Source organism: Argiope bruennichi, chromosome 3 (assembly GCF_947563725.1).
Source record: "Argiope bruennichi chromosome 3, qqArgBrue1.1, whole genome shotgun sequence".
Lineage (NCBI taxonomy): Eukaryota > Metazoa > Arthropoda > Arachnida > Araneae > Araneidae > Argiope > Argiope bruennichi.
The window spans coordinates 126,916,292-126,972,699 of NC_079153.1; the positions used below are offsets into that span (position 1 = coordinate 126,916,292).

The 56,408-nt window shown below is 30.3% G+C and overlaps 2 protein-coding genes across 2 annotated transcripts; both read right to left on the reverse strand.

Moving 5' to 3' along the window:
- Positions 1–9,184: 9,184 nt before the first annotated feature.
- LOC129963568 (venom protease-like) lies at positions 9,185–23,792 on the reverse strand. The gene is made up of 7 exons (XM_056078029.1): positions 23,595–23,792; positions 17,353–17,631; positions 14,356–14,432; positions 13,181–13,290; positions 11,855–12,102; positions 11,233–11,408; positions 9,185–9,474 (listed from the first exon to the last, which is right to left on the reverse strand). The coding sequence occupies exons 1-7, from the start codon at positions 23,671–23,673 to the stop codon at positions 9,316–9,318; spliced, it is 1,128 nt and encodes a 375-aa protein (XP_055934004.1). The 5' UTR covers positions 23,674–23,792; the 3' UTR covers positions 9,185–9,315.
- Positions 23,793–32,386: 8,594 nt separating this feature from the next.
- On the reverse strand, positions 32,387–54,714 carry LOC129962962 (trichohyalin-like). Its single transcript, XM_056076965.1, has 6 exons — positions 54,582–54,714; positions 42,533–42,603; positions 40,191–40,309; positions 37,859–37,982; positions 35,427–35,549; positions 32,387–34,030 (listed from the first exon to the last, which is right to left on the reverse strand). The coding sequence occupies exons 1-6, from the start codon at positions 54,712–54,714 to the stop codon at positions 32,387–32,389; spliced, it is 2,214 nt and encodes a 737-aa protein (XP_055932940.1).
- Between the last annotated feature and the right edge of the window lie 1,694 nt (positions 54,715–56,408).

Here is a 56,408-nt window from a genome sequence, read left to right on the forward strand (position 1 = left end):
GAGTTACTATGAATCATTCCAAATCATATATATCAAAACAACATTATAAATTTAAAATAATTCTATATTTTATCGGAATTTTAAGAGCCAAGTTCGCGCACATGCGCAGAAACTATTAATATTCTTAGCCTTGTGCTTTTAAAACCAGATTTACACAATACTTAAAACTTATTGCCGAGTCGTAATGAGAGTCTTTGACCATTCAGAAGATCTCGAGGTACGAGTCTTGGTGGCTAGATCGGCACGGTGTGTCATTGTATTTTGCTGGACTTCTGTTCGAATCTCGTGATCGACAAATAATTTATAATTTTTCTTTTTTTTTAAATAAATTTTATCTATATTTCTAAATTAATCATAGAGTTACTATGAATCATTCCAAATCATATATATCAAAACAACATTATAAATTTAAAATAATTCTATGTTTTATCGGAATTTTAAGAGTCAAGTTCGTGCACATGCGCAGAAACTATTAATATTCTTAGCATTGTGCTTTTAAAACTAGATTTACACAGTACATAAAACTTATTGCCGAGTCGTAATGAGAGTTTTTGACCATTCAGAAGCTCACAAGGTATGAGTCTTGGTGGCTAGGTCGGCAGGGTGTGTCATTGTATTTTGCTGGTCTTCTGTTCGAGGCTCGAGATCGACAAATAATTTTATAATTTTTATTTTTTTTAAATAAATTTTATCTACATTTCTCCATTATTTATAGAGTTAATATGAATCATTCCAAATCATATATATCAAAACAACATTATAAATTTAAAATATTTCTATATTTTATCGGAATTTTAAGAGTGAATTTCGCGCATATGCGCAGAAACTATTAAAATTCTTAGCATTGTGCTTTTAAAACTAGATTTACACAGTACATAAAACTTATTGCCGAGTCGTAATGAGAGTTTTTGACCATTCAGAAGCTCACAAGGTATGAGTCTTGGTGGCTAGGTCGGCAGGGTGTGTCATTGTATTTTGCTGGTCTTCTGTTCGAATCTCGAGATAGACAAATAATTTATAATTTTTCTTTTTTTTAAACAAATTTTATCTATATTTCTAAATTATTCATAGAGTTACTATGAATCATTCCAAATCATATATATCAAAACAACATTATAAATTTAAAATAATTCTATATTTTATCGGAATTTTAAGAGCCAAGTTCGCGCACATGCGCAGAAACTATTAATATTCTTAGCATTGTGCTTTTAAAACCAGATTTACACAATACTTAAAACTTATTGCCGAGTCGTAATGAGAGTCTTTGACCATTCAGAAGATCTCGAGGTACGAGTCTTGGTGGCTAGATCGGCACGGTGTGTCATTGTATTTTGCTGGTCTTCTGTTCGAATCTCGAGATCGACAAATAATTTATAATTTTTCTTTTTTTTAAAATACATTTTATCTATATTTCTAAATTAATCATAGAGTTACTATGAATCATTCCAAATCATATATTTCAAAACAACATTATAAATTTAAAATATTTTAATATTTTATCGGAATTTTAAGAGTCAAGTTCGCGCACATGCGCAGAATCTATTAATACTCTTAACATTGTGCTTTTAAAACAAGATTTACACAATACTTAAAACTTATTGCCGAGTCCTAATGAAAATCTTCGACCCTTCAGAAGCTCTCGAGGTACGAATCTTGGTGGCTAGATCGGCACGGTGTGTCATTGTATTTTGCTGGACTTCTGTTCGAATCTCGAGATCGACAAATAATTTATAATTTTTCTTTTTTTTTAAATAAATTTTATCTATATTTCTAAATTAATCATAGAGTTACTATGAATCATTCCAAATCATATATATCAAAACAACATTATAAATTTAAAATAATTCTATGTTTTATCGGAATTTTAAGAGTCAAGTTCGCGCACATGCGCAGAATCTATTAATATTCTTAGCATTGTGCTTTTAAAACCATATTTACACAATACTTAAAACTTATTGCCTAGTCGTAATGAGAGTCTTTGACCATTCAGAAGCTCTCGAGATACGAGTCTTGGTGGCTAGGTCGGCAGGGTGTGTCATTGTATTTTGCTGGACTTCTGTTCGAATCTCGAGATCGACAAATAATTTATAATTTTTCTTTTTTTTTAAATAAATTTTATCTATATTTCTAAATTAATCATAGAGTTACTATGAATCATTCCAAATCATATATATCAAAACAACATTATAAATTTAAAATAATTCTATGTTTTATCGGAATTTTAAGAGTCAAGTTCGCGCACATGCGCAGAATCTATTAATATTCTTAGCATTGTGCTTTTAAAACCAGATTTACACAATACTTAAAACTTATTGCCGAGTCGTAATGAGAGTCTTTCACCCTTCAGAAGATCTCGATGCAAGAGTCTTGGTGGCTAGATCGGCACGGTGTGTCGTTGTATTTTGCTGGTCTTCTGTTCGAATCTCGAGATCGACAAATAATTTTATAATTTTTATTTTTTTTAAATAAATTTTATCTACATTTCTCCATTATTTATAGAGTTAATATGAATCATTCCAAATCATATATATCAAAACAACATTATAAATTTAAAATATTTCTATATTTTATCGGAATTTTAAGAGTGAATTTCGCGCATATGCGCAGAAACTATTAAAATTCTTAGCATTGTGCTTTTAAAACCAGATTTACACAACACTTAAAACTTATTGCCGAGTCGTAATAAGAATCTTTGACCCTTCAGAAGATCTCGAGGTACGATTCTTGGTGGCTAGATAGGCACGGTGTGTCATTGTATTTTGCTGGACTTCTGTTCGAATCTCGAGATCGACAAATAATTTATAATTTTTCTTTTTTTTTAAATAAATTTTATCTACATTTCTCCATTATTTATAGAGTTAATATGAATCATTCCAAATCATATATATCAAAACAACATTATAAATTTAAAATATTTCTATATTTTATCGGAATTTTAAGAGTGAATTTCGCGCATATGCGCAGAAACTATTAAAATTCTTAGCATTGTGCTTTTAAAACCAGATTTACACAACACTTAAAACTTATTGCCGAGTCGTAATAAGAATCTTTGACCCTTCAGAAGATCTCGAGGTACGAGTCTTGGTGGCTAGATCGGCACGGTGTGTCATTGTATTTTGCTGGACTTCTGTTCGAATCTCGAGATCGACAAATAATTTATAATTTTTCTTTTTTTTTAAATAAATTTTATCTATATTTCTAAATTAATCATAGAGTTACTATGAATCATTCCAAATCATATATTTCAAAACAATATTATAAATTCAAAATATTTCTATATTTTATCGGAATTTTAAGAGTCAAGTTCGCGCACATGCGCAGAATCTATTAATATTCTTAGCATTGTGCTTTTAAAACCAGATTTACACAATACTTAAAACTTATTGCCGAGTCGTAATGAGAGTCTTTGACCATTCAGAAGCTCTCGAGTTACGAGTCTTGGTGGCTAGGTCGGCATTGTGTGTCATTTTATTTTGCTGGACTTCTGTTCGAATCTCGAGATCGACAAATAATTTATAATTTTTCTTTTTTTTAAATAAATTTTATCTATATTTCTAAATTATTCATAGAGTTACTATGAATCATTCCAAATCATATATTTCAAAACAATATTATAAATTCAAAATATTTCTATATTTTATCGGAATTTTAAGAGTCAAGTTCGCGCACATGCGCAGAATCTATTAATATTCTTAACATTGTGCTTTTAAAACAAGATTTACACAATACTTAAAACTTATTGCCGAGTCCTAATGAAAATCTTCGACCCTTCAGAAGCTCTCGAGGTACGAGTCTTGGTGGCTAGATCGGCACGGTTTGCCATTGTATTTTGCTGGTCTTCTGTTCGAATCTCGAGATCGACAAATAATTTTATAATTTTCTTTTTTTAAAATAAATTTTATCTATATTTCTCCATTATTCATAGAGTTGCTATGAATCATTCCAAATCATATATTTCAAAACAACATTATAAATTTAATATAATTCTATATTTTATCGGAATTTTAAGAGTCATGTTCGCGCACATGCGCAGAAATTATTAATATTCTTAGCATTGTGCTTTTAAAACCAGATTTACACAATACTTAAAACTTATTGCCGAGTCGTAATAAGAATCTTTGACCCTTCAGAAGCTCTCAAGGTACGAGTCTTCGTGGCTAGATCGGCAGGGTGTGTCATTGTATTTTGCTGGTCTTCTGTTCGAATCTCGAGATCGATATATAATTTATAATTTTTCTTTTTTTTTCAATAAATTTTATCTATATTTCTCCATTATTTATAGAGTTAATATGAATCATTCCAAATCATATATTTCAAAACAACATTATAAATTTAAAATATTTCTATATTTTATCGGAATTTTAAGAGTCATTTCGCGCACATGCGCAGAATCTATTAATATTCTTAGCATTGTGCTTTTCAAACCATATTTACACAATACTTAAAACTTATTGCCGAGTCGTAATTAGAATCTTTGACCCTTCAGAAGCTCTCGATGTACGTGTCTTGGTGGCTAGATCGGCAGGGTGTGTCATTGTATTTTGCTGGTCTTCTGTTCGAATCTCGAGATCGACAAATAATTTCATAATTTTTCTTGTTTGTAAAATAAATGTTATCTATATTTCTCCATTATTCATAGAGTTTCTATGAATTATTCCGAATCATATATTTTATAAATATATTTTAATTTCAAAATATTTCTATATTTAACGATGCTTTATCTTCAATACTTTTAAGGGATTATCCCAATTTTAGCATTTGTCGCTATTTTTTGTATATATTATAGTGAAAGCACTGTATTAAACAGAATAAATAAAAGTAGAAAGTATGTAAAAGAGAATGTAATAAAGTATTCAGATCTGATATAATCTCAGAATTGAATTTGTCAACTGAGTGTTTTATTCTGAATAAAAAATAATAGCCCAAGAAACTTTGAAGATACACTTACTATTAAGCCATATATCTATTTGAATCTCAGTATTCTAATATACATAATAGAATCGGATGAAATGGAGCTCGACATGCATATTCTGTATCCTATAGAAAGATTAACTACTCTGTTAAAAATCTTCTATGACTCTCTAAAGTGGATATAATATTTTAACTTTTTCATTGTAACTTCTCAGCACTTCACTGCACAAATATAAGTTTTTACCTCCATAAAACTCAAGAAAGGCTTTTCAATGACAATAATTACATTTTCAGATAATTTTCCTCTAACTTTTGTTAAGTTTCCTAAGTGAATTTTAACAGAACATGCATTACTTTTTTTTTATCAAATTAAAGAACCTATCTCACTATTTCATTACATCCATAATTGATGATCTGGTGTTAATGTTAAGGTTAAGCTACCATCTTCTGACGTTGTGTTCCTATCAATTAGTAAATTTTTCACTTTTGCTTTTATTACTTAATAAAAACCTCTTGTAACATGAGAACACGTGAAAAATCCTGAATTAAAACATCAATTATTAGCCAATTTTTTAATTTTAGTATGAGGACATGTTGAATTTTTTGTGATTCCGCTCTTTTAATTCTTATAGTGATATGTGTATTAATCCAGTAAACTACAAAGAAAAGCCAGTCACCAGTCATAGGTATGAAATAGTAATCTAAGTCAATAAATTTGACTTTTTAATTTCTTTGCAAATTTCCTAGATAGAAGTACGAAGCTTTGTCTGTAATTGAAAGTATGCGTCTAGGTTCCATATTACAGAAAATTTATATTATGTTGGACATCATGTATATATAATTGAATAACTGTTTGTTGTTTTAATTTTATACAATTCTACTCAATACTACAATACGGATTCAAACGGAATTATGAGCACATGGTAAGCACCCAGAAGGATTAATTGCACATTTAAAAGAATTATTTACACCATCTTAAAATTCAAACACTATATTTTCAATGATACCAATTATTTTTTTCTATTAATTTCTCAGTCGGACTTTGTGAAGAAAATTAGATATATTATATTTAACTGTATTTGAATACAAACAGTATTACTGGCAGCTGATCGGCGTAGGAGGTTAGTATATATGCTTTCCATTATATTTTATATATTTTCATTACAAGGTTTTAAGTAAAATTGGTATTTCCTTTTTTTCTCGGCACCCGAGTTTACTTGATTTTCAGATTATACAAACAAAGCCAAAATAATGGATTTACTTGGCGTTTTATAGATTGTGCCAAGATTGACAAGCTACATTATTCATAAGATATCAAGATGGTTGTATTCCAAGATTTATCTGGCGATTTTTGAGTGATTACACCGGGATAATGCGTTTATTTGGCGATTTTCAGATTACGCCAAAATCGCTAACACCGACTTGCCATTCGCTAATCACTAACTTGGCGACGGGTTACACTTTTTTCTGGCAATTTTTCTCAGCGGGCCACAAAAATAAACAAATGCCATTAAGTTCATGATAAAAACTTATTTAATGTAGAGAAATTTCCAAATTCTGTTATGTTTAAATGATTAAGATTTTCAAATTCGCATTTCTTTTAAATTGAAAATTAGGAATGATTTGCTAAATATGACGAAAATTCAGCATGTTATCTTCCTCATTGCTAATTAACTTTATCTGTTATGTTAAGATCTGTAAAGAAGAAACAATATTAGATGACTTCAAAGAATCTTTACCTATACTGCAAGTGGTTTACTTCAGTACTTGAAAATCAATTAGGGTGACTACACCATTTTCAATTAAGGGCCGCGGTGGCCTGGTGGTGAGGTCTCGGCTTCGGAACCGGAGGGTTTCAGATTCGAGACCCGATTCCACCGAAGAACCGTCGTGTAAGGGGGTCTGTTGCACGTTAAATCTGTCCTGACCAAACGTCCTCCCGCTGGTGTGGTGTGGCGTGGAGAGGGGGGTGCCAGCTCAGGTGTCGTCCTCGTCATCTGACCGTGGTTCAAAATTACGAGGTCCGTCCCAAAATAGCCCTAGTGTTGCTTCAAAACGGGACGTTAATATAACCAAAACCATTTTCAGTTAACATCTAGTCAAAAATATATTGTTGTTTCTAAATTGTAAAAACCAAAATTAATATTATTTTTTTTTACTGTCTCGCATGCATTTAGGATTTTTTGCTTAAGAAAAAGAATTGAATTTTCATACTGAACTTCTCTTCGTTATACGATTCAATTCAAAATTTAATGCATATCTGCAATTTTGATATAGAGACCGCATGCCAAATTCAGTTCATTCTTTTTTGTTGCCAAAAAGAAGCTTTTTTGAAGATAGGCAGTACTTCTCATGTAGTTTTGATGGACAGATAATTATCATTTCACTTGAACTGTCTTGATCTTATCTTCTTTAAACATCTCAATTTCTGAATCGATTCCCGCGACAACAAATTACATCTTGAAAGACACAAACAAATTGAAACTTGTTTTCCTGAGATATTTTTTTCCAATTTACCGACTGTTTGTGAACTATTAATTCCGTATTTCCAGTGAATCATAATGTAAATACTATTCCGAAAAATCTAATTTTCTAACTAAAATAGCATGATCTGTTTTTACTGGCGTTTTCATTGGATTTTGAAAATTATGTATTCTAAAGTTTTTGATGCTATTAAAAAAATTCTTTTTCGAATGTTTTTGAGAAATAGCATGTGTGGTCATTTTTCTTTAATTACTTTTTGGACGTTTAATGAAAAAACTAGATGATCTCCTTTAATTCTTAGCAATGCAAATTGTTTGATGGCTAAAAATTTAGAAAACAGAAGATTCTTGATTTTTTTTATCACTTCTCGGCTATCACACTTATGTAATTATCCAGAATAATTTTAATCGTTGTTCAAAAAAAAAATCTACAATCACAAGATTGCAGAAAATCCAGAACCCAGAATATGGAAAACTTGAAACTGAATACAAGCAAATATTAGAAATGTACATCATCAAAAATATATTTGTTTGAAGCTGAATTCAATTTAATTTAGAAAATCATGGTGGCAAAATACTGAGAAAAGAATTTAATGATAAATATATAAAGTGTAGTGTATTTAATTTAAATTGTCACTGATTATGCTTTAAAATGGATTTGGATATACTACTAGATATATTAAATGTTAGATTTTAAGTATCATGATTAATCAGATAAGGGAATAAATTTCCACTGAGTTCTCAATGTCATTCTCAAAAGTTTGTTCAAAATATATTGTAAGATAGCCCATATTTCAATGCCGAGTGTTTACATTTTTTTCAAAAATCTTGCACACTATTATCTTTCTTGCTTAATAAGACACTTCATGTCCAATTCTTTGTATTTTTAAAGTCCATAAAGTTCTATCCAATTATTTAAATCTTGATTCATTCATTATCTGTTTGAAACTACTTTAAAATGATATAACTTTACCTATTGTTTAGCGCAGCATGGTCAACATCATGGCTCTTGCACCAGAAAACCCCAAACTAAACTAACAAACAAAGGAAACAAATTCAGTAAGACAGCATTTGGAAAAATGTAATATTCAAATTTTTTTCAACTAGATGTAAAAATCATCATGATTTTTGATTCCTTTGTTGTATGATAACTTATTCAGATTTGTATCAGGCGATAAACCAGAAAAAAATGTTCCAGTTTGTGTGGATTGACACAGATCCTGTATTATTTAATAATTAAAATTTTCTTCCTTTACATAAACTTATCTGCATTTTTTTTTTATCACTCCGTGGATAATTTTTTTTTTCGTACTTTATTCTATCGTTTTATTTTTGAATGGCTGCTATTATTCCTTACAAAGGAATGTTAAAAATAGATAAAACCGCGTTTTGTTGAAAAGAATAATAAATCTTACTATAATAAGCACTAAAATGAAAATTATAGATTCTCCTAATGATTTAGAATGGATGGAGAATCTATTGTATTTCTATGGCGAAAATAAATTTTTACAATAATATTTTGATATTTAAAGCATCTTTCACATAAAAATTCAGATATAAATTAAAACGACTCAATAAAAAATGTAGTTATAATTTTAATATAGCCTTTTTTGTGAAATCAACAAATTCTTATTTCTAAAGACTTGAACGAAGAGGGAAAAAATTATTTATAATTTCTTTGATAGAAACACAGTTTCACAATGAAATTTCATCCATTTTTAGTTTAAAAAAAATGAAATTCCAATTTAAACATTGAAAGGGGACAATGAAATAATGCATATATAATTTTATTCTGCAAATATATCTATACAAATGATGATAAAATGGTTTTTCTTTCTCAATAAATAGATGGATCATAAATAAATTTTGAAATAAAATCCAGTGATTCTGAAAGCAACGTATCCTAAAAATTCTTGAGCAATCATGATCTAATGATTTGGTGAATCCATTTCAGATATTTGGACACTCTTGTGTAACCTCCCGGAAAACCTGGTTTGGCGCAATCCACTCCAAATGAAACCACTCCAACGACATACCAATGATCACCTTGAAGATCCATCAGAGGTCCCCCGGAATCACCCTGCAAGATGAATAAAAGAAAATATTAAATTCTTGTCAAAGAAAAAATCGAATTAAATATACCGAGCCCTTTTCTATTTTACTAAAGTCTCTTAAGGTGGAATGCAAACAATACCCCTACCCAGACAGAGGCCATGCGTGAAACTTGATGGAGTCGCCGAAGAGCAACCCCACCTAATGCTAAGGAATAAACGATCCTTCATGATATTTGACACTTACAAGCAACAAAGGATCCCCTAGTGAGAACGCATATTGGATAATAAACTCTTGAGAAGGAATACAGAACTGACTTTTCTTTGATTATTTCCCTTCCAATTACTTTCCTAGAGCTGATTTATGTTGCAAGCATCCAAAACAAATTTTCTCAATTTTTGAGTTATTGTTCTGAAACTTATGAATATTTTATGATATTAGTCTTAAGCTGTAAAAAATTGCAGCAGCATTCATTAGTAACTTTTTCAAATTTAAATAAGAAATTAAGGAACTGTAAAAAATATACTTTTAAAAAAGGTTAGAAATATTCATTCTGTATTAAAATCTAATGTGAAACTATTCTTCCATATATTTGAAACAAATATATTGATTTTGTAATATTTTGCAGGTTTAAAATTACCCAAATTGAAATTTTTGCTTTTGATACAGAATTACTTACTATGACTGTGAATTAATTTTGAAGGAATTTTTTGCAAATTAAATACTTACTTGTCAAAAATTGTTTATGTTATTATTTTTCAAAGTATTGTTTATCGCTAACTATTCTTTTATCTTTCTGATGTTATATGGATACCATATCGAAAACAGTATTCCCCAATAGATCCATTTTTCTTATATCATTCGGAAGTTTGGAAGTATTACTTCACAGGGGTATGTTTTATGGATAGAAAAAAGTAGTTATCCGATAAAGCAATATCTGGTGCATTGGCGGGTGTGATAAATTTTCTTATTTCAGAGTTTCTATTTTTTTAACTAGCGGATCAATATGTGATCGAGCGATGTCCCGTTCAAAAATTTCACCACGTGTTTGCTCGAAATGTGATCCTTCAATGCATGGTTCAAATGCATCAGTTGGTTTAGTTTTTGGTTGGTTTTAATAGTTGGTTTTAAATAGCCTTCTTCATTCAATTGAAGCAGATTTTATACTATAACACTAAGTTGATCGCACCAAATACAAAGCATGGCTTTCGAACCATGAATATTCGATCTTGTCATTGCATAAACAAGCAAGCATTCTAATTGTCCCAAAAAGAAACACATTAGTTAGTTCGGGTCTGATATATTGCATGCAAAGGCAATGCAACAAATGATTTGTATGCAAGCTGGATCTTTAAATACACCTACATGTTTAAAAAAGCTTGTTTTGTTTCTTTATTTCTTGTTATTCGTCATGAGTCACTTGTTTGCGTATTACACATTTTTTGGCGCGTTTCTGATAAGAAATTTGATAAAGCTTTTGAGCACATATTGCAGTTTTGCAAATTGTGAAAAGATATAAATATTCCATTTCTTGTCGTGATCCTACCAAAATTTGACGCAGATTGAAAATCCAGTTTGGAAATTCCGAATAAGGTCATTTAACTGAAGAGACGGTTTTTCCCCAAAATGAAAATCATTCCTTCACTAGACTCAGAGCCTTTTTTTAATCCTTCTGATTGGTTAAAACCAAATGTTTCGTTCTTATGCATTTCTTTGATTAATAATTTATGCTAATGTTTATTAATAAGAAAAAATAATGTTAATGAAAAAATAATGTAATAATTACCCCACAAGTGTCTCTACCACCTTCCAAAAATCCTGCGCATACAAATCCATCTGTAATTCCTCTTGGGAACTGTTGTCGAAAGTCTAGCACTTTTTCAGTCAATATAGCGTTACATTTCCGGTTAGATATAACAGGAATGGCAGGGAGCTCCATTAACAAACGACTTGCAGGACCGTCTATATAAAGTAATAAAAAAAATAATTTTAACGTTATCTACATATAAAAAACAGTTATTACACATTGACCTTCTTTTTCTGAATATAACTCTGACTTTAACATATTATATAACTTCGACATGTAGCAATAATTTCTTTTTGTCTGTCCAAGTTTTATTTCTTCTTCACATATGAACAGAGTGAAGTAAGGTGATTATTTTATCAATAGTATATTCTTAAAAAATTTTAAGACGAGGAAAAATCTGCAAAGTGTGTTTCTCCTTCGTGCATTATTGCAGCTTTATACTGTCTTATATCATCTTATATCAGCAAGCATTAAACATTTCCGGTTTGAAATCTCACACACAATCAAAATTCCACAGGGCAGGTTTTCTGTCAAATAGCTGAATTTTAATAAAGGTACTGAATACTTTTTTTTAATTTACTGACAAATAAAAGATACTTACCTGGTTTTGTCGATCCCCAACCAGCAGCTGTGGTACCAGTTCCCTCCAAATTTACGAATTCAGAACTCAAAGGCAAGCAGATAGGACTGACATTCTCGGAATTTACCTCTCTCGACAAAGTCAGGACAGCTATATCGTCATAATATTGGTTACGGCTGTAAGTATTAGGAACATGTATCTGACTGATACCGTACTCATAAGCTAGATTCTGATCAACGTGTCCTATCCTTGCTACATATAGAGACGGACTAAAAAAGAAAAAAACTCATGTCAGTTTTAAAGGTATTTGGTTTTGTTTATATTTTCTTTTCTGGTAAATTTTATTTTTAAAGGACATTTTAAAATAATTTAAATTATTATAAATAATTAATATTGTTAATTTTTTTTTCATTTGTTTGTTTTAAATATGCATCTTATAATTCCTAGTGTTATTCTTCCAATTACTGATCATTTTGGATTTTAACTCATCGTAAAACCGATAGACGACACATTTTGGTAATTTTATTTCAACAAAAGGGTATCAATATATATATAGTCGTCCAACATCGTCTGTAACCCCGATCAGTGTTAAAAATATTTTTTCTCCGTCTTGGTCTGCACCACTACTGGAAGCGAAATCCCAATTTTATTTTGTCATCTAGCAATGGAGACAGGGCTTTTTTTTTAAAGTTAACTGATTTATCATTGTTCAAATAAACCTAAACATGAATAAATTTTTAATGGTTAGCAAAGGTTAATGATATAAATTTAATGGGTGAAGCTGAATTTCATAGAAAAATACTATTGAATGTCATTCTTATTTAATTGCCTACAAATGTACAACCATAAGAAAAATAATGCCTCCTGAAATAGGAAATAAGAAGATATTTGCTGTAAATTATCTGTTAAAGTCATAACAGCTATTGGAGGTAGTAATAATGAATACAAAGATAGATATTTTGAATGAAATTTATTTGAGTATCCTCAATTTTTCGAAAGTTAGCTTACTATTATACTTAGAGAAAAGTTTTAATATTCTGGCATTTTTTTAAATTCGTGACTTCTATAGACAATTTTAATAATTTGACATTCAAAAAAATTATTTATTTTGATGATGATTTAAGTTTTGTTACAAAGCAGATTTTATGAGACAGCAAGGTGTAGTCATTTTAATAGCTTTTAGCGTTTTCTTTGAAGCGATAATTCGTCTTAAATAAAACCATGGAGTTTGAGTTTGCTTTATTTTAATTACAATTTCCAATTTTCTTTAGGCACATTTGGTGAGCAGTTGAGATAGTAATATGAATTTTATGATATTCTATACATTTGATTATATTTGAAACATACTCTTTTCTTTTGAAGCAGTGAGCAGCGGATAGCACATGTCTTCTAGTGATCATGGCACCTGTACATTTATGAGTAAATATTCCATATCGGTCTCGCATAAAAATTGCCACCTGCAAAAAAAATAGAGACATTGAAGAATTTTCGGAATCCAAAATTAAGAAAAACAGAAAGTATGGAATAAATGCAACTAGACGGCGGGAAATATGCCTGGTTTGAGAAACGCTTAACATATTAAAGGTTTTCAAGAAAATAAAATCAAATTTATCAGAAGGTGAAAAAATGCTTACATGCAAATATCAAATCAGAAAATGATTTGAAATTATGAAGTGATTCGTCAATTGCATTCAAATTTCCCGTAACAAGATGAATTCATAATTTAAAGCAATGAAATCAATTCTAAAATGGAATCTCTTAAGGTTTTCGGGTTGGGAAATCTGTCGAAAAACATTTTTACAGATAGTTTTTAAGTTAACGAACGGAATCCCAAATTTAAAAAAAACTGAAAGTATAGAATAAATTCAACTAGATTGAGAGAAATATGCTTGTTTTGAAGAACACTTAACATATTAAATATTTTCAAGAAAATAAAATCAAATTTATCAGAAGGAGAAAAAATGCTCACATGCAAAAATGAAGAATTTTTGAAATTATGAAGTGATTCACCAATTACATTAACATTTAAAATAATAAGATAAATTCATAATTTAAAGAAACTAAAATCCATTCTGAAATGGAACTCTTAAATTTTACGGTCAAAAAACCTGTCTAAAAACATTTTTTTTTTTTTTTTAGTTTTAACAGCCAGTTTTTAAGTTAATAAAAATATCTTGACTTAGACCATTGTTCCAATGTCTAAGTGAAAAATTGTTCCAATGTTCTACACACATTTGAAAGTTGAGTAAAAATGATGAAAAATTAGAATAAACGATGCAGCAGCAACACAGGCGGGAACTGTAGTTGAGTCCTAAGTGCCATCCCCGGCCACGGTACAATCCTTTCATAAGGAAGTACGTCCCGTCATCGATGGGAGGAGCCAGACCTCCACATTTTCGTGTAACCACAAGGACGGCTAGAACCAATCCTCATGCTGGAAGTTTCTCATCCTCAATGACGAGGTGCTTCCTATGGACAAGAAATACTTAAACAAAATATATTTTTTAATTAGAGGGACTTACCATCCAAGGCCAGGCTCCTTGTTTCGCCTCCTTTCCTCCTATCACGAACCCCTGCAATCCATTGACTTTACCACATTCTGTAAGAAAGAGGTGCGTTTTCTTTGAATTCTTAACGAATTCGTGGCAGGTATCTCAATTACCTTTACAAAGCACAAATGAAGTGTCATTAAATGTTAATAATAATTGAAAATGAAATGAAATAATTGAATTTAAACAAAATGAACTTGTTATTTTCTGAGTAGTCACCTGTTTAATGTTAATAATGCTGTTCGTTTTATTATTAGGATATTTCATTTTTTTATTGAAAGCTTCAGATTTGCGGTTAATAAATATAGATGAAAATTTTTCATGAAATATCTATTGTTTAACTTGTTCTCTAACACATAAAAAAATATGTCTAGTTGTTAATAATCGTACATGATATTAACATTCAAATTGGTGCTAAAAAATATATTTAAAAAAGGCAATTTATTTCAAACAAAAGAAATTGTAAAATTTTTTAGCCTTTTCGCCTTTAAGAAGAAAAAAATGGTTCGAACATTCTTTTATAAAAATCCTCTTTATAAAAAAACTTTTGTTCTAATAGGCGTTCTGCTCAGTAACGAGTATGGTGAACCTCCAAATCTACTTAGAATTATTCTTTTAATAAAATTAAATTTTACAAATTTATACTAAGAATTTAATTTGATTTCAAAGGGAAAGGAATTTCCTTTCATGATTAAGATTTGCTATTAAAATAAATCGAAAGAATTTCTACTCAGCACTAATTGCTTTTAAAAACATAAGGTAAGTAATTATAAGGAAAGTAATTATTTTTTCAAACTCATTTACTGATTTTTTTTGGTCTGATTTATTAACTCCAAAATTCAGCGGCATTGAATAGTGAAACAGAGTTCTCGGTGAAAGAAGTCTTTCGTCGTAACTCCAAACAGTTTGTCCAAACTGAATAATTTCAGAAATTGAGGCTACACAATCATATCCACTTTGCTAATATCACGGAATATCTTTATATCATTGGAAAATTCTCAACGATTCAACTCAACATAGCCCTGGGCCTATTCTTGGGGGTTGCTGAATTTGAACTGTTGTGTTGTAGGGTGGCATTTATTATTATATTTAAGGTGTACGTACACAGTAGAAGATTATTTTTTAATTTTAACTTTAAAAATCCAGTTTTTTCACAGTAGATCATTAATATATGTTTAAACTCATTTCGGTGAGAAAAACCCATACTACACTAATTATGAATTAATTAAATAATATTTAATGAGCTAATTAGCCTATTTTTTGAAACATGATATCTTAAATTCTAATCTGTACAGACACACAATTCTAATTGGAAGTTATGCCTAATATTAGTCTTCATGTTGTCTCTCTCAATCAAGTTATAATAATATATAGTTTTTTTTAACAATTTTTTTATCCACGATAAATAGAAAAAGCGAGATTTTTTCTGTCATTTTAACATTTAAATAGCTATTAAAAATTTATTTATATATACATATCTTTGATTGAGGCACAAAACATCCGCTATTTCATTCGGATTATTTTGATATATAAATACTTGTATTTGGTTCATTTCTTGTTGAGTTATGATTGTTTGAATGAAGCAACATAGTGGAAAAATATTATTCTTCATAAAATGAGTTTAAAAAAAACCGTAACAAGAGTTTTTAATGAAAGCACCTCAAAAAAAAATTATAACTCGAGAAATATTTCGAATATTGACAATATCTTGGTATAGTTTGAAAGTTAAAGGATCAGAGAATATTATTAAGCAATAAAAAATATTCGATATTTTGAACGATTTTCGAAGTTTCAAGTGTGTACATACACCTTAAGCAAAACTAGGGAATTTTTCGGAACAAGATAATCGATACTGTTCCTGTATATTCAGCGGCAGTATTAGTTTTGTGTTTCAATTTCGTTGCACGTATCAAAAACTTTTAACCATTACTTTAGAGTATACCTACAAGACTTCCGTCGTTCAGGTTAGTTCCGGATATTGTGCGCTTCTCCAAGCTATTCTATTTTGTTATCTAACCTCCCGCATTTCGCAAGACAATTTCCGTCATTTAGGATCTGATTAGAGACGAAATTTATGCTCAGAATTTCTTTCATGAATAAATTATTCCTTCCAAAATTTTTTCAAATTAAAAATAAAAAGAATAAAAAATATTAGAATCCCCTCCTCAAGCACTCAAATTCATTTAAATATTTTTGATATTTTAGCATTTTAAGTAGCATTTTAAGTATTTTAGCATTTTAAGTATTTAGCATTTTAGCATTTTAAGTATTTAAGTATTTTAGCATTTTAACTAGCATTTTAAGTATTTAAGTATTTTAGCATTTTAACTAGCATTTTAAGTATTTTAGCATTTTAAGTCCATTCTTCAGTAACTAATACTGAGTGAAATTAAATTTGCCTTATTTTAGGCCGTTTTAATGATTGTTATGAAGAAGATTTGCCAAGCAATGAGCGGTGCATGCTCAGGATTCCAAATGATTGGCTTTAAATAATGAAATTCGAAATTGTATAACTCAGTCAGATATAGAAGAATGGAACTTTTTTTATCTAAAATATAAAAATTTCAGTGATAAGAATTTTTAAATCGTTAAAGGGTACAGAACCTGAAGCTTCTTAAAAATTTAGACCTAATTAATTTTTTTCTAATTTTACATAAAATTTTTATATAATGGAAAGAAAGATATACGCATCAATTTAAGCGATAGATATATGTCTTTTGGAGCGAAGCGAATGAACGTTATCTTATAACTTATCCTTGCCCGCAGAAGTTATTGGATCCTTTTTTAAATATATAAAAAAATGCACGTATCGTACAAAAATATAAAAACAAAAAGAATATATTTTTGTCCTATAAGCAACTCTCAAGTATCAAAAACTTACATTTTACATAGAAATTGGATGATTACATTGTACATATTCTTTTACTAAATCAAGCGATTTTCATAAAGGAGCAAGTTATTTCTTTTTACCTTGCTGTCCATTCGGTGGCCTGTAAGTTGCAACTGGTGTCTCTTGAGTAACTGGTTTAGGTGGCGTAGGCCTCGCTGTCACTCTCGGTGTACGCGGAGAAAAGAATGGTCTCTCAGGACAGCATATTCTTTGCTTCCCATGGTATGTGAGACCACAATTTTGGGGTGGATGTCCCAAATATCTCAGAAGGCTGGGACGGCATCTGCTGTACTCCACGCATTTGGTGTTTTCTGGGCACTTTCGATCATTATGACTTTGTCTCGCATTACGATTTCGTCCTAAAGTTGAAAATTGAATTTTCAATATAAATACGTATTTGCTAATCTAATTACAATGATATGTATGCGAGAGTTAATAAATACGCACGAAATATTTGAACTTTCCATTTAACACTTTCCCTTCTTTTTTAAAAAAAATCATTTTTGTTGGGAGGTTTTTCGTAGCAAATTACATAAATAAAATTTCGAAATAAGAAAGTCTCTATATCTTTTGTATACAATATTTAGGACCAAAATTCTGCAGCTTATTCATTTGGCGTCCCCCTGCAAATAGAAAAGTAATGTTTATGTTATTTTCCCAGATACTTTCCTATGCTGTGCATATGCAAAGGTGGACAATAGCGATAAAGATTAGATGCGGTGAGTGGCGCAGAAGATGCATGTAAGAGAATTATGAGATTCTTTCATATTTTTCGAAAACTATTTGATTTCACTTTGAATTCCTCATATAGATTCTTGGAGAAAGTCTTAACAAATTTACGCCAAATAAGCGCTCTTTCAGAGGTAAAATATTTTGTTCCTAATCCCTTAATGTTATTAACCGCACAGGGGATATGTTACTAACATGTTATATATTGCGTACATAAATATTTATTCTGTATTATTGATTTGAGCATTTTCAACATTTTGCGCGCTAATCTGTATATGATACAATGCAATCATTCTAAAAATTTGTTTTTCTTTTTCGGTTATTAATTTGAATAACTAATGCGATTTAGAGTACAATTCGGTTTTAATGGCACAAAAAAAATCGCCAAGAAAAAATTTCGCCAAATTTTAAAAATATACTCAAGTACATAAAATTCATAGTACGCTGAAATATCAAATCATATACTTGCTATATAGTTTAAAGATAGAAAATGTTAAATTGACGAAATTTTTTCTTGGCGCTTTTTTGTCGCCATTAAAATCGACAAGTACCAGATTTAGCGACACATAAAAGGGTAAGGTAAATCTGTCTGTGAGTAAATATTGTATGCATTTTCTTGTAACTCGGTTTAAGTATCAGTATTTCTGTCAGTTTCTCACGCACCTCAGTATGTTTTTTATGGTTGGCCACATGACCATTAGCTCACAATCAGTAAGAATAGCAACTAAAATAATCCAGAAATAACTTCAATTATCTCGAGTTCATAAGAAAATACATCTCATAGAAATTCTTTAAAAATTATAGTTATTCATAGCTGCTATTCCTATTTGACGAAAGTAAAAAAAATCTAATTCTGTTTTTGCATGCTCAACTCATTTCTTTAATAAAAGATTTTTAATAAAATGTTTTTTAACTTAACCACTTAACTGTTTTATTTTCTTTGCTATCTTATAAGATGACTCCTTCTATTTTGGAAATATTTTATTTTGATTCAAATGGAAGTCCATTGAATACTTAACGTATTCATGTACACTCCGACGTCCTGGCATAGGGGTAGCTCGTCTTCCCCGTGACCTGGGCGTCCGACGTTCGAGTCCCGATTCTGGCATGGTTGTTCTTCTTCTGTGTTCTATCTGTGAGTTGTATGAATGTGCCCCCCCTGTAAAAAGGGGTTGTGCAAGCGAACATGGCGCATGAAGTAGCTAAATCGTACTCTTGGCCCTAGTTGATGCTATTGAAAAAATAAGAAACCTCACTCGGCTTAAATTGCTGCTAGGGGGCTTGTAAAGTGCCATAAGTCACAACCCAACAACATTTATGTATACGAAGTAATTTTAATATTGAATTATAATCGTTATGAATGATTTATTTTTTGCTTACAACTATCAAAATTCGATAAATCGATGCACGTATGGCACTCGGGCAAAACAGTTAAGCGGTTTAATTGCATTAACTGAACAATTTATATTGAAGGAAAAAAAACAAATAAAAGTTTCCCTTCATACTAAAAATCCCACTTTCAAAGAAAAAAAAACAAATTAAATATGATTTAATATTAATAAATATTAAAAAATATTAAATTATATATATATATATATATATATATATATATACATATATATATATATATATATATATATATATATATATATATATATATATATATATATATATATATATATATATATATATATATATATATATATATATATATATATATATATATATATATATATATATATAAATTTTTGGAATTTATTGATATTTTGGATAGATAGATCAACAAGCCATAGAAAAATAAAATAAATAAATAAATAATTCTTTTTGAAATGGAATAAAAATTAGCTTTCACAGACAGGAAAAAGTGCCATATTGCAAATTAGAGAAGTTGCTTTATATTTCCCAAAAAAAAAAATGAATCATATAAATTAAAATTCTTCAAAACTTCACTTACAAATCATATGATCAGCAAAAGATTTCTTATTTAACGATTCTTTTCTTCATAAACTTATGAAGGACTGAATAAGAAGAGGAAAGGTAATTTTTTCCTTAATCGTGGACTTTTAATGTCACTGAGTAAGATGTATCTGATGTCAACAGTGGCATATATAAATGTTGAAAGGTGTGTTGATATCCTTGAAGCAATTCTCAAGAACCAAGTTCTGCTTCAAGGCAAAATATTACCGAGTTTAAAGAGATAGACATGAAGAATATAAGGAAGAATTAAAAATAGATAAAAATTATAGTGTGTTCTAATATTTTTAAAGGTTATGGTAAAAAAAGTGTCAAAATTTCGTTTAATCAAGTTAATTAAATTCGTAAAAAATAGCTTCTAGGTACAAATTTCTACACCCCAAGGTATATATGTGTCATATTTGGTAGCTTTAGGTCAGTCTGGTCAGATTTGTAGATAGTCAACAAACACTCAAAAACACGCATGTATTCATCTTTAATGTTAGTAAATTTCATTCATGATTTCCAATTCATTTTAATTTTAGTAATTTTGCTTCGAATACTTCTTCGATTTTATTTTTTAAACTTCATTAGTACTAGAGGGCTCGCTAGTGTTCACTAATCCCCAAGGACACTGTTTTTCAACCTTTTCAGGTTTGTGATTCCTTCCTATTCGCTTCATCCATTACTTTACACACTGTAACACATTTATTAAAAAAGAAACTAAAGATGAGCTTAACTGATTTATTTTCCGAATTTAAATCAGTGCAGATTAAAATGTGTTGGCTTTGTAAAAAGATCTTTTATTTATTTGTAAGCATTTAGAAGGTAAATCCAACATCGAAATAAAATCAATGGGAAAAAGGACAAATAAGGTTATTTAAGATATATAAATATAAAAAGAGTCCTGAAGACAAATGATTCAGTATAATTGCAAATAATTTGTGGTTTGACATCATGTCATAGTTATCGTAAAACAGAATATTTTAAGAAGCTGTAAAAACTGTAAATCTAAATACTTCCCTTGCCTTCTTTCACCTCAGTCAACACAGATGAAAATGTGTGGCTATCGAAAAAAACTTTCTTATACTAATAATTATGGGGACGAATTGAACAAAAAATACGAAATTTTGAAAATGAAGACCAAAAAAAATTGCATTAATTCGGCAAAGATTGATAATGTTGCCATTTTGGCAACACATCAGATGTTTATTGGAAATATTTTATGCTTCCAAAAATGGTCGAGGCAAAGTTTGAAAATTTTCACCATTGATCAAAGATAGTTTATTTTCAACAGCAAAACTCTAATGTTTCATATAAATCTATTTGATCATCTTAAAAAAAATCAAATGTATTCTTCAATTGATTCATTTTCAAGTTGAAATCATTTTCTTTCATTGTTTCATTTGAATTTAACAGCACGTAGGTGTCTTATATTATTACATTGAAAGAACAAAAGAGCTGAAACAACCAGAATATATTTGAAACTTTGTTTATTTGTCTAAGAAAATGAATTCCTGTAGAAAAAAATAGTAAGCGTTTTAGGTATTTTACAACCCTAAGCAATGCTCATTACGAACTTATAACTTGTAATATTTTAATAGCTTGCGAATTTAGCCATTTCGACAAATTTCGACAATAAATGTGTTAGTGAAATATTTTGGTTTAATTTATCATTTTAGAAGTTTTGTAAAAATATGTATGTTTTTATTTCTTTGCTCGTAATAATCATAAAAGATGACTAAGAAATTAGAATGATTAGCAATAATTATTAATAAATTATAATTATGTTAGCATAAATTATTACATCTTAAATAATTACTAATTAAAGATTAAGGTGATAAAAGAATTTAAATAATATGACCAGATAAGAAAATAACATTAAATTATAATATTCATTTGCACTCGAACGTAGAAGAGAAACAGGCAGATTTGCCGTGAAAAATTTGATAGAGCTATAAAGTGCAAAGTTAGTGCAAAGGAGCTATAAAGTTTAGTGCAAAGGCATATACAAAATTTTATCTAACTTAAATCAATTTTGTTTTATTGTGATCAAAGACAAACGAGCAGACTTTAGCCCAAAATCGTGTTTTTTAAACTCGAAGAGATCTGGCAAAATGATCCGGCAAAATTTCTATTTCGAATTGTTCGATGATCACAAGGCTTTGTACGCTAATTACATTAATTAATAGGTATTATAAAACTTACGTTAATTAAATAATTTATTAGATTGATTATTTATTACATATTTAATTAAAAAAGTATTCTAAAAAGGATAATATTTCATAAGTGTTAATCATATAATCTGTTCGAATTGGAAAGATTTGTAATAGAAAAACTGATTAATATTTTAAAAGAATTTTTTTTTAAAAAATCAAATAATGGAGCAAAATTACAATTATCTTTTTTTTCTGCTAAATTCTGCTTCTGCTTCTAAAATGGATCAAAATTAAATTTCTCACAAAAAGTCATTTTTACCAATTTTCTGAAAAAAACTTAAGCTGCATGAAGATAAATAGACATATACCATATAAGTAAACGCTTGAAACAGTTTTCAGTGATATTGGAGAAGAACAGTTTTGAGACAATCCGTGTTGCAGTATTCATTAAAATCCCAAAATTTAATGATTTTTTAAAAACTTATGTTTAATTCGAATAAGGAACTCACAAAAACCATTTTATTTTTTGATATATTTCGACGATCATTTTAGTTTATGACTATAATGCCTTTTCAGTCATTTTTCCCAAATCGTTTTAGAATAAGGTATAAACAAATAATATTTGGTATGATGTAAACAGTCGTTTAAAGGCTATTAATTAATCAAATTGAATTAGGCTCAAGAAAGTATTTTTAAACTGCATCCATTGAAATTTTAAACAATTAGTTTAAATAAGGAATTTCGCATATATTTTCCTATTTCGCATATTACATTAAGGCAACTGACACTAATCGGTTAAAAAAGTTGTAATACGAAGTTTAATAGATCAATTATGATTTACCATTGTATTTCTAAAGAATATTTACAGCGATTTCAGGTTTAAATCCCTGGAAACAAAAACAGCAAAGTCATTTTTGTTTTTGTAAAAACAAAACACAACTTTCTTTTTTTGTAAAAACACAATCCAGATTTCATTTCCTTCAGTGCGGAAAATGAATGGAAAGCAAATCAATTCAAACGGTTTAAAACTTTAAAGGGCCATTTTTTTCTAGTCATATTATGTTAAAATATTTTTAGGCTTGAAATTAGAATAAGAAAAGGGATTCATTTAGCTTATTAAATAAATTTAATTTGATTAATTAATTAATTTGGTTCATTAATAATTAAGTAACAAATCAAGACACACCATTTCATGTGAGATAAAGAACTGAAGCATCTAAGTTTCTGTCTTTCTACAAAAATTTGTCAGAACTTATGCCAACCTACATCATTTCATACACAGATTGATAAATTTGGTGGGAAGCATACTTCTCACGGCCTAGAAAGGGTTAAAATAGTAAATGGGAGAGGAAATAATTCCTTTAATATAATTTTGCACATCAGGAGAAAATCACTGGCACGAATTGAATAAAAAAATTTGCATAATAAGCATATTAAAACAACATTGGCTAATAATAACAATTCATTTGAACAATACTTACTCTGAGCGAAACCTTCATCCACTAAACATAAACACAACAGTAAAACCAAACTCCTTCCTAAGGACGAAACGCGTTTCATTTTCGTACATTAAAACAGGAACAGACCATTAAATGACTGCAAGTCAATTCAGTCGGTTTAAAGTATCAAAGTGAAGAGGAAACCAACCACATTTACGATATGAGATCACCGTCGGAGGATTTCCTACGATTTCGGAAATACGCCCATTTGCGCATGGGTCATCCTTTTTCCTCCTAGCGAACAAGTTGTCAATTACCTGCAATATCCCGAATGAAATCCTTTTTTTTTTTTTTTCGTTATTTTCATTCATACGTAAATGAAAGGTTGTTTTCGCACGCATTTATATTTGATTATTTCGATCACATTTCAAAAATGGATTGTCTCTTAACACACACACACACATTGCTCAATTATTTCTTTACACAGAGGGAAAGTATTTTAATAGACAAAAATTTCACCTCAAAATGTTGATCAATCTTCTTGTTTTAGATCTCTATAAGTCCTAAAAACACATTTTTAGAACCATGTCTATCTATCTTTCTGTTATTCAGTGAACATGCTAATCCAAAATCACCCTGAGCTACAGTCAGAATTTGATGCATGGCTTTTACACCATATTTGCAGATTTTTTATCATATTTTGGATGAAATTCATCTTCAAAATTTTGTGTATATTCCTTCTTATCCATGGGAATATGCTAACTGAAATGATAACACGATAGATTCAAATTGTTATATAGATGTAATTTAGCATACAGTTATATCACAAGAATTGTATAGCTGCGTCGTAAGAATTTCGACCAAACATACGAAAGTTTTTGTTATCTACATTATTACATTACAAATTTATCGTATACATTTTGTGGAATTTTCGTATGTTCAGATTTTACTCAAGGTTAAATTAGAAAATAATGATATGTATTTAATTATTGTGCAAGATAACTTTCTTGATCTTAAATTATTTTTTTATGCATTCGCTTCGAACTCTCATTTCGTATGCGTGTAATACCGTTTCTAAAATATTTCGGCTGGTAAATATGTTTCTATTGAAAAAATTAATTGCTTTAAATTAATTTAATCCTAAATTAAATTAATTATAAAACATCTATACATAAAGCTTGTATGTTTTCTAATAAATTAACGTTGTTTTTCAAACTGTAATTTATTTATGACATGCAGAAATATGCATACCTGTGAATGGATAGCCTCAAAAACATACTTTTAGAAATAAATCAGATGGTGAAAATGAACTTTGCTTGCAAATATTTCATAAAACTTACGAAATGAAATTTGAAGATTTTCTTATACATCCGTTACCATCTCAAAGACAGCCAGGTTCTTTCCAACTCGTATAAACGGCTTCTTACAAAGAATTGACTTTTTTTCCGAGAGGGTGGGGGGAGGAAACCTGTTGCTTTCTTATATAATTATAAATAAAAAATATTTCCTGACATAGAAACGAAAAGCATAAATATGTATAATCCTTTTGTGCTGTGAAGGACGACCATTCCGGTTTTCTTGTTGCCGATCTTGTGCGAAATGATTATCTAAATTTTGATTCTAGATTCTTCCGTTCTTATTCACTTATTTATTTCATGTGACAATTAAATGCTTCATTTTCTTAAGAGAAAATATGCTCTGTGTTTCCTGAGAAGTTACGCAAGCTCTATATTTATCAAAAACTTATTCATTTAATTTTTAAACGATAGTTCCCTCAAAAGAAGTACTGTTTTCATTTAACTTGGAAATAAAATGTATTACAATCAAAAACAGGGTAATTTCTGTACTATAATACAAAATAACTTTTATTTGCTAACTTTATATCAAAAGGAGTTTTAATGTATTACTGTTAGTGAGGTTATTTCTTCTTGTATGGACCATCTAGCCGTATTTTTTAATTCATAGTTAAGTTGGTCACTTTGAAATAATTAGAGTACTTTAAAATAAGGTAATACTACTTTTCTATTTCGTGAATAAGGTTACTAATTAATTAATAAAACATATCATTAATGTCATTAAACTATATATAAGTAACTGGGAAATAATTAAAATTATTTAATTTCGAAATTTGTTAGCCTTCACACAGGGTAAAACCTTCTTAAATATTACTTACAGGTAAAAACTACAATATGTAATATAAATAGTACGTAATAATAAATAGTAATAATTAAATAAACAGTTGATAAAATAGTTTTTGACATTAAGGCAATTTGGAATGCTTTTGAATATTATTAAATAAATTTTTCACCTTTAGTCCCATAAAATTTGGGAGCATTTCCCCAATTTCAAAAAGATAAAAAAAAGTAGTTTGAAATGCTGAAACCTAATAAAATAACTTTAAAAAAACATCGATGAATGGATCCAATGAGATAAAAATAAACAGATTTTTCTGAAAATATGAATTTTTAAATTTAGGAGCACATATATGAAATACTTATCATTATAAAAAAATTGTATACATTTACATAAGAATTATATATTTTTTAAAGGTGTTCTTAATAATTTCTGTGAAGTAATATATTTTAAGATCCCATTTTTAAAAAAAATTATCATGCAGAGTAATGAAAGCAAATTCAGTATGATTATTGAGTCTTTAAAACATATCATGCTTACAAATTGTTTACAAAATATTTTTAATAAACTTTTTTTTTGCATTTATATATTTTCTAGTATAAAGTACAAAGTAAAAGTATTAAAATCTTCAAAAAATTCAGTCTCGAAATTTTGACCATTCTCCACATTTCAGACCTCACTGAGTTCGAGAAATATATTTTTGCAATTATGTCTGTCTGTCTGGCAAATCAAAACTTCTTTGAGTTAGATGGATGGCATTGGTATGTGGTCTTCGCAAGACTTTTAATATTAAATTTAATATTAAAATCCTTTAATATTAAATGTTAATATTAATGCAATTATATGCAATTAATACTAAAAATGTCAATCGGAAGGAAAAAAATATTAATCAATAAAATGAATCTAGGTTTTATCACATTCCATACATTTTTTAAGGAATTTTCATTTTGTTTTGTACTTTCTAAAGAAACAGGTTTAATGTAACTAAAAATGTTCTTGTGTATAGAAAATACATGAATAAATATAATTATAATATGATGATAATTTATAATTTATAACATGAATAATTTATAACATGAATAAATAAATTTATAATAGCTAATATATTAAAAGCTAGGCCAATCTAGAAAACATAACACTTCTAAAAAAAACGAGATTAGTTTTAAAATAGAAGTTTAAGCAAGTTTCAGTAAATTAATTAAAGTTAATACTACAAAATATTCAAAAATATTTTCCAATTTATTACAATAATTTTATATACTTCATTCTGTAAAATAGTCCATGAAACTGAATAGTAAATAATTTAAAGGTTTAGAATTTGAATAATAAAAATTAAATTTTTTAATGGTAGTATTTCACGCTAACAACGTAAGATTTTTTAATTCATCAATTCTCAAATCTAATTAATTTACATAAATCATTATTTTGCAGTCGAATATTATCATAAAAGTTATATGGGTTATGGTTTGAAAAACAAATAGACGGCTTACCTAATTTTTTCGTTATAAAGGAACCTTTTGTTGCTTTATAATTCAAGAAAATGCGCAATATTCAGATAGGGTTAATCGTTTATCTCTAACGGAAGGAACAGAAAGGATTTCTTCAAAATTTCTACATCGGATGATTTGATTTCAGTATCCGAGATTTGAATTAAATTCTTTTCCTTCCTTCTTTGTGATTCATAAACAAGGAAGAAAATGTCTTCTGACCTTGATAACAGTTATAATAATTTAATTTTTCAATGTTTAGCTGCAAACATGAGATGCATTTTGCATTTAACCAGCGGAAGTAGTCTCCTTGAAACTCTCTCGTATACTTTATAATAAAGATATCATTCCTCCTAACTCCGCATAAAATTGTAGCCATTCGGTGAAGTTGTGAATACCACAAGTACTCAGATTTTTATTTTTAGTTACGCACATAGGAATTTTGTGCTTCGTAATAAAATAAATATAACTTAAAATTGAATTTAGATGAAGGGTTTTCAATCAAAATTTGGCACAAAACTATAATTTTAAAATGAAAATTCAACCAAATTTCATTTTTTTGATGCATTGGATTTTAGCTTTCTTGTGCACGAAGAATCAACGAAAAATATTGTAATTGGCAAGAAATTCGAACTTCAGAATTTAATGAATCTCCGTGTTTCAGGATTACCTAAGTTCGAAAAACACATTTTTGGATTTTCGTCCGTCTTTAAATCACTGGATATCATATTCACAGACAGACAGACTGTAAATATGATAGTTCAAAAACGCTTTGAAATAAACAAATGAAATTAAGTATAAGGTCTTTACACCAAATTTATAGATTTTTATCCAATTTGAATAAAATTCAATCAGGGAAAGTATGCCTGTCCAAATACAAATTAACATGATAACTACAAAATAAAAAGAGTTAGGCGAACGAAATGTAGTAAAATGGACACGTTCAGCTAGATCGTTGAAATTTGGTACATAGTTTTTACACCAAATTTTCAGATTTCTTTCAAATTTTGAGTAAAATCTGTTCAGAGGAAATCCGTCTGTCTGACTGTTCGAATATAAGTAAACACGAAAATTATAAAACGAAGAGAGCTAGATAAATAACAGTTGGTGCATAGTTTGTAAGTCAACCATCTAACTCTGCGAACCGCCACGAAGGCACACGTATTTAAACCATATAACTGAATGACCGGAACGCCGCAACAGCAACATTGACGGGAACTGTGGTTGAGTCCTAAGGGCCATCACCGGCCACGGTACAACCCTCCCCGAAGGAAGTACGTACCGTCATCGATGGAAGGAGTCAGATCCCCCACCTATTAGTGTACCCTCCAGGGTGGTGAGATCCAACCCCATGCCGGAAGCATCTCATCATCGAGGTGCCCCCCGGGGGTTGTGCATAGTTTGTAATGTAAACATCTGTCAAAGTTTAAAGCAACCCTACAATGGGTCAATCTGTGGTTTCAGAAATCAATTAGCGCCATAATTCAAAAGCGCAATGATTAAATATGATGTGACTACAAGTGCAGTTTTGAAGCCAATTTTGATATCCATCTGTTGAGTAAAACGCTCATAAAATACAAATTCGCCAAATTAATCGCCAAATAGCTCGCCTAAGAAGACACGATAGATTCAGCAAAAATACTCTAAATTCATGCCAAATTTAATGTTTCTTAATTACTGTATATAAGACGTTCTGTGGCATGACAAGTTTATTAGAGAGTATGCGAGAAAGTTTTGAGGAGACCATTCTCACTGATTATTCCTGTAATTACATAAGTGTTGGATCTGCCATGATGAGACAGTGGGAGGACAGATTATGGACAAGTGCGTTCCAACAATGAATCGCATATTTAGCTCTCGGAATTCGAAGTGTGGGAGGATGAAAATCATTTTTCAGCCTCTAACTTCTAACTTATTGCAGTTATCGATAAATTTTCAATATGAAAGTTTTTAATTTTATTAAGATGATAATTCACTGGTTTGAATTATAGTTTTATCTTCAATCGCAAGAAAGAAATGGGCAAAATGAAAATTTCAAAATAACACCATTCCCCTCTCTTTTATCCCCACAAGAAATAATAATTGCAAGAAAGAAATGGGCAAAATTAAAATTTCAACATATCACCATTCCCCACTCTCTTCTCTCCCCCGGGGGCGCTTCGAAATGAGGATGAGATGCTTCCAGATCTTGCCACCCTGGAGGGTACATGAAAAGGTGGGGGTCTGGATCCTCCCATCGATGACGGGACGTACTTCCTTACGGAAGGGTTGCACCGTGGCCGGTGATGGCCCTTAAGATTCAACCACAATTCCCGTCAGGCGGTCTGGTCATTCAGTTGCGTCGGTCCGGTCATTCAGTATTATTTATCCGTGTGCCATCGGGCGGTTCGGAGAATCAGTGATATGACTTCCCCTAATACCTTTCAACTAAATACCCCAAACTTCACCGAGATTTTCAAGATAATCATTTAAAACCAGCGAATCGAACAACATTAATGAATATTTTTCAGAAATCATATCATGTGAACCATTACAATAGATAATATTCCTGTGAGGAACCTACTGATAACTTTTAGATGTAAAGTTTTTCGCTATGATAAGAAGATAATTGAGTTCATTTGAACAAACATCTTATCTTCGAAAGTTAAGAGGTTGCAGAAAATTAAAAATTTCGGCTTTTCACCGCTTCGCCTCTTTTGGAGCTGAATGATCCATCTACCAACTCCTCCAAGATTTTCATTCTTTCTACAATAGCCTCCTTTTTTTTCTAATTTGTCATGCTTATAATATAGCATAATCATGAGTTTTGTGTTCCGCGGTATAAGAAAATAGTATGCAGAAATTATCTGAAAGTTTGTTATAAGAACCAATTCTGATAGATAGATTTCCTAAAAGATGACTGCCTAACATATTAAAGAACATACTATCATTTAGCTCCTCACAACATCTATTCAAATGTTTTTTTTTTTCAAGTAAACACTTTTTATTATGCGGAAAAAGGAGAATGTGATTTTTTCAATTTCTTTGAACATTCGTTGAAAATGAAAAAATGATAAAGAGCACATCTTTTTTTTTTTTTTTTTTTTGACTTATTGAATGCATTACATACTATTATGCTGGGTTTACACTCGGCCAGTAGGCAGCGCATGCGCAGAAAGGGACTGATTTATGTTTGCCAAAATTTCATAAGACAGATTCAGTCATTCCATACTTGGCTACAGATTGCCTTTTTGGCATCCTTAAATTTTTCTTTTCACAAAAATGATCGATATTAGTTTCTTAAAATGATGTATATATATATTCAAAAAAACACGGTAAAAGAAAAAAAGGATTAAATTTGGAAAACTACAAAAAAGAAAAGGCAGAAAAGGCAAATAAATTATAAAAACACACAACCTCGCATCAGAAAGAACAAAGAGAAAAAATGTCAGAATTAATCTATGATAAGCAATCCATTTTTTCCTGCCAAAAAAAAAAGCCGCCAAATTCTACAGATGCATGCGCAGTAAGAAAGAAATACATTACAGCGGCAAGTTGTTGTCCCGTCGGGCAATTACTTGTCATCGGCCGAACTTCAATTTTCAGCCTTTTTACGCATGGTCTGGCCTAGTGGCCGTCTTATAACTGTCCGAGTATAAACCCGGCATTATACAACAAAAATTTTACTTTAACATTGCATTTTGTTCGCTTTGTGTAGTTTTTATTCGCTTTGTATACTGGGATATAGCGAGTCATCTGATCCATAACATTTGAAGTTAGTTTGGGCAGTATTGTTTGGATAATTTATTACATAAGCATTTCGTATAGCTTATTACGTCGTAGTAAGTATTTATATTGCATTTAACGGTGAAATGGTGACAAAAAAGAAAAGTTTAGCTTTAATTAAGTTTAGATTTATTAAGATTTAGCTTTAATTTAGATTAATTAGATGAAATTAAGATCAACTGATTATAAAACAGTATTAATTATGAATTCTACTTTTGGATGCACTATTTGTAGCAGCACTAAGGAATAGCTTTCCAACTTGTTTTCCTTTTCTGAGTGAAGAAAATTCTCCGTTTCTCGACTGGCAGTTGTCTGAATACCTAATCAATATACGTGCTAACTGTGCATTAATTTTTTTTAATAATAATGGCGCATGAAGCGATTCCTTAGATGAAATCAAAAAAAGTGCGAAGGCGAACCGAGCGACAGTTTGCCGATTTGAAAAGAAAAACTGATCGTAAAGCTGCTGTATGGGCGGCAAAACGTGAAAAATTGAATCAATATTTAGATACTGGAAATATGAGAAAAGAATACCCACATTATGGGGTTTTGAGATTTGAATCCGAAACAGATTAATCAACAAATGTATGTTGTCATCCTGGAAAGATTAAGCTTCCAGTATCGAACGAATGGCCAGTGAAGGTTAAAAACTTGCTAACTGGAACTGACAAAAATTATGTACAATATCGGACAACATCGTGGTTGATGAATAAAAGCAAGCAGGGGGCAAAGACTCTTAGTCCAGTAATAATTAAGAAATAAATTATATTTTAGGTTTGGTTCAAAATATATTTTGTATTCCCTAATGTTTCAGAAGTTTTTTCAATTAAACATAAAATTATTGGATTTTTATACTAAAAACCCAATAAAAATATTAATTTTAGAAAATTTATATATTTCTAGGTTAATATTTTTTTTCTAAATTAATATTTTATCTACCATCAAAAAATATTAATTTATAGAAAATTAGTATTTTTCTATAAATATTTTCATTTTTCTTATCGATAGTTACTTTTGAAAATAATGCAACAAATGTAATTTATTACTTACTGCAATTTATTTTACTTGTATTATAATAGAGCTTAATTTTTATTTCCTAAGATATCATTTGTGTATTTTTTTAGATTTTAAATATATATACACACAGCTATTCAAATTATTATTTTTCTATTCAAGCAAAAACGACAAATATTTTACAACAATAATCTGATACTGTTTTTTTAACATGATATTACTATGATCAATGTAAATAATAAAAAGATGTTCATAAAAGACGAGAAAATTGAAAAATAAATAACTATTGTTTTTTAAACTATTGAATCTAATAAGTTTTCTGCCTTCTTTTTTGTTTAGCTGGTTAGAATAACTTGAAGTTTTACTGTCACAAAACTAGTCTTTGAAATCTATTTCTGCGTCCTTGTCATCTGCACTTTCGGCCTCTCAATCTTGTTATTCTTTCCGTTTTTTCTGAGGTTTTTTCTCTGTTACATCCTTTAATTTAATTTCTTCCACACTGCCGCGCTCCCCAAAGACATGAATTGTTCTTGAACTAGACCCTTGGGGCTTAATTTCTTCTTTCTCGTCCTTTTCTTTTTCTTGCTCTTCAGTTTCTTCTTCAAGGTCTTCTTGTTGAGTTTCGTCTTTCAATTTTTCTAAATCGATCTCTTCGAGCGTTCCTTTATCTGTTAAGGTATAAGCTGATCCTAATGCTTTGACATCTTCTGCTGTCTCTTGAGATGGTTCAAGGTCAGTCGGATCACGAAGTGCGTCTGCCTCACTTTCATCTTTCACTTCTACGAGCTGTACTTTTTCAGGTTTACCTTCATCAGTTACAATATGAGCAGTTCCTAAGTCTTTTGGAACATTTTCATCTTCATCCGCTAAGTCATGAAGAGCTTCTCTCTCACTCTCAGCTTTCAGTACTCCCAAATGCATTTCTTCCACTTCACCTTCTTCTGTTATAATATGGGCTTTTCCTAAATCCTCTTCTCTTTCCTCATCAGAGAGAGCCTCTGGTTTCTCCTCGTCTTTTACCAGCGATCCTTTATCATCTTTTGATGATTTTTTATCATCAACTCTTTTTTTACCTCCTGTTTCGTTGCTATTTGCATCATCTGCCTCCTCTTCATCTTTCTTGTCATCTTTTTTCTCTTTCGATTCTTCGCCATTGTTATCGCTCATTTCCCTACTTTTTTCAGCTTTATCTAATCGAGTATCAGATGTTTGACTGGAATCCCTGTCAGTCAGCTCATGCCTTTCTGTTTCAGACTTTAGTTCTTCCATAATTTCTTCAATTATTCCTTTTTCACGAGCTTCTGGGACTTGTAGTGTGTCATCGTCTGTCAAATCATAACTGTCTGAATCTGTTCCTTTCATTTTTCTTTCTAAAGCCTGGCGACGTTTATCATCGATTGATTGGCGGATATCTCTACTTCTTTTACCAATTTCATTGCGCAAATGATGATCTTTGTCTTCTTTTGATCCAGGTTTCTTCATGCCTGATATCGGTTGCCGAGTTTTTCTTTGTCCTAAAAGCTTACGGCGTGTAGTTCTAGATATAAGTTCCTTTTCCTTCTTTTCCAACGCTTCGCGCTCAGCTTCTCTAGCTTTCTTTTGATTTTTCCATTCTTCAAGTTCCTTTTTAGCCTTTTCTTTGCGCTGACGCAACTTTTCTGATTCTCGTTGGCTTTCTTTAAATTCGCGCTTTTTCTTTTCCAATGCTTCAAGTTCTGCTTCTCTTGCCTTCATTTGCCGCCTCAATTCAAGTTCCCGCTTTGCTTTCTCTCTGCGTTGACGCAACTTTTCAGAAGCTACGTATCTTCCTTCAGATTCCCGCTCTTTTGCTTCCTGCTCATGCTGCTTAGCCTGGCGCAGTCTCTCTTCTCGTGCTTCTCGCCACTTCTTAGATGCTTCTAAGTAATCTTTCTTGTGTTTCCTGAGCTTTTCCGCTGCCTCTAAACGTTTTTCTAGATCCAAGCGCTTTTTTTCTTCTGTGTCCTTAGCCTTTTCAGCAGCCTCCTGCGCCTTTACAATTTCGAATGCTTCTTTTTCAAGCGCCCACTTATTCTTTTTCCGTTCCAGGCCAGGTTTGTACTTTAAAAAAAAGCAAGTTTAGTCATAAATTCAAAAATAAATGAAGATTTATTACGTATACGAATATCTAGGAAGTTCTTTTTAGAAATAATTGTAAAGTTGCTTTATTCAACAATTTAAATCCAGTATATTAAAAAAAATCAAATAACTTAAATTTTATTTTAAATTATGTCTATCACCTGTTTTATATTTTCATTTCGGAACTATCTACGACTATTGTAACATATGAAAAAGTACAAAAACAAGCATTGGACATATTAAACAATCACTCCGAACAAACATCATTTCTAAGAAGGGCTAAATGATTATTCTTAAATTTGAAAAAAGAACGCTGTTTGTTAGATATTTTTGATGATGTTTTAAATTACAAACAAATACATTCATAAATTTGAACTAATCTATACATAGTATAAAATGAAGTCTCCTGAAAGCGTCTGCATGCTTAAACCCAAAAAACTCGAGAAATACTTAACTAATTTTGGTGATAATTGTACCATTTTATAGAGCATTTATTGGAGAAGGTTTTAATATATTGGTCATATCAAAATAAAAAAAGAGTGTTATAATTACGATTGTAATAATTTTCTTACTACGATTCACGCATGCGTAAAATAACAGTGTCTGTGCATCGCACTTATCCGTGCATGTGCGGAAACCTCAAACTGTGCATGCGCAAATAGCAAGAATTGTGATATGCATATGCGATACATTTCTTTGTTTACGTCTGATTTTAAAGAACGACTCAAAACTCATTATGTCCAAAGAAAAGGAAATCCAACCTTGGTCGGAGCATATTAAATGCCAAAACGCTTCATTTGTTGCGCGACAATGAAAATGTAAAGGTACGAAACGTTAGGTTAGCGAATATCAAAAAAGAATGTCCACACTTTCTTCAAAGGAGAATTCTGCGGAGAGAGAGAGAGAGGCGGTTACTCTGTAGAGAGAGAGTAACCGCCTCTTTCTCTCTCTCTGTCTACAGAGAAATACATTTAAATTTGAGACACAGGAGAAGAAGTGAATGAAAGAACAAACGTTCCTGATATTTAATTTAAAAAGGAGTTCTCCGCTCTGAATTTCGAGCCATGTGTGGAGTACAGAAATGATGCCCCAGTTTCGATAGGAACAATGTCTATAGTCTGTCCATATTGTTCAGCTTTTGGAACACGATTCGTTTGTTGCCCAAAAAGTAGAAAAATGTTGTTGTTTCTGAGGGAAATATTTTGAATATATCTGTTTTTAAATAAATAAGTGTATTTCTTCAGTTTAAAAAAGGACTGACTAGTATTTATACACTTAATACTTTGATAAATTTGATTCAGGAAGCTATAAACTAACGACAGATAAGAATACAGTTAATAAAATAAATTCAAAAAGAGATTTTGAAAATATGTCATACTTTTCCAGTTCGTTCTCTTATGACTTTTCTCTTGATGATTTTTTGTAATAATTTGATTTGTTGCAAGATGTGTCTCCAGTCTTTAGGAAATTTTTGAATATTTGATTTGTACTTCTGATTTAACTGCAACAGAAAGGAAAAAAAAAACATTAATGTTTTAATGGAAACTTCAACATCTATTATTATTGAAAACAATATTTTAAATTCTAGAAACTCTTACATCTCTTTTTGCTCTTTTTTTATTTATAGGTTGAATAATGAATTAAAAAGAAATGATCTTGCTAGAATTATACATACATATATATTTCATGCGAACACAAACGTCGAAACATTGAATTTATATAGCTCCCATTGCCTTTTGAATCAATGTGTATATTCTGAAGACATACCTTTTGAATCTATATGTATAATCTGAAAGCATTCCGTCAGCTACTTTTTCTTTCTTTCTACCTTCCTAGTTGAAGTACGTTCCTGAGTCGTGGACTTAATGAACAGCAGTTTAAAAACCTTCTAAAAACACCGAGTATCGGTTTAAACCATTATCTTTCACATGTATGCGAATGATACAAGGTCGTGGTGGCCTGGTGGTAAGGTCTCGGCTTGCGAGCTGTAGGATTTCAGGTTCTAGACTCCATTCCACCGATGAAACGACGTGTATGGGGATCTGTTGCACGATAAATCCGTCAGGGCCAAACGTCCTCCCGTTGGTGTGATGTGAAGAGGGGGGTGCCAGCCCAGGTGTCGTCCTTGTCATCTGACCGAGGTTCAAAATTATGAGGACCGTCCCAAAATAGCCCTAGTGTTGCTTTAAACGGGACGTTAATATAACTAACTAACTAGACCGTTAGACGGTCAATTTCTGGATGAATTTTACTCAAAATAAATGTAAAACTGCTGATATAGTTCTTTGCACTTTGAAATACTCGCGTTCACTTGCACTCTGACAGACAGACAAATAAACTTCCTGCGAGTAAATTTCGTTCAAAATTTGATTGAAATCTCAAAATTTAATGAAAAAATGACATAACTGGATGCATGAAATAACATTATTTGAGCTAGATGAGTGAAATATTATCTGTCCAATTCAAAGCGTTTTTAAGATAATATGTTCACAGAAAAATGGACATAATTCTAAAAATATTTTTCTTCGGATTTGCGAATCTCTGAAATATGGAGATTCATCAAAATTCTACTCATCGAATTTTTTTTTTTTTTTTTTTTTTTAGATTACTATGTTTATTATTTGTATACTTCATGTACACGAAAACAATAAAAAGAGAGGAAAGAGAATACAAAATTTTGTCATATATTCTCACACGATTAAGAATGCAGTGTTAAATATTAATAAACATCTCCAAACAGTTCCACTAGCCAATTCATCATATTCTTCTAAAAATAGCTAATTGCATTCCAAAATAGAATGAAAAATTGTATATCTAAAATTTTCGAAATATTTAATGTAAATGTTAATGAATAAATGTATTTGATTCAATCATGCTTTTCTTTAAGTCATAAATGTTGAAATAAATAATGTTAAAATGATATTTGTGTGGCTGTATCACTGACAAGAGAAATACCTGGAATCATTTTATGAAGTAGTAGATCTGAAAATAAGCTACGAAATAAATTAATTTTAGTAACAAATAATTTTGATAATGAGTTAACTATTCAGTTGGCCATGTTTTGATTATTGCAAAATATTTTAAAGAAATCTGTCAATTAACTGTCCCCTTGAGTAAGAAAGATAGTAATAGAAAAAGATATTTTCAGGAAAAAAAAATCATTAAATTTTCCTTATAATTGTTTTTTTATCGAAATAAATTTACTTTTCGACAAAGATTTTTTTTCAGTTCACATAAATTTAGTTATCTTGTACATTTGGATCCTGCGAACATTTGAGTTTGATACCATTTCTTTGAAGTATATTTCTACCAAATTTGGCTTTTCAAAAATCAATGATCTGCTGTATAGAACAGATACATCCATTCGCTTATATTATTCTTACAGCACTAATTCATTAAAACTGTAATTTACTGAAAGTAAAAAGTATTCTTTACCTCATAATTTTCAAAAATTAATACAATTAGTTATCATCTCCATTTTAACTTTCTCCATGTTTTGAAATGTAAACCAAACTTTTCACAAGGAAGGAAAAGGGTCCATGAACAGAATCGAATTTGTGTTAAAATTAATTAGCGTTCAACATTATATTCTTGATGCCATATGATTTTCTAGAGGCATCCAGTATGGTCTAAATTGAAATGAAACTTTAAAAATTGAACTTTATGAAAACTTTATAAACTTTATGAACTTATAAAATTATTTTCTTTAAGAAATGAAACTTTAAATTTTTTTTACCCTCTAAAAAAAATATTTTCAACAATACGTGGAAAAAAATTTCTAACAAGAAAGTAATGAAGGAACAACTTTACCAGATATTGGTCCTCCAGTTTACTTCTATTGTAATACGTAGTGCAATCGAGTAACCGATTAAGCATCGTCTGATTGTTATACGCAAGTTCTATCATTTCTTTCTGTCGTTTCCAGATGTTCAGGCTATTTATAAATAAAAAAAAAGAGTTCTTCAAATATGATAAATGCTCTATGACTATTGAATATCAATTATCAATAAATATCGCGTTTTTATGAAGATAGATGTGTCAGACCATTTGATGAGAATAAATTCTTATACATATATATATATATTGGATTCAGTCAACAATGATAAGTGACTTATTTTATTCAGTTGCTTCATAAATGGAATTATTAAAATGCTGTTTTATTTTTATCACTTTTAGCAACTTTGATAAATTATCCTTGAAAAAAATGTCATTTTGCGACTTTGAAGAAATGCGTTTTTCTATTTAAACCAGTCGACGAGGCATGATTACCCAATTTATAGTTCCGATAATTTTTAACAAACCTTATCGATTTTTAGGAATTATAAATGAAATCCTAGTTGAAAATGTTTTCAAAATATTACACATTAGCTCAAGCGTCACTTTGAATGTGACGTACAAGATGAGCCTAGCCTAGTGGTGAATTAATGAACACAAACACTCAGGAATGCAAGGAAATGAACCAATGTAGTGAATAATCTCTTGCTTTTTTTTTCCGCTTTAAGAGCAACTTTCTGCTCTTGAAAGAAACGCAATGTATTACGAAAAAATTGTATGTATGCATTTATGTCATTTGATTCGCTATAAACATATATTTGATTTGGTTTACGAATCCCAACTTCACTCTCTTATGTACAGTTATTAAATATAATTAATATATTTATATGCTATATTTTTACTGCGGTTGGCAACACGGAGACAAAAGAATGAACACATTACAACCAACTTCATTACTAACTCTGAAATTATCCCAGAAATTCAGAAACCAATGACGAATGGATTGCCCTTTTTGTGTCAAGGTTATTTAAATACACCTATTACTATCAAATGATCGGCCCTGTCCTTCTCTACAGGTGCTTATCCTGTAGATTAAAAATACCTAAGCTAATGTAAAGCATTCGTATCTTTCTACATTAAAGTTATTTAGAATTCAATGTAATAATTTTGATTTTTCATAATGAAATAGAATTTGGCCATACAAGTGGCAAATATAAGTTACAACAAGATATTTTTTTATCTTTTATGTTCAATCTAGTTATCAATGTCCAACTTTACAGTTTTTTTCATCCATGCACTCTGAAGACCATTTCATGTATTCACACGTGTCTGAACTGGCGGGGGTGGTCTCCCTAAAACTTTCTCGCATGCTCTCTAATAAATTTACCATGCCAGTGAATGTCTTACATGGCATTGGCGTATAATAGTTACGAAATATTAATGTTTGGCGTGAATTTAGCATTCCTACTGAATATATCGTGTCATCCTTGGCGAGTTATTTGACGATTAATTCCTGGCATGCGTTAAGAATACAAAAAAAATCTGTGTTTTAGACACGTTTTTCTCAATTGATTGAAAGAAAAATATGATACAAAACTGCACTTTAACGCTATCAGAGCAAAATCTCATAACCTAATTTGATATTTTTAATTCACTACGACTTTGAGTTATCGCGTTTATTTCTGAAAGTACAGACCGACAGACAATGGATCCTTTGCTGGATTTTGCTCAAAATTTGGCACCTATAGACGATAAATCTGTGCACCGAATTTTATCTATCTAGCTCTTTTTTTTGTAATTATCTTGTTAATTTATTTTCGAACAGCCGAAAATACAAACTTCCTCTGAACAGATTTTACTCAAAATTTGATGAAATCTACAGATGCGATCCAAAGGCAATACACCAAATTTTAACCATCTAGCTCAAAGCGATTTTGAGTAATCTTTGTCGCCGGCAAACACTTACCGAAAATGTGTTCTTTGAACTCGGTTAGGTTTAAAAAGGTTAAGTCAAAATCTCGAGTTCAAATTTTTTTGCGATTACTTAATTTCTCTGTGCTACATATACGAGAAAGTAAAAAAGTAAAAATTACCAAAACCTAATGATTTATCGAATAAAAAAGCATTTCTGGGAAAATAAAAGCAGAAATCAATCAATTGATTCTGTTATAGAGATGTAGAGATGTTATATAGATGTTTATAGAGATATTACTTTTTACATCGATAAAACTCATGCGTAACTAATAATTTATTCATTTTTATTTTTTTAAATAACTTGAAAGGCTTCTATTATTAAGAATATTCAATGAATGAATGGATCGAACAAGTATAATTATATACTTAGACATTTATTCAGATACAGACTTACCTTTTAATTTCATGGTAATTTTTGTTGTCAACCCAGGCTCCTTCTCTTTGAATTCTTGCAACTCTTTCCAAGAGATATTTATTATGCCTCTGAATGGTGCAGAAACGCTCTAACTCCAGCTTAAAAATTTAAAAACAAGTTATTTTAAAAGGAATTTTAATTTAATTACTTATATTTCATTAGGTTCTCAAAATACTTTTCTTTTCCTTTTACTTAAAGACTTAATTTTTAATATCTGAGCTGTTTAAATGCTGATGTAATCCTCAAATTTCAATAGCAGAAACAAAGTTACTGCTTAACCTTATACACTACGAAAAGTAATAGGATAATTATACGTATGCGATTATAAGGAATTCGTTTAGGAAGCTCAAACATTGCTATAAGAACGTTATAACTTTTAAAATTCAATTTGAGAGTTTCTGCTATTATACGGTTTTTATAATAATCATTATCTAACAAACATTTGAATTCGAGAAGACAAATTTGAGAATTTGCCTTCTTCAGAATAGCGATTTAGACTCTAATGGAAATTTTCATAAATTTTTTTTTCCATCGAAAACCAATATAAGGAAATGCAACATTAATGTACAAATACGTTTCTGAAAACAATAAAATTAAGTAAAAGATAGAATTATTGTCCTGTCCTTTCATTTTATTTTTTTAAAAGCTTTGACGGAACTCTTCTCATTAACAGAATTTTTTTTTTTTCATTTTGCCGGTAGCCATATTAAATGTATTTCCTTTCACCTTGGATTCTGTAATAAGTGTCTAGTCAAATAAGCGCTGTCATGTGCTGTCCTTCACGCAATTTCGTTTATAGCAGAAATATTCTTCTCTCAAAACCTTTGATTTTTTTATCAAGATTTTGAGATTCAAAAGGTTGAGATAAAATTATTTTGGATAAATTTAAAATTCTATTATTTTATATTTAAAAAATGGCATGTTTATTCATTACTAAACAGTACATTCTGTAGAGTTACACTATTTATCAAAAATAAACGAAGTCTAAGCATTATAGAACTCAAATCGAGAGCTTATCAGTAAAGATTCCCTTTTTCATTATTTGCCCATCGTTCACCTTTTCAGAATGCCAGAAAGGCCTGATTTCATTATTAATGAAATGACGTCTAATTAGGATTAAAGCCCTTCGACATAGATTTCTTAGACGAAGCTTTAGAAGGCAAGAATATCTGCCTTGTTATTTCGTCTCAAAAATGTCGATAAAACCCAAAATGTTTAGTTACGGTTGCACAGGAATAACAAAGAAAGAAGAAAAGAGTTCGATGGAAGATCAGAAACTCAAATGATTCTATCAAGTGGAAAGTTCCACAACCCAGCTCTGTTTATTTATATAATCCTTATACCAGCGCAGCAGTTGATGAGTGAAGTACCAAAGGCTGAATATGAGCAAAGTGAAGGTTAAGATACTAAAACTATATTTATTTCAAAAGTAATAGACACAGGGAGCCATCTAGTGTCTTTTAAAAATTGTTCCAGTTTAAAATGCACATATGCATCACCGTTCCATTTAGTTTGATTTGCGGAAATGCAGGGTAGTACGCTCGGCTGTAGGAGACGTTCGCTGGTAATGCATATATGACACGCCCGTTATGAAAGGGTTATGGAAAAATCAAAAACATCCGTCCCTTTGATGTGTAGTGAAAAGTAAAAAGGCTCAAATATATATATAAAAAAAAGGTACACAAAAACATGAAACACTAATGATGCGTACACAAAACAGCACTTGCAGTAAACAATTGCACAAAAGCAGCAAAGCAGTAGTAAATTACTTTAATTATAATCAGTAGTAATTAATCATTAGTAATTTAATTATAATCAGTAGTAAATTACAAACTCTCAGAGAGGACATCACTTAACTACTCGTTTGGGCTCAACTGGCGACTACCTTTTCCCACGATTGATTTCTATCTCTGCACCTCTGCTTTCAATAGGCATCGTAACAGAACATCTAATGTCTAAAACAAACAACGGAATTCGATGTCTAATGAAGCCATTGCGACGATTCTCAAATACTCGGAATCCTTTGTTTTTATCTTTGTTTCTCATCGTCAAATGATGTTAAGTTTCTCGTGAAAACCGAGGCCAATGATTCAGCATTCATTGAGCCGCAATTATATCTATAAAACTATATTCCTTACTTACAGTTTTAATGGGCAGAGAAGCAATATTACAAATTCATAGCAATGCGTACAAAGGGCTTATGACATGAAACATACATTTTTTTTCTTGGTAACTTGGTATCATGAGTTTGCATCACCCTCGTGCAATTATTGCCATCAAGCTAACGGAAAAGAATTGAAAAATATGTTTAACATTCTTACCTGCAATTTCTTCGGTCTATAGTACAAATGCGAATAGGTCAACGGAGCTCCAGTATCGATGCAAGGTTTTGCTAAAAATACAAATTAAATCTTAAATTTTTTTCGTTAAAAATTAAATTTTTCTTGTAATTGCATAGTAGCAAATATACTTCTCTACAAGATATTGGAAAATTGGGGGTTGATGTATATGCATTTTGGTTCCTTTGATGAGCTTCCATATTGTATTAAATATGTGCAAGTTGAATACATTTGAAGATTAACATTCATCGTTCAATTTTTAACCTAAATGCAAGACAACAATTCTTCTCTTTCAGTACAATATATTACTTAAATGGCTATTAATAAAGTCAAAATCATACAATTGTATTGTGTCATCTTAGGTAAGCTTTATTCTATCTAAAAATCCAGCCAGTCAACCACTTATCTCAGACAAAAAATTTTAGAAATTGGATGAGAGGTGCTTGTGTAACTGATGTTGAAATGATTTGGCATGACGTGACGTAGACACATACAGAATTCTAAATCTCAAATCGTGTTCATTTTATCGATTCTTGGAAATACATTTTCTAATTGATTTAGCACAAAGAATACATTTGAACGCCTTGAAAAATCAGGTCAGGATTCAATTTCTAACTAGGCAGACAAGAGCCACAGGGCTAAACAAGAATCACAATCAGGTTTATCGAAAAAATATTAATTAGTCTTGTGGCCCTATAAATTAATACAAAATACAAATTCTATGAAGTATAAAATATTAGGATGTTATTGACACTATTTAAGCATAATAGATCAAGTTTCTATCTATTTTATTTTTTTCACTTATTATTATAATATTTATATCTAAGTGTTCGCTTTAATAACAATGTATGCCCCGAAGTCACGAGTCAAAAATCTATGCATTTTCCTAAATTACTAAAATAGACATCAATATAAAATAAAAGCCAGTTAAAAATATAAAACCAAATTAGCGAACTTATTAAAAGTGTACTTCCTAATATACATTGCCTAATGCTGCAAAATACTCAAATCTGCCATTGATTCAAATCCTTATCTTCTGAATGAGCTGCAACTCATGAACTATAATATTACTGCTTTTCTTGTTGCATTGTAGTTCATGACATACATTTGTAGCTTATAAGTCCAGTAACATGACCACGATACAAAAGCAAATTCTTGGGCAGCGTAGCAGTTAACTGACTTATATGCTATTCACCACAGATTCTCTTTCCATTGAGTCGGAGGTGAGACGAACGATATGGCTGTTGAGTGGTAATGTATTGAGCTGATGATTCAAATACGCCTGTACCCATTTGAGTAGCGCCAAGAGTTATGGCGAGCGTGTTTGAGTTGCTGCGTCAAGTGAGTCTGAGACTTTGGTTACGGGTAGATGGCGCCGCAACAGTTGTTACGAAGGTGTTTTATAGATCTGTATGATTGTGTAAGGATTTTAAGTATCTCAGAAAAGATAAATAAAGATTAAAAAGTAAAGATTTGGCCATAAAAAAAACTTTCTTGTTTGGAAGTATCTGCGGCTAGAACTAATGAGAGGAATAGACTAAATTCCATATACAAACTATAGGAAAACATAAGGAAATGAATTTTGCAAAAGCAGTTGGAATGCTCTCTCCGAAACTTTCTCGGATTTTCTCCAATAAAGGTCTTGTCCCTCTTCCTCCTTATAAAACTGGGGACTAGTGGTTACAGCTACGAATACCTTGCATGACATTGGGGAACGATTGTTATGAAATATAGATCTTTGCGTGCATCTACCATTTTTACAGAATTTATCGCTAGAATATATATTTTTCATGCATTTTTGCTGGGCGATTGAAGCCAGTATTTGATATGAAACTGCAGTTATAATCACAACATAACATACCGAATGTCTGGATTAAAGTTATTGCGCTTACAAAGATGCCAGTACAATCTGAATAGACGGACAATCCTTTGACTCATTTGGTTCAAAATTTGATTAAGTATCTATATTTCAGACACTAAATCTGTGTGTCATATTTTATATGCCTAGATCTTTGTGTTTTGTATTTATCGAATCTACTTGTATTCAAACAGCCAGACTTCCTAAGAATGGATTTTGTTTAAAATTTATTAGAAATCTGCAAATTAGGTTCTGATACCATATACCAAATTTCAGCCTGCCAGCTCAAAGTATTTTTGAGTTATTTTTGTCGCAGACATACAGACGGATGTATATTTTCTAAAAATATGATTTTAAAACTCAGGAAGGTCTAATAAGTGGAGATTAGTCAAAATCTCGAGTTCGATTTTTATTTATTACAATACTTGTTGTTACTTCAAAATGCAAAAATAAAAGTGTGAATCAAAGATTATCGATTAAATGTGTTACGCTGACAAATTTAGTACACTGAAATCGTTGCGAAAAGTTTAACGGATCCTAACGTTGATTATCAGCATTAGAATAATATTATTAAAATCAGTGGAACTTCCATAACATCTAGCATACTTTATAATAAGTTGATATTTCCCTCCTTTCAAAACATGAAATTGGTAGCCTTGAGAAAAGACTTGAATGAAACGAGAGCTGAAATTTTAATTTCTAAAATTCCGCACTGGATTATTTTAGTAAAAGAAAACCGGTAAATGTATTTGATTACATAACAGTGGCGAACAATAGTGATGAAAAATGGAAGTTTAGCATTATCATGGTATTTTTACTACATCTAGCGTACGACCTCTGGTGATTTTTTTTGGCGATTAATCGCTGACATTTGACTCATACCCAGGTATCAGAAAATCGAACAATCAAATGCAAATTTTGCACACCTTTTTTTTTTTTTTTTTGACCTACTGAATCCAAATTTCGATATAAAATACAAATGTAGTCACAAGATCACATACCAAATTTCATTCATTTAAGTCATTGCATTTTTGAGTTGTCACTTTTATATATTAATGAAAGTACAGACTGACAGGCAGTGAAACCTTTGAAAATTTTGGTTCCTCATATGAGGAATACATTTCAGATATTAAACCTATGAATTTCATTTCATTTACATGTTTTTTTAAATTTTTTAGCTTTCTTGTTCACTTGTACTCGGACAATTCAATTCAAGCTTTTGTTGAGATAGGATATTCCCAGACAGATATAATTCTAAAAATACGTTTTTGGATTCAGAACGTTCTGAAGAAAGTGGAGATACGTCAAGATCTCGAATTCGAAATTTTTGACAATTACATTATTGTCCTTAATTGTATGTTTAATTGTCCTTAATTGCTTAATTTAATTTCCTTAGTTGCTTGATCTACTTCTCATGTGAGAAGATAAAAAAAGATTTTTTGTGAGTTTCATATTGTAATACTTCAATTATTTCGGCATATGTAATTTTTATCACTCGAATATTGATGAAATTTGGAATATTCCATATTCTATAAGTTCGTTGTAACAATTAAACCACTTTTACTGCCGACAGCATCAAGATCTCATATATCAGTGACTTTGGTTACTAAATGTTTTCTATTCTCAATTCATTTCCTTATGCATTTCCACAATCTGGGCAGGAAATCTGTTTACATTCCGTTCATTTGTTTTAACTGCAAATGGAAATTGTATTTAGGAAATGTTACTTTCTGTACATATAAGTGAGTATAATGAATAAAACTGCAGTAAATTTCACTGACAAATTTGAAATTTAGTTACTTATGTTGATCAAAATTACTGAATACTAAAGAGTTTTGTACTTAAACTCTGACCACAATCATAACTATTTCCAAGTAAAATTGTATTTAACACGGTGGTTTTAATAATATGTAAGCCAGTATCACCAAATTGTCATCAACAATTGATTATTTTATGAATGTATCGAAACTGCTTTTAAAATCTAGACAAAATATTTAGCGTTTTTTGCATGAGATAAATTTAACCACCAAACACAACGAATTTCTTTTTTACATAATATCTTCTTTAAGAAATTGCGAAATTTAGAAAAGGTAGTGTTTGAGAATAAACTCAAGTACTTTCCCAAGGAAGCAAATTCTGTAGACAGATAACATCAAGTTCTACATTATCAGCGTAGACAAATAAATATTGTAGAATTGTGTTATTGTCTGCTCTATCCGAAATAAGAATGGATGAAGATGCACTTTAGTCAACTGTTTTATTTATTTATTTTTTTAAATCATTCATTTTAGTTTGTTTTTTCTTCCTATCTCAAACGATAAAGGCAGACAAGATTGGCGTGCTTACCAATTTAAAAAAAAGTTTGTCGCCAAGAAAAAAAAACTTGTAATAAATAAATAAGGAAAAATTGAGCAACACACTTGAAATACGAATAATATTGTCGACGAAAGAGTTTTTGCTAAAAAAAAATAATTTTACTTATTCATTTGCTTTTATTTCAGAAAGCATTACTTTAAAGATTATAAATTAAATCATGGAAATGTCATAACTTAAAGATCAAAAAATATATAAAATATTATTATAATCTATTTAGGATTTCATAAAGTAAGTCGAACAAAAATAGTTTGTATATTAAAACTTCATAACTAAAATAATAGGGACTATTTCATAAAATAAGAGTTGATGATATTAATAGTTAAAGATTATAAAGAAATTCAATGATTTCTTTACGAATCTTTAACTCGTTTTTATTGTTGTTTTTTAAAGACTTTAGATTCAGTACGTTGGCAAATTTTAATCGTGATAGAAAATTCCTAATTTTGATTTTATGCAAAAAGAAGCATTAATAACATTTAAAATAACTGAAATTACAAATAAATCTGAGAATAGAGTTTGCTCTGAGTTCAGAAATAAAATATGCCCCATAGTTCCAGATTTAATGAAATAAATATGTAAGAAAACAAAATACTAACCTGTTCTCACATTAAATCTGTGATTTTCATAATCTGTGAGGTCCCATTTTAGTTGGAGGAATATATTTGTACTTGTACGGCCAACTTTGGATGTTCTGAAAGATTCATAACATTTATACATTTTTATGACGCCTATTTATTTTTCCCGTTCAAAGGATAACACTTTGATAATCCTTGATCTTTGTTAAATTCTGTTAATTCGGTTTAGTTACAAACTTATTAATGCCATATAATTCATACACATGCGTTCGCGTGCTTAAATGTACATTAAAAAATAACGTTTCTTTAAATAAACTATTTAAAAAATCTCAAATATTATTTATATAGGAATCCGATTAATTGCAGAGATTTTTATTTAATATTTTATACAACTTCCAGAACTTGGATGCGACTGGCTTCAACTATAGAGCTTTCAATTAGTGCTAATGTTTTCTTTTAGTGATACGAGAAATTGTTCAACTAATGAATAATGGAAACAGTAGCTAAAGCCGAATTAAACATGAAACTTGGATCGTTAAGAAATTACTAATTCATTTACCCGTGAATTTGCCATTTTGTTTCGTACACTAAAAAATATTTATTTGCTTATAATTGTATTTTATGTTTATTATAATTCTATATTGAATTTGCATATTTTAACGTATAGAAAAAAACGTTGTTTCCTGAAAAAATCACAAACTCGTACGTTATCTTTCATTTTATTTTCAATAATAAAATAGAATATTCAATACAATAAATTCTATTCGTAAAGAAATGCACAATTCAAAATATATAAACATTCCGATGTATTCTAGTTCTTAATTTAAAAGCTTTCCAATAAAAAAAATCTCAAAAAGAATAATAAACTTCCAAGTAGAATACAATCAATTCTAAAACGAACATTCAGTTAATTCAGCATCAGAATAACTTTTATAACATATGTTCATGGCTATCAGAATCGAAAATAAATTTAACTATTCTAGATCTTTATTAAATATCAATTTTTTTAAAAAGTAAATGCAAAGTACAAAGCATATTTTAATTCTTTTTGTCACTTGAACCAATCATTTTATGTATGTGCATCTCAACTCTAAAAAAGCAGGTGCAAGTATATGTACGTTCTAAACTGACATATTCATATTTTATTTATCTTTTGCATTCTGATAAAACCGTAATTCTGTTAAGAATCCCCCCCCCTTTTTTGTAAAGCAATATTGTTTTGAAATGAAAAAAAAATGATTCTTTATAGTAATATATCATAGGTATTCATAAATTACATCGCATTCGTTTTGTCTGTAGATCTGCTTGATTAATTGAAAATACTTTAACATTTAAAGACGTCCATGGATTTTATAATGGCTGCTGATGTTTATTTCATTGCTCAAAGTTTGCAATCATTTTACCAATGCAAGCTTTTGATGTTTTTCTTCTCTTACTCACAAGTAGCTATTCTTTTTACTTTTGGCGTATAATATATAAGTAGTCGCTTACGCTACTTCTAAGATTAAATTAAAAGAAATATAAGCGAAAAATTATATGTTATAAAGAATCACAAAGAAGGAAAAATGCATTCTTTGCACTATCTTCTCTTTCCCTGTGTGTAGCTTATTAATAATATAAATTAACCAATGAGAGTCATCTCCCCTAAACTTTCTCCTATAGTTTCTAATAAAGGTGTTATCCCTGAGAATGCCTTGCTTGGAAATGGTGTACAATTGTTACAAAATATTAACCTTCAGTTGGAATTTAGCATTTCTACTGAATGCATTGTTTTATCCTTGGCGGAATTTTTGGCGATTAATCCCTGGAATGCGGTTAAAAATATCCGAAAATAGAATTTGTATTTTCGACACGTTTTCTCCAACCGATCGAAATAAAAATTGGACACAGAACTACACTTGTTGTCACAAAAACACATGCCCAATTTGAACATATTTAAGTCATTGTGTTTTTGAATGATCGCGTTTATATGTTTCTGGAAGTATAGACAGATAAACATTCAAACCTTCGTTGAATTTGGCTCAAAATTTCACAAAGGTGTACATTGTAGATTTGTAATCGCGTTAACTTATATTCGAACAGCTGATTGACTTCCACTGAACGGATTTTTCTCAAAAGTCTACAAAATCTACAAATTTGTATGCATACCAAATTTCATATGTCTCTAGTTCAAAGAGTTTTTGAGCTATCTTTATCACAGACAGACAGCCGTTCATTTTCTAAAAATGTGTTTTTCGAACTCGGGGTGGTCTAAAATGTGGAGATTCATCAAAATCTAGAATTCGAATTTTTTGATGATTTCTATATTTTCTCTATACTACGTATAGGAGAAAATAATAAGCATGAATTAATTTATTTCCATGATACTCGAAACAAGTTTCAAGCACAGAATTTATTCATATTATAAAGTATCAGAATTCATAATACTTTTATCTCTATAGAGAGAAGAGAATGAATTTAATGTTAATGTCCCCTACTGATTCAATCGTTACATAAAGAGGAGGTAGCGAGAAAAAACAACACACGCACTGTTTCGTCTCCCTAATATTCCATGGGATCGGTTCCAATTATAATCAGCGGAATGAGTCTCCCTGAAATTTTCTCGCATACTCAGAAAATAAAATGGGTCAATCCTTCTGCATGGGTCCATGTAAAAATTGTGGACCTTGAGCTATGAATGCTACAAATACTCAGATTTTTATTTCCAGAATGCCACATATAAATGTTTTGTGCTTTATAATATAGGGAAGAAAATCGAGTATAAATTTGTGATGTTTTTTTTTTTTTAATTTTAAAATTTTGACACAGAATTACAATTTTAATAATAACACCATATACCAAATATCCTTTATCAAGGTCATTGCATTTTCAGCTAATTTTGATTATTGAATGTACAGCCCGACAAACAATCAGTTCCGAGTGGATTTCATATAAAATCTGATACAGACATGCATTTGGGACGATTTTACTGTATACTAAGTTTTATTCATCCAGGTCTTTTCATTTTGCAATTAGTGCGACTTGCACTCAGATAGGCAGACAGATAAACTTCTCGTGAATGAATTTCTACTAACTTAATTCAAAGACCACATACCAAATTTCATCCATCTAGATAAAAGCGTTTTTAAATTATTTTATTCCCAGACAGACATAATTACAAGAATGCATCGTACAATTCACCTCAATGCTTTCCTTTCATAATTAATGTATATATTAAAAATTAATAAAGACGTATTCAAACCAAAAAGGAAAAAAAGATTGTAAATTGATTGTATATACATCTTATAAAATCCCTTCGAGGGCATCTTAGATATGAGGGGATGAGAAGTTTCCAGTTTGATTATTGGTTCTCGCCACCCGGGTGGGTATAAAAACTGGTGTGGGATCGGCTATCTCCTATTGATGACGGGACATACCTCCAACGATAGGGGTTGTGCCGTGGCCGGTGATCACCATTAAGTCTCAACCTCAGTTCTCGTCATTGCGGTCGGCCATTTAGATTTATCCATTTATCTGGGGGTGGGTCGGAGTTATCAACTTATGATTTACGCATTGTAAAGAATTCCAAGGTTAGATCTATTTTCGCAAAATATTTCAGACCTGAAAAATGAACTTGCAAATTTTTTTATTTGTTTCTTTTACAATAATTATGACTTTTAAATGTATTAAGATTAAATACTAAAAAAGTTCGTTTTGTTTATAAAATGAGATAATTATAAGCTCCGATATTTAACAGTAAATGGCGAATAATAAATACAATAAGTAAAGTAGCATTTACGGTTTAATAAACACGACTAAATGTATTATTTATTTGATTTATTTTTCTACAGCCCATAAAAGTTTTCCAGCACAAATAGGCCCAGTTTCCCTTGGAAAATCATCCAGGAATATTATCTTTTTTTCAATATCGTTTAATCGATTTTCTGATCAAGTCTTTTATCCATGTTCGAATTTCAAATGATATATAATAAGGAATCAAGACCTGATATATATATTCAATTATTAACTAATATTAATTAGCTATTTATCCTCCTTTCGAATTATCAAAGATCTTTTTGTTAATTAAAAAGAAAAGAAAAACTATCTATTCTTTTCTTAAAAAATTCTTGATTTTGGAAAAAAATTTCTGTCAGATTACTGAAAGACTTCAAGATTTGTTTGACAGTAATGCGCTTGTAAGTTCATATCGGAAATCCATATTTCTATTGATAACCTTAGGTGCGCGAAAAATTCTGTATATACAAAAGAAATGATCTAAAAAATTTTATTGCGAAAAAAATTGGAAAATTTATTTAATCAGATCTCTCTCCCTCCCCCCCCCTATGAATCAGTATATTGAGAAAAATGTATCCCATTGCATCGGAAACTAGAGGAGGGGAGGGGGGGGGGAGGAATGGAGGATATCATTGGATGAGTAATAGCAATACATTTTGAAAAGTTTCGTCAACAAGGATATTTTCAACGAAGAGATAAGTTCGAAAGTTACAATGGCATTAATCTATACTTATAATAAAGCTCAATGTGTGTGTGTGTGTGTTGGCGCTCTACAGGCAAGGTCATTTGACATACAGCTATCAAATTTGGTACATGTATACCTTAGAGGTCGGGAATGTGCACCTGAGGTCCCTTTTTCTGAAATTTTAATTAGAATTTTAATTATTAATTAAAAACTAACTTTCCCGCCAAAAAAATCTTCCATTTTCCCCACCGCCAACTTTTCCGCCAAAAAAATCTTCCATTTTCCCCACCGCCAAATGAGTAAAGCTTCATGGGTTTTTTTTCTCCCAACAGTAATGAGGCTAGGGTTAACGTTTTTCGGCGGATTATTTCAAACGATTCTGTTTATTTTCTTAATGTTTTATGCATTTAAAATTAAACATTGTTAATTAATCCATGTTTCAGATTCATTCTGAAGTACTTTTGAATTAAAATAACACAGAATAAAGGAAATTAAAAATGTCTAATCTGCATAGCGTTACCCCAACTGGCGTAGAAAAATTCATTCCGTAATTCGCGAAGAAAATTCACACATGCGCATTGTTGCCATAACAACCATTATCAACGGACGATTTAAATTATTTTTAGGTTAGTTGCATGTTTTTGTAAGTAAATTATATTTATGTTAGTTATATATTTTTTGTATATGCTTATAGTTTTAAGTACATCGTTTTTTAAGTAGTTTTTTTTTAACCTGTTTTCAATTATTTAAATTATTTTTAGGTTAGTTGCATGCTTTTGTAATTAAATTGTATTTATGTTAGTTATATATTTTTTTGTATATTTTTATAGTTTTAAGTACATCGTTTTTTAAGTAGTTTTTTTAAACCTGTTTTCGACCGATTATTTTAAACGATTCATTTTATTTTCTTGGTGTTTGATGCATTTAAAATGAAACATTGTTAATGAATCGATCTGTTCATGATGAATCTGAGAAATTTTTGTTGACAAATTCTTGAGATATTACATAAATTAAGAAAGATATTCTTTAGTGCCCATAAAGTTTAAACGCTCAGTGACTCTATTATCAGTAATCATAGTATTAAAAAAATGCTTTGTTTCAGTAAAAAATATTACTATATTAATTGCAGATTAATCCTTTACACTTTAATTTAAAGCATAATTTCTACAAGGGGTAACAGAAAATTAGAGAGACACATATCACGCTATGACTGAAGGCCTTTATAATATTATGAGTGAATTATATGACTATCAAAATTTGAAGTTTTAAATATTTTGCTGAAGAATCTATTAAAGTTGGAATTGCGTAAAACATTTAATGGTATGACCGGAGTTTAACCCACTGCTTGGCGCAATTTTTAAAAATCGCCAACAACGGCCTTGCGAAATGTTCAAAAGCAAAGGCGCAGATGTTCAATTATAGGGCATAATAAAGATTGCCAGCTTTGGCGCGTTATCGCAACTTGGCGAAGAAGGGGGTTAAACTCCGGTTCAACCTATTTAATTATTAAAATTTAAACGAACATTAAGATTGGCGAACCGGCTGGTCGCCAAAGGCGGCTAGTCAATAATAAAAGAGGAATTTTTCCTATTTTGATTGAAATGAATTGGGAAAAACATGGGGTGGCTAGACTTGTTCACTGAAAATTCAAGCCTTTCGAAATGTACAATCAGATGCACGAGGCAGTTTTTCCACTGCTGGTTAAAAAATTCCCAGAAATATCTTGTATACTTTCACAAAAGAATATTTCTTATAAATAACATATAAACAAAAATAATCTCTGTGTAAAACAAAACCAATAGTGTGCAAATCATACAGGAAATACATTACAAAGGTATGCAAAATTACCATTTCCGGTGACAGATTTCGTGTCAGAAATTGACGAATTATGTTAAAAACCGCACGTCAAATTGTATCAACATAATAAATTACGCTTCTGAGTTATCGTATTCAAATACGCACAACAGCCAATCTTAATGTTGATAGATTTATCAACAGGGAGACTAATACAAATCTAAAATTATGGTGAAATTGTTATATCTCTACTTACAATAAAGAAAAACGTGCATCTGTGTGAGAAAGTGAATTGGCATTCTACAAGATAACTTTTTAATCTAGAAGTATCAAATTTAGCACAGTTATAGTTTTAAGTATTGGAATGTGCAGCTCCGGGAAATTTAATAAAAAATTTAATGAGAATTTTAAATAATTAAACATAAAGCGATAACTTTTGAAAATATTGTTGTAGAAGTTTGATTTTTACGCCATTTTCAAATGAATAACATTATGTTTTTAATGACACTAATTTAATTAACAAGCAAAATTTTCTTGAGTTTTGATAATTCTTTAAAGATATTTTTTTGTATAATTTCCCACAAGAAAATTCCTTGTTATATCGAAATTCAAATCGCTTTTTCCCCCATGAAAGAGTCTGCTTAATTTTTGTGTATTAAGATGATTCATATATATATATATATATATATATATATATATATATATATATATATATATATATATACAGGGTGTTTCAGTGAACCGTTTCAGAACTTCTAAGAGGGATAGAGTACATCCTGACAACTCGAAATCATATAGCAATGTGGGGTCGGAAATGCTTTCCTGAAGCGGTGTTGTACACAGAAGCACCATAAAGAAAAGAGACCATAAATGAGAAATCGTTTTAATAATACATGAAAAGAAGCAAAAGGTACATGGATTAAAGTAAATATTCGAAGTTTCTTCCACGGGCTACAATGCACGCCTCACATCTCCGACGCATGGACATCCGAACATTCTGGAATACTCCAGGCATATCTCGAATCGCTTCGGCAGCTACTGCGATTCTTGCAACGAGCTCCTCAGCAGTGTCAACAGGAGTGTCATAAATTAGTGCTTTCATATCACCCCAGAAATAAAAATCAAGACATGATAAGTCGGGTGAACGAGCAGGCCAACGCACGGGACCCTCACGTCCGATCCACCGTTGACCAAATGTAACATCCAGGTAGTTACGAACATCTCCGCTATAATGGGCAGGGGCTCCATCGTGTTAGAACCACGTTGTCTGTTGCGTCGATACAGAAATCTGTTCAACTCTCAAAAGTTGTGGCAAAATGGGCTCTGCAGAAAGAGCAAGTACGTAGGTCTGGTTAGACGACCCGGTAACAGGTAAGGTCCGATGAGGTGATCTCCCACAATACATTGACCGAAAATCGATTCTGCGCTGCACGACGTGTAATTCTGCAATCGTGTAATTATCCATCCTACTAACTTGGCGTTCTTGTGCGAAATGAAGATTCCCTGCACGAAAGTTCGGACTTTTCTCAAAACGCCATCTACCGCGTCAGGAAAGCATTTCTGACTGTCCATGGGTATACGATTTTGGTTCGTCAGGATTTACCCTACCCCTCTTAGAAGTTCTGAAACGGTTCACTGAAACACCCTGTATATATATATATATATAATGAATAGAACAAGAATAAGACAATAAAATAGCAAGGCTTTAAAGTCTATCACAATTTGGCTTTAAAAATAGTTTGCTGATGGAATAATGAATATGAATTTAAATAAAAGAGACATAAATGAAAACAAAGACAGCCAACATTCTCGGCGAACTAGTTGTCGTCAAAGATTGTTAGTGTCAAGTATGACTAGTACAAGTTAGTGTTTAAGTAAGTTTGCTTTGTTTTTTTAATTTTTGTGTTCACTTACAAATGGACAGACAGCAAAACACAATTTCAAAATAGATTTTTTTTCTTCTTGACTCAGGAATATCTCATTAATAGCAAACTTATCAAAATCTCAAAAAAATATTTTTAGTAGATTATAATACTATTCCTTTGCTTAATCCATATATATAAAAATAATATTAATGTACGCATGTAGCATATGATGCTAAAAGTATATCTTTATCTCTATTTCATTAAATAGAGGAAATCTATCCATATTTACCACATACGTAAATTAATATTATTTTTAGCATATATATTATGAAATCTTGGGGAAGATAGCGCACACATGCAAAATAGTATTGTTTTTAGTAACAATACAAAAGAGAAACTTGTAAACCTTCATAGGTTAAATTTAGAACTGTCCAAGTTCCGACTTCCGAGTTGTGACGAAAATAATCCGTGACGTTTTCGTCAGTCTGAAACAAACATTACGTTACAGATAGACGAAATCTTGTTGTTTACATAGGGCTAAAATGGGAGATCTCAAATTACTGCCACTGGTGAAATAGAAATTGTTTTTCTGTAAATCATATATTTTTTGTAGATTAGAGATATGGGAAATTACATTTTCTATTTATATAATCCATAAATATAAAAATAGCATTAATGAACGCATATAGGATATGAAGCTAAAAATGCTTTCTTTTTTTTCCTCCTATTTCATAAAAATATGGGTGATGATATCGTCATTTAATAAATTGTTTATAAGTAATATTTTTAGCATATTTCATGAAATTGGAAAAAATGTTATTACATGTAGAAATTAGTTAATTTTATTAATAAAGAAAAAGGAAATTATGAAAGGATTCGCACATTAAATTTAATACTATTTTGACTTCCAAGGTTTGATGAAAATAACTTC

What these genes read in the sequence shown, in the direction of transcription:
- LOC129962962 (XM_056076965.1), bottom strand. Translation starts at nt 54,714, where the DNA reads ATGAAAGCACTAATTTATGACACTCCTGTTGACACTGCTGAGGAGCTC. An exon ending in GATGTCCATGCGTCGGAGAT is followed by an intron (nt 42,604 to 54,581) that starts GTGAGGCGTGCA and finishes TTGTATTTTTAG; the next exon opens with CAAAACCTTGCATCGATACT. An exon ending in AACTGGAGGACCAATATCTG is followed by an intron (nt 35,550 to 37,858) that starts GTAAAGTTGTTC and finishes TTTCTGTTGCAG; the next exon opens with TTAAATCAGAAGTACAAATC.
- LOC129963568 (XM_056078029.1), bottom strand. Translation starts at nt 23,673, where the DNA reads ATGAAACGCGTTTCGTCCTTAGGAAGGAGTTTGGTTTTACTGTTGTGT. An exon ending in AAGGAGCCTGGCCTTGGATG is followed by an intron (nt 13,291 to 14,355) that starts GTAAGTCCCTCT and finishes TTTTTTTTGCAG; the next exon opens with GTGGCAATTTTTATGCGAGA. An exon ending in CACTGCTTCAAAAGAAAAGA is followed by an intron (nt 12,103 to 13,180) that starts GTATGTTTCAAA and finishes TTTCTTTTTTAG; the next exon opens with TCCGTCTCTATATGTAGCAA.